Below are 72,089 nucleotides of genomic sequence, written 5' to 3'. Positions count from 1 at the left end.
ACCTGACCCTGCTTTTGCTACTTCACCTATCTTTGTTACTGATAAGGATTATGAATTCTCTGTTGATCCTGATATAATTACTTTGGTTGAATCTGATCCTTTTCATGGTTATGAATCTAAAACTGTTGTGGCACATCTTACTAAATTAAATGATATAGCTACACTGTTTACTAAAGATGAGAGAACTCGCTACTTTTATATCCTTAAAATATTTCCGTTTCATTAATGGGTGATGCTAAGATATGGTTTAATTCTCTTGATCCTGGTTCTGTGCGTAGTCCCAGGATATGATTTATTACTTCTCATAAGAAACAAGCTGCTTTAAGGGATATATATAATTTTGTGCAAATGAAGAAGAGAGTCTCCCACAAGCTTGGGGGAGGCTTCTCCTATTACTTAATGCTTTGCCTGATCATCCTCTTAAGAAAAATGAAATACATGATATCTTTTATAATGGACTAACCGATGCCTCCAGAGATTACCTGGATAGTTGTGCTGGTTCTGTTTTCAGGGAAAGAACACCGGATGAAGCTGAAATTTTATTGAATAATATGTTGACAAATGAAAATAATTGGACACCTCCGGATCCAATTCCTGAGCCTATTCCTAAACCAACTCCGAAGAAGAGGGGTATTCTATTTCTCAGTCCTGAAGATATGCAAGAGGCAAAGAAATCTATTAAATAAAAAGGTATTAAAGCTGAAGATGTCAAGACATTACCTCCTATTGAAGAAATACATGGTCTTAATTTACCGCCTGTTGAAGAAACATATAATCTTAATCCATTACCTATTGAAGAAACTCATGGTCTTGATAATCCGACACAGGTAGTAAAGGTAAATTCTCTCTATAGATATGATAAAGCTGAAATCCCATTTACTAAATTTGCTAGCCCATGCTTAGATGAGTTTGATAAATTTGTGGCTAAGTAAGAAGACTTTAATGCTTATTTTGGTAGACAATTGAAATACAATTCAAATATGCTTGAACACTTGGGTGATTATAGGGCTAATGTTAAAGGTGAACTTAAACTTATTAGTAAACATGCTTCTATGGTTACCACTCAAGTAGAACAAGTACGTACTTAAAGCTCAAAATGACTTGCTCAATGAATTGAATAGTAAAGATAATGATAATGTTGTTAGAGTGGTTACTAGCACTGGCAGAATGACTCAGGAACCTTTGTGTCCTGAAGGCCACCCAAAGAGAATTGAGCAAGATTCTCAGAGAAATAATATAGATGCACCTAGTCCTTCTAAAAGGAAGAAAAACAAAAAATGATAGGACTTTGCATGCTTCTTGTGAACCTGTTATTGAAACACCTGAGAACCCAAACGATATTTCTATCTCTGATGCTCAAACACAATCTGGTAATGAACCTGAAACCGGTGATAATGTTAATGATAATGTTCATGATGATGCTCAACCTAGTAATGATAATGACATAGAAATTGAACCTGCTGTTGATCTTGATAACCCACAATAAAAGAATGAACGTTATGATAAAAAAGACTTTGTTGCTAGGAAACATGGTAAAGAAAGAGAACCATGGGTTCAGAAACCCATGCCTTTTCCTCCCAAACCATGCAAGAAAAAGGATGATGAGGATTTTGAGCGCTTTGCTGAAATGATTAGACCTATCTTTTTGCGTATGCGATTAACTGATATACTCAAAACCAATCCTTATGCTAAGTATATGAAAGATATTGTTACAAATAAGAGAAAGATACCGGAAGCTGAAATTTCCACCATGCTTGCTAATTATACTTTTAAGGGTGGGATACCAAAGAAACTTGGAGATCCCGGTGTACCAACTATACCATGCTCCATTAAAAGAAACTATGTTAAAACTGCTTTATGTGATCTTGGAGCCGGTGTTAGTGTTATGCCTCTCTCTTTATATCGTCGACTTGATTTGAATAAGTTGACACATACTGAAATATCTTTGCAAATGGCTGATAAATCAACTGCTATACCTGTCGGTATTTGTGAGGATGTGCCTGTTGTAGTTGCTATTTTAACGGACTTTGTTATTCTTGATATTCCCGAGGATGATAGTATGTCTATTATTCTTGGAAGACTCTTTTTGAATACTGCAGGGGCTGTTATTGATTGCACTAAAGGCAATGTCACTTTTCATGTTAATGGTAATGAGCATACGGTACACTTTCCGAGGAAACAACCTCAAGTTCACAGTATCAATTCTATTGGAAAAATGCCATCGATCATATTTGGAGGTTTTGAATTTCCTCTTCCTACTATCAAGAAGAAATATGATATTCTTATTATTGGGGATGTGCATATCCCCGTTGAGGTAACATAGTGTTATTCGAAATTTCTCCGGTTCAATGTTATTCGGAATGAGTTCGTTAACAAGGCTTGATCAACCTTGTTAGTGGCTTCCTTTTGATGATCATGAGATGGATGAAACTAGAAGGCATAACCTTCTATACCCCACTTTTACTTTCTGTTATTTATATTAAATAAAATAAAAATAAATATTTTTCTGTCTGTTATTTCATTATCCATGCAATATAAAAATAACTCGAAAATAGAAGTTCTCCAAATGCCCTGAAATTTAAATATGATTTTTTCCAGAATATTTGAGAATATTTGGCACTCAAAACACAGCAGGGGGGTCAACCACCTGCCCACAAGGGTGGAGGGCACGCCCTACCCCCCTTGGCGCGCCCCCTGCCTCGTGGGCCTACGGTGGCCCTCCTCCACTTATTCCTGCACCCACACACTTCATCTTTCTCCCACAAATACGAATATCCAGCTCAAGCACGAGTTCTAGCTCATCTTGCTGCCATTTTCGATCTCCTTGATCAAAGCACCTCTCACAAAACTGCTTGGGGAGATTGTTCCTTGGTATGTGACTCCTCCATTGGTCCAATTAGTTTTTGTTCTAGTGCTTTATTCATTGCAATTTTTTGTTGCTTAGGTGACCCTGTTCTTGAGCTTGCATGTCAAATTTATATGGTCAAAAGTAGTTTTGATGCATGATATAGGCTCTAGGCACTCGGATGAGTAGTTGCTATCAATATTATTGAGTTAGGTTTACTTTTATTTTGAAGTCACTAAAAATTTCAGAATTTTTCAGAAAATGATGAGGAGACTTTTGAGGGGCTCATCGAGCCAAAGCTCGAAGGAAAAGGCACTAAATCCTAAGTATAACCTGCCTCGCACTGCGGAGGTTCGGGCATGTGAATGACCTTCCGAGTATTTCTTCAGAGCAGCTGGGATTTATGAAAATTTTCACGAATTGGCTAAAAATGCAGGCTTCACCGCTTTCCTCCATGACCAATGCGATCAGTATCTCTTACTCACAAATACCTTTGTGCAAAACTTCCATTTTCATTCTAGGAACTCACCACCTACGGTGGAGTTTCATTTATATGATGAGCATAAGGAGATGTCACTTTATGATTTTTGTTGGATTTGTTTAGTCCCTTTTGAGGGCAAGACAGAAGAACCACATCGTGATGATGTGGAGGGGTTTATTGATACTATCACTGTAGGGGAAACAAGGAAGGTTTCCAATGCACGAATCACTAGCATACATTTTCCTGTTTTACGTTAGTTTGCATTATTTTCTAGTCGTTGCTTAATTGGTCGCGGAAACTGTGGAAACCTTAGTATCCCTGATATTATTATTTTGCTCCAAGGTTTATACAGTGATATCACTTTTAGTACGGGCGGCATTATTGCTAAACAGTTAAGTCTGAACCGTAAAGGGCCCCATCTTTGGAGGCATCTATGCTTCACGCCTAGCTGCACATTTTAACATACCTATTAGGCATTCTGAGAAGGAAGAAAAAGTGTTGCCTCGTGTTTATCTAGATTATAAAAGTATGGTGGCACATGATTTTATTGTTAAGAATGGGGAAGGAGAACTTAAATATCAATTGTTCTTTAACAAACATCATCCTGAGACTATTACCCTGCCTGCTCCTTCTTTGTTTGATTTGTCTTTAGGCACGTACCTTGCTCCGTTGAAGGCTATACATGCCTACCGGAACCCTGCACCAGCTAAGGAGCCAGAACCGGAACCACGAGTTGATCCTTCATGACAGTCTAATTACCAGTGGGATCCAGAGATGATTGTCAGCTAGTGGCAAGCGGAGTCTTCCTCTTCCTCCTCTCAGTACGACCCCAACTAATATTATGGATATCCGCCAGGCCAGCCGTGGCCATAGACTAACTTAGGCCAAAAGCCTAAGCTTGGGGGAGTACGTATTTCCCACCGACATTACATTTATGTTCACACACTCATTGCTAGATGTCGGTGATCATACTTTTTCATTGTATCATCCATGCTAGTTTAATTTCCATTTTATGCTTTCTTCTTGTGTGTTTAATAAACCTTAAGAAAAACCAAAAAAATTAGTTGTAGCTTTTAATCAGTTTAATTTCCATGCTTGTAGTAGTGAGAACCCAAAACTATTTCCTGTTCTTCTTTTGCTTGTTGGGAGCTTTCCTGTGTAAATAGTTTATTTCTTTTTTGGGGGGGTCGATAGGAGAAGACCATAATTAAATTGTTGAAGTGGCTCTTGTATGCATACTTGTTGATCTGACAAAAGAGCCCATATTGCCTTGTCTTCTCCTGTTTATTGAATGCTTGCAGATTCCAGCTTAGTCCAATGCACGCGCACTATTATTATTATTCACATCGTTCGGTCGTGCAAGTGAAGGGCAATTATGATGATATATGATGGACTGACTGAGATGAGAAAAGCTAGTATGAACTCGACCTCTTTTGTTTTTGTAAATATGATTAGTTCATCGTTCCTGATTCAGCCTATTATGAATAAACATGTTTGCAATGACAACTAGAGATCATAGTTTCTTGTGACGTGCTTGATTAGCTAGGAGCTTATAATGGTTTACCTTGCGTGCCAACATGCAATTAAAATGGTTGTGATGTGGTATGATAGGGTGGTATCCTCCTCTGAATGATTTAAGTGACTTGACTTGGCACATGTTCATGCATGTAGTTGAAACAAAATCACGATATTTATGTTCATGGTGGATTATATCCTACTCATGCTTGCATTCAGTGTTGATTAATTTTAATGCATGTTCATGACTGTTGTCGCTCTATAGCTGGTCGCTTCCCAGTCTTTTGCTAGCCTTCACCTGTACTAAGCAGGAATACTGCTTGTGCATCCAATCCCTTAAACCCCAAAGTTATTCCACATGAGTCCACCATACCTACCTATATACGGTATCTACCTGCCATTCCAATTAAATTTGTATGTGCGAAACTCTAAACCTTCAAATAAATATCCTATTTTGTATGCTCGAATAGCTCATGTATCAACTAGGGATGTCTGTATCTTCCATGTTAGGCGGGTTATTCTCAAGAGGAGTGGACTCCGCTCCTCACTCACGAGACAAATGGCTGGTCACCGGGATGCCCAGTCCCATGCTTTATGCAAACTAATCCAAATAATTGCAAACAAAACTCCCTCTGGGACTCTTGTTAGTTGGAGGCACTCGTTGTTTCGAGCAAGCCATGGATTGATGCTTGTTGGTGGAAGGGGGAGTATAAACTTTACCATTCTGTTTGGGAACCGCCCATAATGTGTGTAGCATGGAAGATATTGCCATCTCTTGGTTGTTATGTTGACAATGAAAGTATACCGCTCAAAATATTATTCACCTCTGTTTCAAAACCGAGCTCTGGCACCTCTACAAATCCCTGCTTCCCTCTGCGAAGGGCATATCTATTTACTTTTATGCTGAGTCATCACCCTCTTATTAAAAAGCACCAGTTAGAGAGCACCGCTGTCATTTGCATTCATTACTGTTAGTTTACATTGAGTATGACTTGATTGGATCTCTTTTACCATGAATTACAATGTCTAGTCAGTCCTTGGTCTTTAAAGGTGCTCTGCATTTATGTTTTGCGGTCTCAGAAAGGGCTAGCGAGATACCTCCTTGTTATATCATATTATGAATGTTTTGACAAAATGTTGTCATCCGAGATTTATTATTATGGCTCGCTAGTTGATTATTCTATTGATATGAGTAAACTTGAGACCTATGCGTTATTGCAAATGTGGTTAGTTATAATCTTTGCTGAAAACTTGAATGTTGGCTTTACATATTTACAACAACAAGAGCGAACAAAGTTTGTAAAAGTTTTTCTTTATCACTTTCAGTTTGTCAACTGAATTGCTTGAGGACAAGCAAAGGTTTAAGCTTGGGGGAGTTGATACGTCTCCAACGTATCTACTTTTCCAAACACTTTTGCCCTTGTTTTGGACTCTAAGTTGCATGATTTGAATGGAACTAACCCGGATTGACGCTGTTTTCAGCAGAATTACCCTAGTGTTATTTATGTGCAGGAGCAAACGTTCTCGGAATGACCTGAAACTTCACGGAGCCACTTTTCAGAAAATAAGAAAAATACCTGCAAAAGATGAAGGCCAGGGGGCCCACCACCTCCCCACGAGGGTGGGGGCGCGCCTGCCCCCCTAGGGCGCGCCCCCTACCTCGTGGGCCCCCATGTTGCCTCTCCGACTCCAACTCCACCTCCATATATTGTGTTTCGGGGAGAAAAAAATTCAGAGAGAAGAAATCATCACGTTTTACGATACGAAGCCGCCGCCAAGCCTTAAAACCTCTCAGGAGGGCTGATCTGGAGTCCGTTCGGGGCTCCGGAGAGGGGAATCCGTCGCCATCGTCATCCTCAACCATCCTCCATCACCAATTTCATGATGCTCACCACCATGCGTGAGTAATTCCATCGTAGGCTTGCTAGACGGTGATGGGTTGGATGGGATCTAGCATGTAATCGAGTTAGTTTTGTTAGGGTTTGATCCCTAGTATCCACTATGTTCTGAGATTGATGTTGCTATGACTTTGCTATGCTTAATGCTTGTCACTAGGGCCCGAGCACTACAAAAAAAAGACACATCCGTGATATTTTGGTCTGAACAAAATTTTTTCTGTCATACATATGACACTTCTATGACGATAATTGTGACAAAACCCGGTATCATCATAGATGTGGTGGGCTCTACTTCTATGACAAAAAATCATGACAGAAAATGGGATTTTCGTCCTGGGAGGGCCGGAGACGCAGCTGCATGACATTCTTTGGGCCGTCCATGACGGAAAAAACCATGGTAGAAGCGAGGGGATGAAAATTTCGAGGAGTTCCCGGTTACGGTGGGAGGTCGGGGGCCGAGCGATGCACGTTTCTCTCATACACGTACATGCGTGTGTGCGAGGTGTTGGGCTTTAACTGAACCCGAGCGATTGCACTGCAACCTGCATGTTACTGAACCCGAGCGATCGATCGATGGCTGTTAACTGAACCCGATCGAGCAATTCCTTCGCTACTGCTGCTAATTGAAGCCGATCGATGGGATGAACAGTGAGCTTTGCGGGGGGGGGGGATTGGATGAACAGTGAGCGGTGGTGTCGCCTCTGGATGAACAGGACCCCATGGTGTGGTGGAGGGCTAGATAAACAGTAGACGGTGGAGGGGTGCCCGTGGAGGGGTGGATGAACAGGACCCCGTGGTGTGGAGTGCTGGATGAACAGTAGATGGTGGAGGGGTGGTTGAACATGACCTCGTGGTGTGGAGGGCCGGATGAACAGTAGACAATGGAGGGGTGCCCGTGGAGGGGTGGTTGAACAGGACCCCGTGGTGTGGAGGGCTGGATGAACAGTAGACGGTGGAGGGGTGGTTGAACAGTAGCCGGTGGAGTAGCGCGCGGTGGAGGCTGGATGAAGAGGAGCCCGTGGAGGCTTGATGAACAGGAGCCCATGGAGGCTGGATGAACAGGAGCCCGTGGAGGCTGGAGGAGGTCGACGGTGGACATGAACAGTATCCTGTGGAGTCCCGTTTTGCGGTACGCCACACCCCTCCTGATGAACAGGACCCCCATTTCGACTGTATCGCTCCAACACATGTCCGTTTTATCCGTTTTGCGGTACGCCACACCCCTCCGGATCAACAGGACCACCGTTTCTACCGTAGGAGGTCCGTTTCCTCCGTTTTGCGGTACGCCAGACCCCTCCCGATGAACAGGATCCCGTTTCGAAAGTGGCCGGTCGAACACAAGGCCGTTTCCTCCATTTTGTGGTACGGCAGACCTCGTTTCCATCGCCTGTTCCGTCCAAGCCCTCCCGATGAACACGACGCATTCCGTTGCCTCCCCGTGAAGACAATGCATTCCGTTGCCTCCCCATGAACATGACGCATTCCGTTGCCTCCCCATGAACACAACGACGACGATGTTTCTCCGTTCTGACCCAGCCATGTACACGAACCCTGGCCGTACGTATGCGCGAGTAGGCGTTCGAGACCCCGCCAGTATGTACACATATGTGGCCGTATTTTCTTTCTTGCACCCTGATCGCTGTACGTACGTGTACATGCTACGTGCGCTCCTCTACTACGACACGTGCGTGCCTCTACATCGACTAGTATATATGTACGTACACATTCGCGACCAGAATGACGACGCTACGTATGCTTCGACTAGGTGGGTCCCGACTGTCAGGCACTTCCTTGCGTGCAAAGATGTAGCTGGTGGGTCCCAGCAGTCAGGGGGGCGAAATACGGTGGCCCGTCCGGTGGGTCCCCGCTGTCAGGTGGAGGAATAATTATTTTGCATGTAATAAGGAGGCACTTCCTTGCTGCGGCCGTGGACCCAGCTATCAGCCTCTCCACGTATAGTCCGCGTCCGATGGAAGCCATTCCTTGACCATGTTGACCACGCCGTGTCAAGAGCACCAGGGCGATGGACGACGGCGAGGTCTAGGAAGGGGACGACGCGGAGCCGGGGAAGACGCGACAGTGGATGCTCACGCGTAGAGCAGTACGAGGGTTCACTAGTTCGCTACGGTGTGAGGCTGCCGTCGCTGCAGAATAATAGGGGTTGTGGGTAAGTAGAGGGATGGCCTGGCCAACGGTGCGAGTAGTAGGGGGCGGTGAGCCCTCCGCCGCGGCACAGCCGGCCACGGGAGGCAGGAGCACAAGGCATGACCGGCGCTGGTTTGGGCGGCTAGAGAAAGAAGACCAGAGGTTGAAGAAGCACTACGGCCGTTGGATGGACATCGTACGGTCAGTCGATCTAGAATCGTGCATATTGACAAAGTGGACAAAGCCCTCCGTCCCCGTCAACTTAGTAGGCCCAGAAGTCAGCCTCCCACCAAAGTGGGTCCCAGCTAGCAGGGGGTATTCATTTTTTGAGCGTAATAAGGAGGCACTTCCTTGCGTGCGAACATATAGCTGGTGGGTCCGAGCTGTCAGCGGTGGTAACTTTTTTTCGCGAAATACAGAGGCCCTTTCGGTGGGTCCCTGATGTCAGGTGGAGGAATCATTATTTTGCGCGTAATAAGGAGGCATTTCCTTGCGTGCGGCCGTGGACCCAGCTGTCGGCCTCTCCACATACAGTCCACTTCAGATGCATGTCGGTCGTTGACCACGTTGACCAGGCCACGCCGAGAGCACCAGGGCGGTGGACGACGGTGAGGCCTAGGAAGGGAACAACACGGAGGCCGGGAAGACTCTGAAGTTGTTTCTCACGCGGAGGGGAGTACGACTGTATGAGGGTTTACTGGTTCGTCTGCCGTCGCCGGAGAATAACAGCAGGTGTGGGTGAGTAGAGGGATGGCTAGGCCAGCGATGGGAGTATGGTGGGGCGGTGGGGCCTGCGCGGCAGCACAGCCGGCAGCGGGGAGGAGGGAGCAGGCAGTCCCGCCGGCGCTTGTTTGAGCGGCTGGAGCAGGAAGAGCAGAGATTGAAGAAGCACGACGGCCGTTCGATGGACATCCAATAGTCACTGCTTGTGCGTCATCCTTTTTTTAGGAAAGCCTCAAATCCATGGAAAACAGCATACATCCCATCTGCCATTATTTCTAACAATTTACAGCGCATTTGCTAATTCTTTTTGTTAGCATTACAGCCCATATTGTGTCCACGGTTAAAAAATTAACGAAAATTTGCATATTTCGGTGTGGTCTGAACTGTTTTTAATCCCAAAATTTCGACTCACATTCAAACTGATTTTAAAAATAAATGTAAATCAATATAAAATCCATCTAATTCTCCACGCATAAACATTAATGTAATTTAAAATCTCGAAATAAAAAAAAGATATTTTAAACTAATTGCCAGTTTGATGTGTTTTAAAAATATACAGCCCATTTCTCATTACTGATGGGCCATTTTCTCGGCCAGCCGAATGAAGCTCTCCTCGTCTTGAAAGATTTGCAGCCCAACTGGCCTGACAAAGCGACTTACTTGGCAAATCATCACAAAAAAACTGGGCTGTGGCCGTGGACCCAGCTGTCAGCCTCTCCACGTACAGTACTCTTCCGATGGAAGTCGATCGTTGACCATGTTGACCACGCCGCGCCGAGAGCACCAAGGCGATGGACGACGGCGAGGCCTAGGAAGGGGACAACGCGGAGCCGGGGAAGACGCGGCAGTGGATGCCCACGCGGAGAGGAGTACGAGGGTTCACTGGTTCGGCTGCAGCGTGAGGTTGCCGTCGCCGCAGAATAACAGGGGGTGTGGGTGAGTAGAGGGATAGCATGGGCCAGCGGTGGGAGTATTAGGGGGTGGTGAGGCCTCCACGGCATCACAGCCGGCTACGAGAGGCAGGAGCACGCAGCACGACCTGCGCAGCTTTGGACGGCTGGAGCAAGAAGACCAGAGGTTGAAGAAGCACTACGGCTGTTGGATGGACATCGTACGGTCACCGGAGCTAGAATCGTTCATATTGACTAAGTTGACAAAGCCCTCCATCCTCGTCAACTTAGTAGGCCCACAAGTCAGCCTCCCACCAGGTTGGGTCCCAGCTAGCAAGGGGAGTATTCATTTTTCTGCGCGTAATAAGGAGGCACTTCCGGTGGGTCCCAGCAGCCAGGGGGGAAACGTTTTTTCCGTGAAATACTGGTGGCCCGTCCGGTGGGTCCCTGCTATCAGGTGGAGGAATAATTATTTTGCGCGTAATAAGGAGGCACTTCCTTGCGGCTGCCGTGGACCCAGCTGTCAGCCTCTCCACGTATAGTACTCTTCCAATGGAAGTCGGTCGTTGACCACATTGACCACGCCACGCAGAGAGCACCACGGCGTGGACGACGGTGAGGACTAGGAAGGGGACGACGTGGAGCCAGGGAAGACGCGACAGTGGATGCCCATGCGGAGAGGAGTATGATGGTTTACTGGTTCAGCTGCGGTGTGAGGCTGCCGTCGCCGCAGAATAACACGGGGAGTGGGTGAGTGGAGGGATGGCCTGGACAGCGGTGGGAGTAGTATGGGGACGGTGAGGCCTCCGCGGTAGCACAGCCGGCCAGGGGAAGCAGGAGCATGCGGAACGACCGGCGCTGCTTTGGGCGGCTGGGGCAAGAAGACCAGATGTTGAAGAAGCACTACAGCTGTTGGATGGACATCGTTGACCACGCCGCGCCGAGAGCACCAGGGTGGTGGACGACGGCGAGGCCTACTAAGGGAACGACACGGAGCCGGGGAACACACGGCAGTGGCTTCCCACGCGGTGGAGAGTACGAGGGTTGACTGGTTCGGCTGCCGTCGCCGAAAAATAACAGGAGGTGTGGGTGAGTAGAGGGATAGACAGGTCAGGAATGCGAGTATGATGGGGCTGTGAGGCCTTCCCGGCAGCACTGCCGGCCACGGGTGGCAGGAGCAGGCGGTTCCGACGGCGCTGGTTTGGGCGGCTGGGGCAGGAAGATCAGAGACTGAAGAAGCACGATTGCCGTTAGATTGACACCTAACGGTCTGACACTGGTAGAGTCGATTGTTGACTAAGTTTCTTTTTGAGAAACCTTGTGTACGCATGAACTTAGTAGGCCCACAAGTCAGCCTCCATATCTGTGGCAGACAACATAAAGCCCATTTGCTATTTTATATTATTTGCAACCCATTTGCTAATTCTTAAGTAATTTATCACAGCCCATTTTCTGCCCAGGACCACGGTCAAAAATTCCAACCTTATTTTGCATATTTTGGTGGAGTCCGAACTGTTGTAATCCCGAAATGATAAACATTTTTTAAGAACTTCTTGATTTGCCAAAAAAATCGTTTTGTTTTTGTAAGCAAATAAGACGTGGGATAATTTTGTTGGTTTAAGGGAAAACCAGTGGTAAAAAAATCAGCGCTGGGTGGGAAAAAACAACAAAAATAAGGATGTAAATATGAAAAGGGAATTTTATGTGTTTTCAATATAATGATACGTGTATATGAACTAGTAAAACTATAGGTAGAGATTAGAAAACGGATGTAGGACATGCGTTTTAAGAGGAAAATAGGACTGGGTTGTGTGTTTGATTCGGTAAAAAAACTGCCTGCGGATGTTGTAAGACAAAATATAACTAACACTGGCGGACCAGAGGCCAGTAGATACCTGTTGGATCTTTGTGCCCCGTTGTCGTCATGGGCTGGGCCTATTGATAAAAACAAAACAACCCTGGGCAATCTACAGCCCAGTTGAAACTTGCTCGACCTGAAAAAACAATATACATGCTCAATAAACGAGAGAATTCTGCAAGTACAGACTGATAACTGGGATGCAGCACGGATATTGTTTTTTATCGTGATAATAAGTGCATGCACTTGTTTCAAAAAAATTGGAGAACTGGGAATTCGAACGGCGGGTGCTTATGCTACCCATCAAATAAAAATCAGGTGCCTGAAAATTCGTTTCGAAACAAATGATTCAGCTTTATATCCACGTCGACCCTCGGCATGACGGTTGGAAGCAAATGCAAGTTCATACCAAAAGATCGTTAACAACAATACCAACTTGCGGACGACAAGGTAGTACAACTACCAATACGAAACTAACTTATAATCTTTTTACTCCTGGCCCTAGTGTTCGTCTGGTAGAAAATCTTGCAGAGGACCAGCTCCCGCTCCTTCTCTTGCTCCAGGTCCCCGACATGGTACTGGTGCATCACCCAGTTGGTCCTCTGCTGGTCGAAGTTCTTGTTGGTGTGCAGCACCAGAACCTTTTTTGCTGCCCGTCTGCCGGCCGTTGACCATCACCGACAAGGTATTGCCGGTCTTGTGCCACATCGCGTGCATGCCGCACTCCGACTGTATCTTGCGACGCATCCACGCGCCCCTTTTGAACGCCCTGGAATTGCGCTGGAAGAAATACTTTCTTAGGGCACTCAGTGTGATACCAGCAGTATTGTGGAATATAGGTTTTAGTGTACCTAGTTGGCATTTTCATAACATCTTTGGCATGTTGCAGTCACTTGTTTCACTTTTTATTAACTGTCAAATTGTAATTGCTTCACCAGGTCCGCGTCTAAAAACAAAAATAGAGCTATAAACAAAGGAATATGTTTGTGCAAGTAGACGGCCGATCGATGTCTTACCTGCAAGTTTCTCGGGTTGGGGTAACATATGCCGTGCTCGCTATCGATGGTTGGTATGACAAATCGATAAAAGACTGAAATCTCGCGCTGTAAGCACTCACTTTGGCCTCAAGGTGCTCGATCAGCTCCTGATCCGTGGGATCAAACTTTATGCCAGTCGGCAGCATGGGCCAATCCTTCTTCGACTTGCATCGGTAATTCCAGTTATATGGTACTCAATGTATGATCAATCGACTGTTTTAAGTGAATGATGAAAGATTTCGACAGATAAGTGGTACTCCAAATCCGAAGTTCAGAATACCCGAACATGCCGCCAGGATTCTTGTGTCACCTCACGCGCAGCGTGTTGTCACGTCAATTCAATGTGTGGACATGATGAATAATTTGACCGACGTATACTAGTACTGCTACTGTACTACTTACTAATCGTATTTAGTGTCACAATTTATACATAGGTTTAACTAACAAGTACACACTTGAAGCCTAACTGATATATATATATATATATATATATATATATATATATATATATATAGGGTCGCGCTATTCGTCACCCTGGGTGAGGACTAGTTATTCTTCACCCCCCCCCCCTCTATTTTACCATCAATGCACCGTAACTTTACGTTCCGTAAGTTTTGTCTTATTTCCGACGCAAAAAGGGATCGTAAGAAAATATATAATCGCCGTAAAAAATATTTTATGTTATGTAAAATTACAAACATAAAAACATAGTCTAAAATACACATAAATTGTAGATTTTCTTGTCTTATGACCTATATTTTTATTTTCTTATGTCAAATTTTACGTAGTGAATCAATAGGAATGTAACTATTTGAATTTGAAATGTAATTTAATTATGAGTTGATTGTAAGATTACCTCGGATGGAGAATAACTTATTCTGCAGCCTGGGTGATGAATAGTAACACTATATATATGGCTTCTGCACAGCGTCTCCATCATCATTATCAGTACATCCTACGCAGGTGAGTTAGGATGCACTTGATCCCAGGAAGGTATCTATCCTTCAAACCAGAGGAGTGCTTCAAACTAACAACATTACATAATATCCAACAAAAGAGGGTGGTGCTACAGCAGCAGAATACATGGCTCAGTCTAGATATCAGCACGAATCAAGTTGTGCATATTTGCTATTGGCATGAACCACATCGCCGCATGTCGGGTTTGCAAAAGCCATCCATCGCATGGAAGCTTGATGCCTTTTACACACTGAAGATTATCTGGCAACAAGCTGTGTCGACGAATATCTGGATATGGTGATTCATGAAACCCATGGTATGATGTGTAAACACAGCCCCCCTCGCGAATGGAAGTTGCATAGCATAGTAATCATCGCTGGTGATATGATCGATGATTGGTTGGATGATCGGATAATTGAGCCCGAGGAACAAGGAGTGGTTGCCGAGACTGTAAACCCGCCTCCAGTTGAATACACCTGGCCCAACGGAGCTGGGATCTCTCTCGAACACGAAGCAGCCATAGCCATCAATGTCACGAACGCCCCACGCATTGTACTGCATGTGGTTTGATGTAATGGTTTGGTCAATTTGGTATGTGCGAATGAGCATGAAATGACCGCCATCAGCTGAACGAGCGATAAACCACAACCCATCGGCTGGTATGATTCCAGGTCCTGGAATCATGAAGGCCAGCGCATTTGCGTCTCTTGCAACAATTCAAATTGGAGACCAAAAGGACAAAAATAAACAATCATGTTCAGAGTATGTGTGGAATTAAGATTATTATAATAGTGACAAATATCATAGACAAAGAATTGCAATGTCGTGGTCATAATCATACCCCAAGTTAAAAAAATAATCCAATGGCTTTCATATTCTAGCAATATGTCATCGTTCAAACATCATGTAACACTGAGAGGAAAACATCTATGACATCGCCTACTCATATTCTACCATAGCACTTACTACTACTGTTCTCATATCAACTCTAAGCAATAACATGTGTTGTTATAAAAATCTTGTAAACGAGAGTAACATATAGAAATCATGATGTTATGCTCATAATATGTATTATAACAATCATTAGATGCCAATTGTTCTCATATCAACTCTAACAATAACATGTGTGGTCATAAAATGAGAGGAACATATAGCAATGATGTGGTTATAGACATGCTATGCATTCTAAATTTGTAACAAATGAACAGGCAGTCGTATTCATAAGGTAAAGATGAGATGAGATAGAACAATTACACGACGATAGATTCCACCAATATAGGTAGCCAATCTGTGTGTCGACCGCGTAGACGATGCCATCGTGCACTATAGCATCAGACAGAAATGTTTCCTCAACAGGATTGATGATGAGCCATAACCATGTATGGTGACTGGATTCCAGATAGACTAATCCCTTGTTGAACAAGGCAATGAGCTTGTAATCCATGTGGTCTTCTGATGGTGTGGGCACTTCGCAGATTACAACTTTGTGCAAACAGAGGTCGAGCCAAAAGCTTGATGCGTCTCGTGCGTAGTAGGCAGGAGTGTCCGCCGGGCCGCGAGGCTCGATGGTGGCGGTATCCAATGATGGAAGGGTGATCTCTCGCTGGGTGTAGATATCCACGAGATGCCATGGACTACCGGTGTGGTGGATGAGGATGATCCAGTTGGCCTTCATGCCCACCCAGGAGTGGTCGCGCATGAAGGACAAGTGGACGGGTAGTGGTAGCATGTCAAGGGGCACCACGGCAACCTCCGTAGGAACGTCAAGTCGGTGTCTGGGCCACCTGCGAGGATCGGGCATCAGCAAGCAAGGTGTCTTGAAAAGAGCCTGCCGGTTGCAGACGAGTAGACGGTACAAAGACACCGAGCATGCGGTCAGACAGACGGTGCTGAGTAGGTCCATACGACTACAGATCTGCTCCAAGAGAACATCGGGGAGGGAATTCCAATCGCGGCTCTGCGTGTCAGTCGGTTCTTCCATCGGGGTTTTCGGTGCCTGCGAGCCAGCGGGGAAGTGGATTCGGGCGGGCGAGCGAAGAAGCTTCTCCTCGTGTGGCCGAGCAGTGAGTGGGGGGATATGGTATGCACGAGCTACCAAGGAAGATGGCACGGGCGGGCGAGCAGTGAGCGGGGGTAAATGGTGTGCGGCCGACGGTGGGGAAGAGAGAAGGAAGAAGAAGAGAGGAGGAAGAAGAAGAGACTAGTTGAATAGTTCTCTCTGACCGAGATGGGGAAGAAATGGACCGCGAGGACTTCCTTTCTACAGTATCCCTATGCCTCTACGCCCACTTCACTCATTTTCCTCCGTACCTAGTCACTTGTTGAAATCTATAGAAATACAAATACTCCGTATTTGGGAACAGAGGGAGGCTTTTGCTCCGTACTATTTGGGAACAGAGGGAGTATCACCATATGGAGGGAACAGAGGAAGCTTGAAATATGAACATGTCAATGGGAGGGAGTAAGCCCCATGCATGCATGCATGCAACATGCAGCACTCATACGTACACATGGATGCATGCAACACTCACGCACCCTGCGGCACACAACACACGACGCAACACATAGGCTCACGCTCAAGTGCTCAACCTACTCCCTACGTCCGTGAAAGACTGTACATTTAGAGATTTACTCATTGACCAGGGCATAATTAACGCCCAAAAGTAGCAGACTTATGTGTGCATGCGACCATTGAGATAAGAAGATTAAATGAAGGCCGTTGCATGCTGTAATTAAGGATAGACATGTAGCCTATACCTACAGCACAAGTTGGTGCATTAGTCAATCAATATCAATTTAGATTAAAGGCTAAACACATTGGAAGTGTAGATGTACATCATGTAGTACACTCTTTGTTGGAAGATCGAGGGAGGACACGTGCATGCACTCACATACATAGCCAGGGCGGTTCGCGCGCAAGGGTTGGACTCGTGTCGCGCCTGCGTAAAGTTTTGTTTAACTGATTTCTTTGCTCTGCCAACTGACAGGTGGGACCCAGAAACTAGGTGAAAATTTAACCAGTCAATAAAGTGCCACGTCGATTATGTGGCCGGTCAGTAGGGTGCAATACAGTGCTCTACGATGAGCTAGTGATTGCATAATCGCCGCAAAACTATATATACTGACCGTAAAGAGCGTACTGTTACATACGTTGACCGCCAGCTTATTTTCTCGTTTCAAATTAAGCCATATTAATCGGAAAAGACGCAGTATGGACTACTACTACTAGTACTAGTACTGCTTTGATGTGTCCCATCAACTCGCCAAACGAGGAGAAGCTTTCATACTACGCCTCTCCCTCGCCCACGCGTGCGGTTGTTCACAGGACGAGGACAGGGTTTTGACTACAGCACCCTCTCCCTCTCCCTCGCCCTCACCCTCGCGGTGGACGTGCAGCAGTTCAATCGGTGTCAGATTGCTAGAAGCATATTGTACTGTAGTATCATCATTGTTGGACCTTCCGAAGAGGCGAAGAGCCAAGTGCAAGGTTCACATGAGTACGAACTGTGGAACCTCCCGAAGAGGCAAAGAGCCAAGCGCAAGGTTTTATAGGAGTTGTCGTCCTAGTAGGAGTGTACTAGTACAACTATAGCGAAGGATGCTACTGTATGATGCTGCCACGTCACGTATATCCAAAGTTGTGCCACCTTTTTTTCTCAAAGAGCGTGTTGGAGCCCGTGCAACAACCACACAAGTTGCACATACACATAACACATTTACTAGTAATAAATTCTAAAGGACAAATGCTAGTATGCCACACAAGTTCATCTCCAACTCATGTGATAAATTTGTGCACGACTAGTCTACATATATTCACAGTGCTACCGTTCACAATTACCGTACTCCACTTACACGTTATAGATGGGCTACATGTCCTCTTCCAGGTTCTAGTCCCAGGTGTTCTTCATGGATGGCACGATCCATAGCGATGGGCAACGGGAATCATTGTCGCAGCTTTCTAGTCCGGTTCCACACGATGGAGACTCATCCAAGCTGAAGCGGCATAAATCAGGGATAGCGTGTCCAAGCATGTCGTTCATTCGACGGTGCGCACTGAAGACACAGCCATGCTTCATGAATGGCAGGCCTTCCATGTTGTGCATGGAAGGTGGCATCCGCTTCACAATGGGATACTTGTCCCCGATGAAAAGCGAGTACTCTCCAAGAGTGTTGCTCGGCACCCATGTAGCATCACGGGGTTCGAACTCGGCGCCGTTCATCTGGTACACGCGGCATCCCAAATCTGGACACATGGTGACGTACATAGTCAAGGTCCATGCATAATAATGTTGTGCTCAAATGTAGCGGCCAGTAATGATATCCCACAAGTATAGGGGATCGCAACAGCGTTCGATGGTAGAGTATTCAACCCAAATTTATTGATTCAACACAAGGGGAGCCAAAGAATATACTCAAGTATTAGCAGCTGAGTTGTCAATTCAACCACACCTGGAAACTTAGTATCTGCAGCAAAGTGTTTAGTAGCAAAGTAATATGATAGTGGTGGTAGCGGCAACAAAAGTAAAAACAACAAAAGTAATATTTTTGGTATTTTGTAGTGATTGTAACAGTAGCAACGGAAAAGTAAATAAGCGTAAACCAGTTTATGGAAAACTCGTAGGCACCGGATCAGTGATGGATAATTATGCCGGATGCGATTCATCATGTAACAGTCATAACATAGGGTGACACAGAACTAGCTCCAATTCATCAATGTAATGTAGGCATGTATTCCGTATATAGTCATACATGCTTATGGAAAATAACTTGCATGACATCTTTTGTCCTACCCTCCCGTGGCAGCGGGGTCCTATTGGAAACTAAGGGATATTAAGGCCTCATTTTAATAGAGAACGGGAATAAAGCATTAGCACATAGTGAATACATGAACTCCTCAAACTACGGTCATCACCGGTAAGTATCCCGATTGTTGTCACTTCGGGGTTAACGGATCATAACACATAATAGGTGACTATAGACTTGCAAGATAGGATCTAGAACTCTCATATATTCATGAAAACATAATAGGTTCAGATATGAAATGATGGTACTCGGGCCCTAGTGACAAGCATTAAGCATAGCAAAGTCATAGCAACATCAATCTCAGAACATAGTGGATACTAGGGATCAAACCCTAACAAAACTAACTCGATTACATGATAAATCTCATCCAACCCATCACCGTCCAGCAAGCCTACGATGGAATTACTCACGCACGGCGGTGAGCATCATGAAATTGGTGATGGAGGATGGTTGATGATGACGACGGCGCTGAGTCCCCCTCTCCGGAGCCCCGGAGGGACTCCAGATCAGCCTTCCCGAGAGGTTTTAGGGATTGGCGGCGGCTCCGTATCGTAAACGCAATGATTTCTTCTCTCTGATTTTTTTCTCTCCGAAAGCAAATATATAGAGTTGGAGTTGGCGTCGGAGGGTCTCCAGGGGGCCCATGAGGTAGGGGGCGTGCCCTAGGGGGGGCGCCCCCCACCCTCGTGAGAAGGGTGTGGGCCCCCTGGTCTTCATATTTGGCGAGGATTTTTTATTATTTTTTCTAAGACCTCTCGTGGAGTTTCATGTCATTCCGAGAATATTTGTTTTCTGCACATAAAACAACATCATGGTAATTCTGCTGAAAACAGCGTCAGTCCGGGTTAGTTCCATTCAAATCATACAAGTTAGAGTCCAAAACAAGGGAAAAAATGTTTTGAAAAGTAGATACGATGGAGACATATCAACTCCCCCAAGCTTAAACCCTTGCTTGTCCTCAAGCAATTCAGTTGACAAACTGAAAGAAAGAAAAACTTTTACAAACTTTGTTTGCTCTTGTTGTTGTAACTATGTCAAGCCAGCATTCAAGTTTTCAGCATAGATCATAACTAACCACATTTTCAATAATTCTCAGGTCTCACAATTACTCATATCAATAGCATAATCAACTAGAAAGTCATAATAATAAATCTCGGATGACAACACTTTCTCAAAACAATCATAATATGATATAACAAGATGGTATCTCGCTAGCCCTTTTTGAGACCGCAAAACATAAATGCAAAGCACCTTTAAAGATCAAGGACTGACTAGACATTGTAATTCATGGTAAAAGAGATCCAATCATAGTCACACCCAATATAAATTAACAGTGATGAATGCAAATGACCGCTATGCTCTCCAGCTACTGCTTTTTAATAAGAGGGTGATGACTGAGCATAAAAGTAAATGGGTAGGCCCTTCGTAGAGGGAAGCAGGGATTTGTAGAGGTGCCAGAGCTCGGTTTTGAAATAGAGATAAATTGTATTTTTAGCAATATACTTTCATTGTCAACATAACAACTAAGAGATGGCGATATCTTCCATGCTAAACACATTATAGGCGGTTCCAAACAGAATGGTAAAGTTTATACTCCCCCTCCACCAACAAGCATCAATCCATTGCTTGCTCGAAACAACGAGTGCCTCCAACATACATCAGGTCCTAGGGGGAGTTTTGTTTGCAATTAATTTTGATTTAGTTTGCATAAAGCATGGGACTGGGCATCCCGGTGACCAGCCATTTTCTCGTGAGTGAGGAGCGGAGTCCACTCCTCTTGAGAATAACCCGCCTAACACAGAAGATAAGGACAGCCTTTGTTGATACATGAGCTATTCGAGCATACAAAATAGAATGTTTATTTGAAGGTTTAGAGTTTGGCACATACAAATTTACTTGGAACGGCAGGTAGATACCGCATATAGGAAGGTATGGTGGACTCATCTGGAATAACTTTGGGGTTTAAGGGATTGGATGCACAAGCAGTATTCCCGCTTTGTACAGGTGAAGGCTAGCAAAAGACTAGGAAGCGACAATCTAGAGAGCGACAACAGCCATGTACATGCATTAAAATTAATAAACATTGGATGCAAGCATGAGTAGGATATAATCCGCCATGAACATACATATCGTGAAGGCTATGTTGATTTTGTTTCAACTACATGCGTGAACATGTGCCAAGTCAAGTCACTTAAATCATTCAAAAGAGGATACCACCCCATCATACCACATCATAATCATCTCAATAGCATGTTGGCATACAAGGTAAATCATTATAACTCATAGCTAATCAAGCATGGCACAAGCAACTATGATCTCTAATTGTCATTGCAAACATGTTTATTCATAATAAGCTGAATCAAGAACGACGGGCTCATCATATTTACAAAAACAAAAGCGGTCGAGTTCATACCAGCTTTTCTCATCTCAGTCAATCCATCATATATCATCATAATTGCCTTTCACTTGCATGACCGAACGGTGTGAATAATAATAATAGTGCACGTGCATTGGACTAAAGTGGAATCTGCGAGCATTCAATAAACAGGAGAAGACAAGGCAATGTGGGCTCTGGGTTAATTCAACAATAATGCAGAAGAAGAACGGAAATAATTATGGTCTTCTCCTACTGACCCTCAAAGAAAAGGAAAGAAATACAACTATTTACACGGGAAACCTCCCAACAAGCAGAAGAAGAACGGGAAATATTTTTGGGTTTTCTTTTTAGTTATTACTACTACAGCAGAAAAATAAACTACTACTAATTTTTTTGGTTTTTCTTAAGGTTTAACAAACACACAAGAAGAAAGCAGGAAAAATAAAATAAACTAGCATGGATATTATAGTGAAAAAGTATGAGCACCGATATCTAGCAATGAGTGTGTGTGAACATAAATGTAATGTCGGTGAGAAATACGTACTCCCCCAACCTTGGGCTTTTGGCCTAAGATGGTCTATGGCCACGGTTGGCCTGGCGGATATCCATAATAATAGTTGTTGGGGTCATACTGTGATGAAGAGGAGTAGTTGGGATCATACTGTGATGAAGAAGAAGACTCTGACTGCCACTGGCTGACAGTCATCTCTGGATCCCAAGAATAAACAGATTGTCGCGGAGGCTCATCTTGTGGTTCATGTTCTGGCTTCTCTACTGGTACAGGGTTCCGGTAGGCATGAATAGCCGTCAACGGAACAAGGTACGTGCCTACAGTCAAATCAAACAAAGGAGCAGGCAAGGTAATAGTCTCAGGATGATGTTTATTAAAGAACAATTGATATATAAGCTCCCCTGCCCTATTTTTAACAATAAAATCATGTGCCACCATACTTTTATGATCTAGATAAACACGGGCTAGCACCTTTTCTTCCTTCTCAGCATGCCTAATAGGTATGTTAAAATGTGCTGCTAGGCGTGTGGCATAAATGCCTCCAAAGATGGGGCCCTTAGTACGGTTCATATTTAACCGTCTAGCAATAATACCGCCCAAACTAAAAGTGTTATCACTATATAAACCTTGGAGAAGAATAATTAAATCAGGGATACTAAGGTTTCCAGAATTTCCGCGTCCAATTAAACAATGACTAGAAAATAATGCAAAGTAATGCAAAACAGGAAAATGTATGCTAGTGATGCGTGCATCGGAAACCTTCCTGGTTTCTCCTACAGTGATATTATCAATAAACCCAGCCACATCATCATGATGTGGTTCTTCTATCTTGCCCTCAAAAGGGACTAAACAGATCCAACAGAAATCATAAAGTGACATCTCCTTAGGCTCATCATATAAATGAAATTCCACCGTAGGTGGTGAGTTCCTAGGATGAAAATAAAAGTTTTGCACAAAGGTATTTGTGAGTAAGAGATACTGATCGCATTGGTCGTGGAGGAAAGCGGTGAGGCTTGCATTGTGAGCCAGTTCATGAAAATCTTCATAGATACCGGCCGCTCTCAAGAAATCTTCAGAAGGCCATTCACACGCCCGAATCTCCGTGGTGCGTGGAAAATTATACTTGGGCTTAGGTGCCTTTTCCTTTGAGCTTTGGCTTGATGAGCCCCTCAATAATCTCCTCATCATTTTTCTAAAACAATCTGAAATTTTTAGTAACTTCAAAATAAAAGTAAACCAAACTCAATAAAACTGATAGTAACTACTCCTACAAGTACCTAGAGCCTATATCAAGCATTAGAACTACTTTGAACCATATAAATTTGGCATGCAAGCTCAAGAACATGGTCACCTATGCAGCACAAATTTGCAATGAATAAAGCACTAGAACAAAAACTAATTGGACCAATGGAGGAGTCACATACCAAGGAACAATCTCCCTACGCAGTTTTGCGAGTGCTTTGAGCAAGGAGATCGAAAATCACAGCAAAAGTGGCTGGAACTCATGCTTGAGTTGGTTTTTCGGGTTTGTGTGAGATAGAGGAAGAAGATGGGTGCTGGGATAAGTGGAGGAGGGCCACCGTGGGCCCACGAGGCAGGGGGCGCGCCCTATAGGGGTGGGCGCCCACCACCCTCGTGGCCACGTGGCAGCTCCTCCCGCGGTAATTTTTGCACAGTAAATTCTCAAATATTCCCGAAAAAATCATATTAAATTGGCATGGCATTCTCAGAACTATTATTTTTGGGATATTTTTATATTGCAAGGATAAGTCAGGAAACAGACAGAAAATACTATTTTTACTTTATTTAATATAAATAACAGAAAGTAAAAGTGGGGTATAGAAGTTTGTGCTTCTAGTTTCATCCATCTCATGCTCATCAAAAAGAACCCACTAACAAGGTTGATCAAGTCTTGTTAACAAACTCATTCCGATAATCATGAAACCGGAGAAATTTTGAATAACACTAAGTTACCTCAACGGGGATATGCACATCCCCAATAATAAGAATATCATATTTCTTCTTGACAGTAGGAATAGGAAATTCGAAACCTCCAAATATAATTGATGGAATTTTTCCAATAGAGTTGATACTATGAACTTGAGGTTGTTTCCTCGGAAAGTGTATCATATGCTCATTACCATTAACATGAAAGGTGACATTTCCTTTGTTGCAATCAATAACAGCGCATGCGGTATTAAGAAAAGGTCTTCCAAGAATAATAGACATACTATCATCCTCGGGAATATCAAGAATAACAAAGTCTGTTAAAATAGTAACATTTGCAACCACAACAGGCACATCCTCACAAATATCCACAGGTATAGCAGTTGATTTATCAGCCATTTGCAAAGATATTTCGGTAGGTGTCAACTTATTCACGTCAAGTCTACGATATAAAGAGAGAGGCATAACACTAACACCGGCTCCAAGATCACATAAAGCAGTTTTAATATAATTTCTTTTAATGGAGCAAGGTACATTAGGTACTTCGGGGTCTCCAAGTTTCTTTGGTATTCCACCCTTAAAAGTATAATTAGCAAGCATGGTGGAAATCTCAGCTTCTGGTATCTTTCTTTTATTAGTAATGATATCTTTCATATATTTAGCATAAGGATTTGTTTTGAGCACATCAGTTAATCTCATACGCAAAAAGATAGGCCTAATCATTTTAGTAAAGCGCTCAAAATCCTCATCATCCTTTTTCTTGGATGGTTCGGAGGAAAAGGCATGGGTTTCTGAACCCAAGGTTCTCTTTCTTTACCATGTTTCCTAGCAACAAAGTCTCTTTTATCATAACGTTGATTCTTTGATTGTGGGTTATCAAGATCAACATCAGGTTCAATTTCTACATCATTGTGATTACTAGGTTGAGCATCATCATGAACATTATCATTAATCTTTTTACTAGGTTCATGTTCATTACCAGATTATGTTTTAGCATCAGACATAGATATATCATTTGGATTATCAGGTGGTTCAGCAATAGGCTCACTAGAAGTTTGCACAGTTCTATCATTTTTCTTTTTCTTCTTTTTAGAAGAACTAGGAACATCAATATTATTTCTCTGAGAATCTTGCTCGATTCTCTTAGGGTGGCCTTTAGGATACAAATGTTCCTGAGTCATTCTACCAGTTCTAGTAGCCACTCTAATAGCATAATCATTTTTCTTACTATTCATTTCATCAAGCACTTCTTTTTGAGCTTTATGTACTTGTTCTACTTGAGTGGTAACCATAGAAGCATGTTTGCTAATAAGTTTAAGTTCACCTTTAATATCAGCCATATAATCACCCAAGCGTCTAATCATATATGCATTTTCTTTTAATTGTCTACCAAAATAAGCATTGAAGTCTTCTTGCTTAAACATAAAGTTATCAAACCCACCCAAGCACTGACTAGCAATTTTAGTAAGAGGGACTTCATCTTAATCATATCTATAGAGAGAAATTACCTTTACTACCTGTGTCGGGATATCGGGATCAGGATGTTCTTCAGTAAATAAATAATTGAGATCATATGTTTCTTCAACAGGTGGTGAATTAAGACCATGTATTTCTTCAATAGGAGGTAAATTCTTAACGTCTTCAGCTTTAATACCTTTTTCTTTCATAGATTTCTTTGCCTCTTGCATATCTTCGGGACTGAGAAATAAAACACCTCTCTTCTTCGGAGTTGGTTTAGGGATAGGCTCAGTAATTGGAGCAAGAGCTGGCTCAGGAGGTGCCCAATTATTTTCATTTGTCAACATATTATTCAATAGAATTTCACCTTCATCCGGTGTTCTTTCCCTGAAAAGAGAACCAGCACAACTATCCAGGTAGTCTCTGGAAGCATCGGTTAGTCCATTATAAAAGATATCAAGTATTTCAGGTTTCTTAAGAGGATGATCAGGCAAAGCATTAAGTAACTTGAGAAGCCTCCCCCAAGATTGTGGGAGACTCTCTTCTTTAATTTGCACAAAGTTGTATATTTCCCTCAGAGCAGCTTGTTTCTTATGAGTAGGGAAATATTTAGCAGAGAAGTAATAAATCATATCTTGGGGACTACACACACAACCAGGATCAAGATAATTAAACCATATCTTAGCATCGCCCTTTAATGAGAACTGAAATATTTTGAGTAAATAGAGGTAACGTGATCTCTCATTATTAGTGAACAGGGCAGCTATATCATTTAACTTAGTAAGATGTGCCACAACAGTTCCAGATTCATAGCCATAAAATGGATCAGATTCAACCAAAGTAATTATATCAGGATCAACAGAGAATTCATAATCTTTATCATGAACACATATAGGTGAAGTAGCAAAAGCAGGGTTGGGTCTCATTCTATCTCTTAGTGATTCTTTGTTCCATTTAATTAATAACCTCTTAAGCTCATATCTATCCTTGCAAGCGAAAATAGCAGCAGAAGATTCCTTATCAAAAAGATAACCTTTCGGAATAACAGGCATGTTTTCATCATCACTATCATCATCGTATTCAGTTTCAATAATTTCTTTTTCTCTAGCCCTAGCAATTTGTTCATCAAGAAATTCACCAAGGGGCACAGTAGTATCAGACATAGAAGCACTTTCATCATAAGTATCATGCATAGCAGAAGTGGCATCATCAATAACATGCGACATATCAGAACGAATAGCAGAAGCAGGTGTAGGTGTCGCAAACTTACTCATAACAGAAGGTGAATCAAGTGCAGAGCTAGATGGCAGTTCCTTACCTCCCCTCGTAGTTGAGGGATAGATCTTGGTTTTTGGATCTCTCAAGTTCTTCATAGTGTCCAACAGATATAAATCCCAAGTGGCTCAAAGAATAGAGCTATGCTCCCCGGCAACAACGCCAGAAAAAGGTCTTGATAACCCACAAGTATAGGGGATCGCAACAGCTTTCGAGGGTAGAGTATTCAACCAATTTATTGATTCGACACAAGGGGAGCCAAAGAATATTCTCAAGTATTACCAGCTGAGTTGTCAATTCAACCACACCTGGAAACTTAGTATCTGCAGCAAAGTGTTTAGTAGCAAAGTAATATTATAGTGGTGGTAGCGGCAACAAAAGTAAAAATAGAAAAAGTAATATTTTTGGTATTTTGTAGTGATTGTAACAGTAGCAACGGAAAAGTAAATAAGCGTAAACCAGTATATGGAAAACTCGTAGGCACCGGATCAGTGATGGATAATTATGTCGGATGCGGTTCATCATGTAACAGTCATAACATAGGGTTACACAGAACTAGCTCCAATTCGTCAATGTAATGTAGGCATGTATTCCGTATATAGTCATACGTGCTTATGGAAAAGAACATGCATGACATATTTTGTCCTACCCTCCCGTGGCAGCGGGGTCCTATTGGAAACTAAGGGATATTAAGGCCTCATTTTAATAGAGAACTGGAATAAAGCATTAGCACATAGTGAATACATGAACTCCTCAAACTACGGTCATCACCGGTAAGTATCCCGATTGTTGTCACTTCGGGGTTAACGGATCATAACACATAATAGGTGACTATAGACTTGCAAGATAGGATCTAGAACTCTCATATATTCATGAAAACATAATAGGTTCAGATATGAAATGATGGTACTCGGGCCCTAGTGACAAGCATTAAGCATAGCAAAGTCATAGCAACATCAATCTCAGAACATAGTGGATACTAGGGATCAAACCCTAACAAAACTAACTCGATTACATGATAAATCTCATACAACCCATCACCGTCCAGCAAGCCTACGATGGAATTACTCACGCACGGCGGTGAGCATCATGAAATTGGTGATGGAGGATGGTTGATGATGACGACGGCGCTGAGTCCCCCTCTCCGGAGCCCCGGAGGGACTCCAGATCAACCCTCCCGATTCTAAAACCCGATGATTTCTTCTCTCTGATTTTTTCTCTCCGAAAGCAAATATATAGAGTTGGAGTTGGTGTCGGAGGGTCTCCAGGGGGCCCACGAGGTAGGGGGCGCGCCCTAGGGGGTGCGCCCCCCTACCCTCGTGAGAAGGGTGTGGGCCCCTTGGTCTTCATATTTGGCGAGGATTTTTTATTATTTTTTCTAAGACCTCCCGTGCAGTTTTAGGTCATTCCGAGAATATTTGTTTTCTGCACATAAAACAACATCATGGTAATTCTGCTGAAAACATCGTCAGTCTGGGTTAGTTCCATTCAAATCATACAAGTTAGAGTCCAAAAAAGGGCAAAAGTGTTTGGAAAAGTAGATACGACGGAGACGTATCAAGTAATACTGTGCAGCAAATAGTACTACTCCGGTATAGAGGAAGTAAAATAACCGGCTTATTATATATAGCCACTCTTGGCTACATGGATGAGATAGTAAGAGATGGAAAAACAAAAATGGTAGCAGCTAGTGGGTTCATGTCTTCAAGGGCCTAGCTAGCTATATGTGTCCTCCAAGGTAAAAAGTACTCCTACTAGTACTACAAAGTATACTACTAGTACAACAATGAAAGAGAAGGCGAGAGGGTTAAAAATGGAATACCTGGGTAGATGGTGACGGTCCGATCGTGGTAGATTATGTGACCATGTTGCACATCAGTGGTACCATGGGTAATGACTGCTAAGATAGTTGATCCCAATATGCCAAAGTCAGCTACAAGGTTCCAGGTTAGACCGAATCGCAGATGCAAATGCACATCCAGGATCGGCGATCTTATTTTGATCGTGGGATGACTGGTCCCTGCAAAATAATGGAGTACCGTTAGGGATGCAAATGATGGTTTGTGCATCCCGTTTGTAATCTCCCATACCATAGGATGTTAACCAGATGAAACAAGTCCCCTGGCTTGTCACCGCGAAGATGCGGCCTACATGGCGCACGGCGTCTTCGAACATGTAGGGGTACAAATCTGCCGCCGCCAACATGCGCCAGCCTCTGCCGTTACTGCCTCCTGCATTGCTGGCAATCCTTATGTCAACACCGTGATGAGATAGTAATCGTCCTAGCCGCGTCGCTTTGTCGGCGGGTCCGCAATTGCTATCTTCTTCAATCTCATGTAGGCATCGTCATATGTATTCTTGCCTAGCCAGTCCGGAAGGCCGATCCCAATGGTGGATAAGGGGTCTACCGGAACGGCCGCACTGATGTGGATGTTGTGCAAAATGATCGTGGTATCCGGTAGGAGGTATGCAAGCCAATCTTCGTTGGCACCGACCCAGACCTATATATAAGACGGTAGGCAGCGGAGAAATTACGGGATGGAAATGGAATAACTATGTACTACATGATCAAACTCCATTACTGACCTTCTCATCGGACAAAATCTGACTACCTCTCAACGTCGGCAACTCTAGCGGATTCAACGTGCAACCATGGCCAGGGAGCGGTGGACTGTTTGAAGGATTGTCCCATAGAAGAACCTTCTCCTCGAGGATGCATGGAAGACCAACAAGCATGGCCTGTTTAAGCAGTGTCTTGAAAAAGTTGGTGCAGGAAGCACCGAGTCTTGCGGCGGTGAGGACGTCGGAGCGGCGTGCGATTTCTCCCACAGGATCGTCGTCCAAGGTCTCCCAGCCCCGACGAGGAGGAGAACCGCCTGGCGAATCCATGGGAGCAGCGATGAACTGCCTTCTCTTCGGGGGGAGGGAAACTGGCGAGGAGGAGATAAGAGCGTAGTAACCGCAGGGCCTCATCCCTTCAAATTGTAGATCGTTCCTCAGCGAAGGGGTGAGGCTATTATTTACTACTAGTACTCCCTCCGATTCTTTTTACTCTGTGCATAAGAGCAGACCCGGATACCAAGGCAGGGGCTCGTTGCATGCTTTCTAGACGGAATACCCCTGGTGCATGGATGGGAGGAGTTAGCAGCTATAAATGCCCCACGCAGCCCATTGGCTGTCCGCCCGCGTTCTCCTCTCTCTGCATGCTGCATGGATGTCTCCCTCTCTCTCACATGACTGCATGCGGTGGCGCTGGCCTATGAGAAGCTCGCGTGGAGATAGCAATCTTCTCTCCAGAAGTGATTTTTTGAAAGAAAGGGATTATGGAACGTTATGGGATTGCACTATACTGTAAATAATAGCACTAGTAAGAAACTTTTGGCACTAGGTAGTAGTTTTTGGCGTGGATTAAGAAATTTGGGTATGTTTTTGCCATTTTTTGTACACGCCAACTAGTGTCAAAAAACGTCTTACATTATGTGACGGAGGAGTACGTACTCGTACTGTAGCAGTACTAGTACTACTTTTCTCAACTAGTAGTGCGATGTACTATACTTCTAGTCTAGCATGGTATAGTACACCAGTTTTGAACTCTTGAATCTCAGGGCCAAGGAGCTACAGTTGGAAGTGGAAGGTACTATTGTTCTCTAGAACCATCGCTGCACTATCAATGCAGGGGAAGTACACCTGCGTACTGGCCTAGTGGGTACTCTCAGTGCTCTATTCAGCCGCTCCTCTCACGTAGCTGGCCTACTCAGCCGCTCCTCTCATGCACACACTAGCAGCCTGTTTATCGGCGACTGTTACTGCGGGGGCAGAACATTTGAGTTATTTGATATAGCGAGACTAGGCTTTTCGCTTCCATTTGTGGAGGTGTAATGGATCTCGTCGAACTTTGTTAGTAGTTCCTTCTTTATGAATGAGATGAAGCAAAGCTTTTGCCTCTGTTTCAAAAAAAACACAGTAAGAGGAATTTCTTTTATAGTAGACCCGATAATGGAGTGAAGTCCATGCATGCAACGCCACAAGCTACAGTGTAGTAGTAGAGCACTTTACGTACAGAGCCATATTGCACAGTTCCCAATGCCCGCCAGGCTATTCCAGCTCCTCGGGCTTAATTGGGAGGCGCTAGTTTAAATATGCTACTAGCTGGAAGCTGCAAGCAAGGTGCGGCTAGGGCAAGCACGCGAGACACGGGATGCTGGGAAGGAAAACCCGTTCACGTGGCTAGGCTGTCCAGTGCACCCAGATTGTGGGGCCGCACGTCCGTTTGACTTCAAAACTCAAACTACACATGTAAAATATTGGCTCGCAGCGAAGTGTAGTAGTACTATTTAAAAAAAAGGCCGCCGTGCGCTCGGCCGGGATCGAACCCACAAAATGAGGTATACACTCCCGCGACCACAAGTAGCCAAATTCTTATTAAAGCCTTCTCTACCATTGAATTCGGCCTTCGGGGTCAACCCAGCGGCTTCTATGAGGAAGGCGGCGCAAAGGAGGCTCGAGGGCTTGTTAAGGAAGGCGGCTAGGGCCGCTGAAGGGGGGAAAACGAAAGGCGTTTTCTGGTCTCCCCTTCGCTTGTTGGAGTACAACACAACCTAGAATCGCCTTTTGTCGCTAGTAGTACGTACATTGTTCCTTACAAGAAACCCCTAAGAGCATGGTTAATAGTATAGACAGCTGCTGGCTATAAGCCAGTGCCATATCATCTACAGCCCATCTTATAGCCAACATGTAGTAGTAGTTTATTTCTTATAGCCCGCTGACTCAGCTCTATTGTACTTGCTCTAATAATGCAAGAATCCACTAAAATGCCAAGAATCTACTACCACTTGCATACGTGGCAGACTTAAGATAAGACTACCTTATCAACCATTGTACATGCTCTTACCAACAAAAATCCTCGAGTGACCTCCTACCTCCGGCCCGTCCACCTAGTCATCCTCGGCCATGGGACGCAGCTACCGCCGCTGGTAGAAGGCAAGGTCAAAACCGCCAGCAGTGCAGAGCCCATGTTGCGGCAGCCCGGATGCCAGCTCCGTCCGACGCTCGCGGCCACTAGCTAGCCAAGATAGCTCCGTCCAGCTGCTTGTCTGCAAGGTTTGCTAGCTAGATTGGCAAGGCAGCACGGCGGCTTGCTCGCTTGTGAGTCACGCTCGGGCCAGCCTGCCAACCCGTGCAGAGGCCAGCGAGGCGCCCGGCCCGTCCGGCGGAGCGGCGGCCAACTCGCTCATCATCGGCTCCACCGACGAACACGCATCAGTACTGTTTGAAGTAATGTTTAGGACAAATAATGATTTGAGGGGGAATAACAGGATAGAAGGTCAGATGTGGGTCCCTCGTGTCAACGGTCAAACAAAATGTGTTGGTTTGAGCTGCCTCGTCAGCACAAACATGTGGGCCAACCCTGTCATAAGTGGGTTTAAACGAACCTAATCGGTAGGAGTACTAGGTAGTTTTTGGCGTGGATTAAGAAATTTTGGGTATGTTTTTGCTATTTTTTATACAATAGATTCCTCCTAGGGCTGGTTGAAAGTGGTAGTTTTTTTGTTAAATACTCTACATATTGTAAGTAGGAGTGAAAGTTAAGCTTTGGAAACCAATAAGCAAGGCTAGTTACATAGTGCATATGTGTACATTATTGGAAGTAAATATCAACCATGAGTGACTAATATCTTGATGGAAAACTCGAAACTATGGAATACTAGGAAAAGAAATGCATGGTTGCAAATACTAGCAATGTTCATGCCCGTTGCAACGAATCATAATTAGAATAATACTTATTCACAAACTTGGTACAAAACACTCTAATTTTGATGTACATATGTCCCTAGAGATATATTATGTTTCAATTAGAATATATTCCTTGGGCTGTTTTGGTGAGGTCAGGGAGGGATGTGGTTGGTTTTAAGATACTAATTATGGGTTTTTCTGCAAATTGGTAGACAAGTGGGATGTTGGTGAGAAAAGGCAAAAACTTACCTCACAATCGTTAGATGTAGATCTAATGGTCAGAAACGACGGATGGCAGACACACCAGCATCACCAACTTAGTCTTGTGTAGGAGTACTAGCAAGATCCGTGCATTGCACGGAACATCAAGATGCATTTTTTATAAAACACTTATTGTTATTGACCCTTGCGGGAGTAATCCCATGTGTAAAAACTAATGATATCTCGAGAAATATGAGATAAGGTGAAGAGGAGTGGGGTGTGGTGGTGGTTGGTGGTCGAACTGAGCGAAGGCATGGGGATTGACGACGCCGGCAGCGGCCACCAGGCCAGTTTGTTCCAGAGGCTTCCTTTCTTAATTTCTCAACAATGAGGTTTGTTGGAGATAAGGATGAACGAGGGAAGGCCTTGTCTGCAAATGTGGAGAGGGGTGCGGGTATCTTTTAGTTTAATTTCCATCTATCAGATATAGATTGGATAGTCTATATTGCAAGATGGCACACGTACCATCATCACCAACTCGGTTTTTTATAAGAGAAGAAGTATAAGTATGGAGATACAAACGTATTATCGATACTTGCTTCCATAAACTAGCATCTACATTCTATTCAATGCCTCGGCATGTGGGGCCTTAGCACAATGACTTCTCGACTGTGTAAAACGAAGATTTTCCCATCGCCGACAAGGAGGGGGTGACGGCGGCGCGCTTTTTGGCTTGCTCTAGTCCTAGTAGTCATACTAGGTGGTCTAAGAACGTGTAGATTTATTCTTTTTCACGTCTCGTGTTCGCCGTACTGCCACGACTGTTCATGAATAGACAGTAAGTTATTCACGGGGAAACCCTTGTTGAGCGTGTTTGCGAGAGAGAGAGAGAGAGAGAGGAGAGAGAGAGAGAGAGTGCGTGTGTGATATGTTAGAGACTGAGGCAATGATAACATATTCTTTGTGTCTATGTGTGTGGAGGATAGAGAGAGACATGTACATGGGGCTTTGTGTTGTGTAATGTGGAGATACATATACATAATTAGAGAGTGAGTGTGTGAGATACACATGCAGACATGAGGAGAGATGAGGATCCAGGTAAATGAGTGTGTGTGCATGTCTGTGTGTGTTTGTGCACGCGTTTGTGTGTGAGAGGGAGAGAGTGTATGTGGAGTAGAGAGACCACTGATGATGTAAACCTAGTATAAGGGAAGGGGGGATGGTGTGACATGTGTAGTAGCAAGATAGCACGGGTGCGGGCGGCGGGAGCAGACTATTTGGAAGAGACATCGAGTGTGTGTGGGGGAGAGGGGTGTGAGAGCGAGAGAACGAGAGAGCTAGCGCCAGAGAGAGAGAGAGAGGAGGAGGAGAGGGGCGAGAGGGGTCGTTTGTGTCCATAAATGGCGTATAGATAGGGAGACAATATTGATGTTGTCCGAAATTGGCCTATGAACGGAGACGCAAGGGAAGCGAGTCATCGTGTGTGTGATAGGGACTTCATGAGAGAGCTAGAATAGATGGTGTAGAGAACAATGTGCGAAATTGAGAACGATTATACATTAGGGAGGTATGCAAAGAGTCACGACATATATGTATACAGGGAAGGAGCTGGGGCGGGTCCGCATGTGGGAGAGATAGAAAGAGGAGAGTGGTGCACAAGGAGATAAAGTGTGCTTGTTTGCAGTGGGGGTGGTGTGTGAGGTGAGTGCGCTAGAACCACATAACTAGGGAGATAGACATTTGGGGGCGACGTTTTGTGTGTATGGGAAATATACACTCTACATAGTGTGTGTGCTTGGGTAAGAGAGATAGCGGGAGACCTAGAGAGTGAGGGAAGAGATGTGTGCATGCCCGAGAGACAAAGTGATAGAAACCTATGTTGGGGTCCGGACTTTACAAGAGAGAGGGGTGTTAATGTGCTCGTGTGTTGGTGTTTGGGGGAGAGAACGACTTCTCTATGTGTGTGTGTGTGTGTGTGTGTGGTGGGGGGCGTTGACTTCAGATAAAGAGTGAGGTGTCTATATTTGAGGGATTTTAGCGTAATTGAGATATTGTGCACTCATGGTTGATCAATTTGTTTCACAATTTGTACTATGAGATAACGATACTTTTGAACATGCGTGATATACCTTGATGTACCATAATTACAAACCTAAGATTGGAATTTTGGAATTCAACTCCATCATTAGCTTTTGTAATTCATTTAAACGGAGGTACATTTTTTAAGTCGGGATTTCGTGATTTCAAATTCATATATCAAACCTAGAGATATACACATACGGGCATGTTCAAACTTTATAATCATCCACTTTATTCATACACATACACATTTTTGCTTTTGTCATTATATTTAGGATAAACACATTTTGAATTTCATTTGAATTGGACCGTATGATGGTATTTGCTTGTAGTATCTCAATGATCCATATTTGAATTGAATGGACAATCTAAGTTTCGAGTTGGAGACATTGATTTTCAAAACTTGCACATTTTTTTGCGTGCAAAACAAACCAATTGTCGACCATGATATCATAGTCAGTCGTACGAGAGAAGAATACTTATAATTTTAGGCGCCAAAAGCTTTCAAACTTCCCGCTCACATCGAAATACCACGCGCCCGAAAGTATAGCCCTGCGATATTCCTGTTTTACCCCTGCCACATGAACGGAATAGGGATGCTCTGGTAACTCCATTGTTTTCCCCTCTTTGCCCCCAACATTCTTCCCCGGAGCCCCTGCCCTTCCCCTCCCCGACCCCCCGAACCACGGCAAGCCGCCGAATCTAGTCCTCCGTCGCAGCGGTGGACCTCACACCCCGCCGGATCTACCTTCCGCACCTTGGAACCCCCAACTGCCAACTCACCACTTCACCGGAGCCGCTTCAACGACTGGCTTGTCCACCGCTCCAGATCTCCTTGACCGCCATCATGGTCCACCGCACCGGATCTGCTTAACCGGCACCCTCGCCCACCACAGCGTAGGCCCTTCACTGACTCCCTCGTCCGCCCCTTCGCTGGCCCTTCATACAAGCCCTCGTCCGCCACAATAGATCCGCCTCACCGAAAGCACTATACAACGCGCCCACCGAAGCCTTCGTCCACTACACCATACCCGCTCCACGGACGCCATATTCAACTCCACCGGCCCTGCTTTACCAACGCCGCAGCCTCATCAGGTTATTTCGATTTGTACTGCTTCAGTTTTTCTCTTTATCGTGCAACTGTTCACTTACCACAGATGAGCTTTCTTGTATGTCGACAGGCACCGCAACTGTAGCACCGGAGCCGCTTCAGCGACGGCGACAACCGGCCAAAACTCAACCGCAAGACGAGCACCATCAACGATCCTTAGCTATCAAGTATGACAACGATACCCATACGCCGCCGAGAATCAGTTACTATTATCCAATGGTCGACGCCTACGTTCACTTTCCTAGCATAAGCACCGCACCTTTGAATTTCTTCAGGGCATCATTCAGTTTTTCATGAGACACGTTATTCTGCTTGCACCTATAGGGCCATACTTCTGACAGTGAACATGTTACATGTGCTAAATTACATACCAGTGCACATATAGTTAATATGCTTTAGTTTTGTTCTGATGCCACCTGTTGGTTCCATCAGACTGCTTAATGTTCTCTATGCTTAATTACACATCAGCAAACTAGCATGTGGTTCCACTGCTTTTGTTCATTTTACCCTACATTTTCTGATGCTAGCTATTACATCACTGCTCCGAGCCTCTGTTCATTACTTGTTTGTGTGTTCTTGATCTTCCCAAGTTGCATGACTAATTTGATGCTTCTATTAATTATGGATCTGCCAACCCCATCAAGCAAAATATTTGTTCTTTTGGGGCTGGCACCTCGAAGAAGCATAAAAATAGAGGGAAGCAGATATACTCCCTTCGATTCTATTTACTCTGCGCATAACTCTTGATCCGCATACCAAGGAGGGCACTGGTTTAATTTTTCTGGACTAATTTGCCAATTAATTAAGGTAGAGGCGGATGGGGCAGGGCACAAAAGGAAACCAGCGCTAGGAATTGGCAACGCACAGACTAATACAAGAAAACTAAGAAAAAGTTGTACGCAAAGTAAAAAGAATCGGAGGGAGTATTGTCGTGTATGCACACACCCTTCTTTCATTAGTTTAGATGAACCATTGATGATCAATTTGGACCAGTGCATGTGTTTGAAATTAATTTTACCTAAATAGATGGTGCAGAATAAACTACAACAACTAGATTTGCAACCACGGGATGCTGACGATATCTTCAAAGAACATTGCAACAGCAGCTAGGCTTCACAACAACATATGGTAAGCCAGTGTGTTTTAGTACATGTGAAATGTAATGCGAGTGGGCTGCTTTCTTGGCTTGTTCCTTCAATGTGTAATCCTACCGAATTACAAATAGTTCAGTTGTCTGCTTTGTTGTATTGCTTGATTCGAATGCTTATTTGTTGTTACGCTATACCTGAGTTGGCCAATATGTCAGCAGTGCCTACTGTACTATCGTAAAGAAATGCATGCCTATTTCATTTGAGTCCTTAACTTTTCCTCTCAACTTCATCACAAAACAGTCTTCGTAGTTATATGAGGCCACACTATTAAGTGCTTTCTCATATTATTTCAACTGCTTAGATGCCTTGGCAACTTAAATATAGCGGTTGTGCACTCCCTTTCAACTAGGGATGTCAACTGGGTCTGGTTTAATCCCGATTAAAGTCCACTAGGGTATGATAGTTCAAAAGAGTTTTTGTTTTTTTGAGGAAAATGAACTAGGGAGGTAGCAAAAACCAACTAGATGGGACTGGTGGATTTCTTTTATTTGCCACTCACATCCCTAGTTTCATCTTACCATTTTAATTTCTTTTCGGTTGATGCTGCTTTGAACCATTTAAATATAGTTTGCCATGCTCGGCAATAATTCGTCCGTCGTTTACCATGTAAGCTTACTGCCTGGATCATACGATAACTATCTCTTACTGATGTCCAGCGGAAACCTTTCAGGATGCCGTTCACAGTAGGACACAATGTACAACACCAGAATCTATTTGTGGAAGCAATGTGCCATCCATGTTACCAGATGGTAGCAGTTCAGAGGCAACACCGCCGAGAGCAGTCTGAGCACATATATTATAGTGCTTGAGGCTCTACTAGAGGCAGAAAGAGATGGTGTGGCTGCCATGAATGAGGTAATATTTATCTTGAGGCTGGAAATTACGGAATTAGTGGCACGCATTATGCAAGCAACCCAAGAATTGGAGGAAGTAAGAATGTTGCATTTGAAGACGGAGGAGGTCCTGTTATTTCTGCTATCTGAAGCCCAAGATAATCCCGGTTCTTCTTTAGATACCAGTTGAAATTTTCATTAGATTATTGTACTTGCATGTTGTCTCATGTCTCTGAATGGATTATGTTGCAAGACCCCCTATGTTGTCCATGTGTTGTAATGATCTGAATTTATTAGGCGAGGTAATCCTCAGAACTTGTATGATTATAAGGTGAACTGTTTGTCGTGTGAGCATATTGTATTGGATGAAATAACTGTTTGACTCAGAGTGTATCCAACCTACTGAATTCGAAGATCACAGCATTTCTAAATCATAATCATATATAAAGGTGGAATAAATCTTTGTTGTGGTTTTGAAGAAATAAATAACAAAACATGTAATTATCTGTGGATATTCCTAATCGAATACAAATTGGATTTGAATTTAGTTTGCCAGGTCCCAGGGCAAACGTGAATGCTAATTCTCCCAAGTTTTGAACGAAGCGGCTAAACACCCACTATAATTTGTGGGCTGCTCGAAGCAAGTGTTTGCGAGATGGAAATTACTGTCTACCCCTGACACTTGACATCCTTATCGACAGGATTTACACTGCTGTCGATAGGGGTAGACTAGTAACTTCAATCAGACATGACACGACGGCCTCTGAGCCCATTCAAACATGGTGGGTGCCAAACATGGGCGGCAAAACACATTTGATTCAAGCTCGTCCGAAATACATGTGTGTCTTCCTCCATTTCCCCATTCATACACGGTGGGCGGCAAAACAAACTCTCCTTGTCTGAAATCGATGTAGGCTTATATTTTAAATAGGGGCAGATGTGTAAGTTCCATCAGACGTGACACAACAGCCCTACCTGTCAGCCCCGTTCATACACTGTGGGCGCCAATCGTGGGCGGCAAAACACCCTCTCCTCGCCCGAAATCGATGTAGGATAATATTTTAAATAGGGGCAGATGTGTAATTTCCATCAGACGTGACACAACCGCCGTACCTGTCAGCCCCGTTCATACACCGTGGGCGCCAACCGTGGGCGGAAAAACACCCTCTCCTCGCCCAAAATAGTTACCGGCAAATATTTGGGAGATGCGAGATTACCGTCCTATCCCCAACGAACGCGATGTCCGAAATTTTAAACGGGGGATAAGTTCATAACTTTCCCCCATTTCAGAGAAGCGCGTCCCAAAGTTTGAGATCCCCCCTCTCCTCCATTTCCCCATTCATACACCATCGGCGGCACGACAACCTCCGCACTACGGCCAGCCTCCTCCGTCCGCCACCCCATCCTCCACCTTGTCGGAGCCGCTACCCCTACCCCGCCGTCCACTGCAAGAGATGGACGTCTCTCATCCACGGCGCTGGACCGGCATCCTTTCATCGCCTCCTCTCGCTTCATCGGCGCCATTGTCCACCTTGTCGTTGCCGCTCCTACGACCGCCTCGTCCACGGCAACAGGATATATCCCCCGACCCGGCCGTCTGCCGTCTAAAGTCTTCTTCCCTGCCGCCGACAGCCATCGCACCCGCAGCACCCTCAATGTATCAGCATAGGCCTACACGGCGTCGCAAGAGAGGTGGTACTCTTCCATATGTGCTTAATTTATTGATCTCACCCGGAAAATAGATCGTAATTTGTTTACTGTACTTTTCTTGTCCATACCAAATCGTAGTGGCTATTTGAAAGCAAACATTGGTTGCGAAGTAGCTGTGTCCGGTTTGCACCTTCAGATCCGCCATGGCACGGGCACTATACTCGTAAAGCTTATGGTTTCCCCCCTTTATATTCACTACCATCATCGTAGGTGCTTCGTGTCGTGCTAGCACTGCTCCTCAAGACCTCAACCCAAAGCTTACGTGTTGAAATACGAATCTGATATGATGCTCATATCACTAAAACAGAGAACGTTTAATTGGTCACCTAATGTTCCTATATTCGTTTTGAAAAGCATGTGCGCCACCCACTGGTCTAGCTAGTTCCACTTTTCTGATTTTTCTCTTCATGCTTAGGGTTTTCCCCTTTTATCTACTCTACTATGATCTGCGTAGGTGCTTTCTGTCGTACTAGCATTACTCCACCCTTCAAGCTAAACAACACAACACTCAGAATTCGAAAGCTTAGTTGTTCAAATATGATTGTGATATGATACTGATATTAGTTAACCAACACATGTAATTGGTTAGCTAAAGGTCCCACTTGAGTTTCCAAATGCATGTCGCGACATATAGAGAGACAGCATAATTGCATTTCATTGTCACTTGTTGACCGTACTTTCTTGTCCATACCAAATCTTAGTTGTTATTTCAAAGCAAACATCGGTTGCTAACTACCCTTTGCACGGATTGCAGCTTCAGATCTGCCATCCCACTGCCACGGTCAACATTGTACTCATCATGCTTATGTTTTCCCCATTTTATGATGACCACAATCAGCCTACGTGGTTCGTGTTGTAATAGCATTGCTCCACCCATCGATCTAAACAAGCTTAGTTGTACAAATTCATATCTGATATTATTGCTGATATTAGTAAAACTGAGAGATGTTTAATTGGTTAGCTAAATGTTCCTACTTTAGTTTCGAAATACATGTGAGCCACATATGGAGAGGCCGGAAAGAATAGTATTTATCTATGCGCTCTGGTTCATCATGGGTGGCCAACCGACATTGTATTAAAAGACTTGTAATATCTTCAATCTGCTTGCTCTTCTGCTCTTCTTTAATATGATACTCTTCTCTTGCGGTCGACTAGTCAGGTCGAGTTGTTCTCCCTTAGTATATTTTGAATCTGTCAGGTCAGGTCAACTTGTTCTTCTTTACTATATGTTGAAGTTATCATCTGCGAAGTGTCATCACTTCTGGAGCTCTCATATTTTGAGTAGTAGGCCACATTATATTAATGCACACAACAAATTACAGGATGCATGGGATCTTTTAAAAGAATTGCAGAGATAGCAAAAGGGGGTTTATAGGGAGGCAGTATTGGATTAGAATCACTTCTGCATTACAAAGAAAATCTCACTTGTTTTTATGTTTTCATGCATGTCAGATATTGAACATTATCAAAATGAATATGAGAATGGGCGCATGAGAGGAATATTGCGAAATGATCCACTGCCTAACAAACTTGGCATGGTGGAGGATGGCCTATCTTATTCACCCATCAAGGTGCTTGCTCTAACTTTGCAAAGTTGTATTGGTCGCACATAATTTGCTTCTGACCTCTTGCATTACTTCTACTTTGTTACACCATCTGCTTAGTTTAAGCATCATATCTGAGTATATGTCATACCTATCCATTTTCCGTACCTATTCCATGTGTCGTCACACTATGTTTTTCCAGTCAAATGTTGTTCTTTCGTAATAGGTGTCCAAAAGGAAGAGGGTGAGTGCAGGTCGCCAAGGTGTACAAACTAGGTATTTGGAAAAGGTAGTGATACCTATTAAATCAAATAGACCAGCAGCCACAGAAAACACAGGCCCAACTGTACCACACTTTACCCCTAGTCCAGTGGCCAAACCCCTATTAGAACTTCTGGGAGCCCAGCGTCAGGTACTGTCTATGATATCAATTCAAAATTTGAACTCCTAAATTTCTGCTTGTGCCTTACCTTCTCTCTTGTATGAAAACTAATTTCAAATGAATCTCCTTGCTCAAAGGATCATACAATCTCAAAACAATAATGGGCACTACATTGCTCTTGTCAGTACCTCTCTCCCTTTTGCCTTGTAACGCTATACTTAATTAATTGCTATTCGATTATGTATCATCAGTCTGCACCTGAGCTTCATTATCCTCTGTTTCTTCCAATATTATTTGATCTATATTTACTCTTTGCAAAATGTAGAATAATGGCAACGCTTATAAAGAATTTTCTTTGGGGAATTTATTGAATTATCCTTCCATCAACATGGAGAAGGGCTTTGTCCAGCCCGTGTTAACATGTAATGTAAGTTCATCCTTCTCAAGCCTTCAAACTTTGTTCTAGTATAGATTTGGATAGGCATCATTTCCTCCAGTGTTGTTTGCTTTGCTGTTTACATCTGATTGGATGTTTGCAACAACTACCAGTTTCAAATTGTAGTTGTAAAAACATGTTCCTTATGCAGAACAGATCCATTTATTTGCTTATATAATTGTGAAACCTATTACGTGTCTCCTTGTTTCTCTTTCAGACTCGTATCTCTTACGCCAGGCAGAACTTTAGGGAAGATAGTGAGCCAAACCATCTTGAGGACAGCGAGATGACCCCAAGGTCCTGTCTTGATGAAGACAGTGAGTTGAAGCTACTCACCAGCAGGTGTGAGACAACCTTTGTGTAGTCGCTGCCTCAATCAGTTCGACTTCTTCAGTCTCGACTTAAAGCAGAAAGGCTTGCTTCAGCTCAGCTCCAACTTGAAGTCAAAGATGCAATGAAGATGTCAGAGGACTGCCGTGCGCACCATCATGCCTTAAATCTAGTGTTGATGCATCTATCGTTGACACAACTGAGGTCTACTCAGCTTCTTCAGTTGTTTGGGGGGGGACCTGGCCAGGCCTAGTGCCTTCTGAAGTGCTCTCAGTTTAGTATATTCTTTTGTCGGCGCGTTTATTTGCACTGGTGGCGAACTTTGATGCCCAGTGGATGTAATATGTGTGATAGCCGTGATAGCCTAGCGTAAGTTGCTTGCTTATTTATTTCCTTGTTGTCTTGTTTATTTGTTTGCTTCTAGTCATTGTAGTTCTTTTTCCGCGGTTTGCTAGTGGCTGCAATAACCTATTTTTTAAAACTATAACACAATAACCATGGGCTAATATTTACTGTAGTGACACTGGGCCTCCTATGGGCCGTACAAATAGTGGGCCTTCTACGGGCCGTAGAAACAATGGGCCTTCTACGGGACGTATCATCAATGGGCCTTATACGGGCAGTATGATCGATGGCCAAACATGGGCCAAACAGCCCGCATTCTGGTTGTAAATGGGCTAGAGTTGGAATCGTCCATTCATGGGCCGACCATAATGGACCATCGTTAATAGGCCGTATTTGATGACGCTATGAAAACGGCCCAACATATTAACGGACCACAAACGGGCCGACTGTAACCACGGGCCGAATTTGGACCACAAGCAGGAAATGACAGTAACGGGCCATAAGTAAAAGAATGCTGGAAAATAGCCCAAGAATAAATGGGCTCTGAGAAGGCCGAAAGATAACGTGGGCTGGAAACGGCCCAACGGAATAACGGGCCGTTAATGGGTATAAAGTGATACACTGTTCTTTACGGGCTAGTTTCACCATGGGCCGTTAATGGGTGTAAAGTGATACACTGTTCATTACGGGCCAGTTTCACCACGGGCCGTTAATAGGCCAAGAGTTACATAGGGCCTTATTTGGGCCGAAAGACGTCATGGGCCATACATGGGACAGAAGTGAAAACGGGCCGGAATCATATTGGATGGCCCAGATGACGCTACTGGGCCTAATTTGAATAGGGCGTAATGGGCCTTGCGTTAGCGGGTTGTAAATGGGCTATATGCGAACATGCCGTTAACATGCTTTCCATGGGCCGGCCCGCCACCTTTTGACCAAGTCAAACAGGCTAGCCTTTTCACAAGAATGGGCCTCTGTTGGGCCGTGCCACGTGTCGACGTATCATAGGCGGCTTCTGTCCAAAGATGACTAAAACTCCATTCTCCGGAACAATGGAGCGAGCAACAGAGTTATTGGAAATCATACATACTGATGTATGTGGTCCAATGAAAATTGAAGCTCGCAGCGGATATCGTTATTTTCTCACCTTCACAGATGATTTGAGTAGATATGGGTATATCTACTTGATGAAGCATAAGTCTGAAACATTTGAAATGTTTAAAGAATTTCAGAGTGAAGTGGAAAATCATCATAACAAGAAAATCAAGTTTGTACGATCTGATCGTGTAGGCGAATATTTGAGTTATGAGTTTGGACTTCATTTGAAACAATGTGGAATAGTCTCGCAACTCACGCCACCTGGAACACCACAGCGTAATGGTGTGTACGAACGTCGTAATCGTACTTTACTAGATATGGTACGATCTATGATGTATCTCACTGATTTACAGCTATCATTTTGGGGTTACGCTTTAGAGACAGCCACATTCACACTAAATAGGGCAAAATCTAAATCCGTCGAGACGACACCTTATGAACTGTGGTTTGGCAAGAAACCCAAGTTGTCGTTTCTTAAAGTTTGGGGCTGCGATGCTTATGTGAAAAAGCTTCAACCTGATAAGCTCGAACCCAAATCAGAGAAATGTGTCGTCATAGGATACCCAAAGGAGACTGTTGGGTACACGTTCTATCACAGATCCGAAGGCAAGATATTCGTTGCTAAGAATGGATCCTTTCTAGAGAAGGAGTTTCTCTCGAAAGATGTGAGTGGGAGGAAAGTAGAACTTGACGAGATAATTGTACCTTCTCCCTTATTGGAAAATAGTTCATCACTGAAATCAGTTCCAGTGATTCCTACACTAGTAAGTGAGGAAGCTAATGATGATGATCATGAAACTTCTGATCAAGTTACTACCGAACCTCGTAGGTCAAGTTACTACCATAGAAAAGGCCAGCCCGTTGATGATACGGCCCGTTGAAGGCCCATTGTTTCTACGGCCCGTAGAAGGCCCATTGTTTCTATAGCCCGTAGAAGGCCCACTATTTCTACGGCCCATAGAAGGCGCATTGTTTCTACAGCCCGTAGAAGGCCCACTATTTCTACGGCCTATAGGAGGCCCAGTGTCACTACAGTAAATATTAGCCCATGGTTATTGTGTCATAGTTTTAAAAAATAGGTTATTGCAGCCACTAGCAAACCGCTGAAAAAGAACTGCACTGACTACAAGCAAACAAATAAGCAAGACAACAAGGAAATAAATAAGCAAGCAACTTACACTAGGCTATCATGGCTATTACACATATTACATCCACTGGGCATCAAAGTTCGCCACCAGTGCAAATATAGGGAACACAACAGCATATCAATGCCGCAGCAAAACAAGTCCAGAACTGAAACCACTTCAGAAGAGCTCAAGAAACAATATCCTGGGTACCCATAATGCTGGCAAGATGCTTAGCAAGCTTATTAACTTTCTCTTGTTTGGCGCTTAAGTCCTCAGTCCTTCGGCTTCCTGTCACATAACATCTGATCGATGTTTTTCAACTTGAAGTTGAGACTCAAGAAGGCGAACTGATTCAGGCAACGAGTTCGAAGAGCTGGTGCCAGCAGTGGTAGCCAGTAACTCGAACACTACATCAATACAGGACTTTGGGGTTGTCTCAGTGTCTTAAATATAGTTTTTATCAGTTTTCTTGGAGACCAACAGGGATGTCTCACTATCTTGAACCTTATCTGCATTACTTCCTTTACCATTGCGTAACAGGGTACTCTTCTCCAATATTTTATCCGCGTTCTAAACGAGAAACAAACAAACACATCTCAGGTTTACAATCTAGTATATGAAACTCATTTTGGTAAACCAGTTCAGTAGTAAGGTGGACAGGATAACAGCATGAAACAAACATATATCTATGTAGTATGGTCACTGTATGGTCTATATCATTCTAGTTTATGTTGCCAAAATCAAGATAGATACAGTTCGAATCATATCTATTTAAGACAAAGCAGCATAGACAGAATATAAGTGTGGGAAAATACACATCAATAACAACAATTGTAATGTGCATGGCATGAGAACATAACTGTTTATTCAATTGAAACTGAAATCAACATAGAGCAGGTTACAACAGCAAACAGCCAAACACGTTGAAGAAACAGGTTTAAAACATACCTTTTGCGCCATTGGAGTTTCAATTGCATCCTTCAAATTTGAAATTAGTTGGTATCAGTAAATACAGTGATGCAAGAGCAAAGTAATATGAACCATAGCTACGGAACCTGACCTGAGAACAAGTCTTCTTCTGCTTTAAGCGTTGACTTCGGGTTTGGAGTGGTGGTCCTCGTGATTTGGGCACTGCAGTTGCCTTACTAACTGCTCATGTTTGGGTGCTCTGTGGTGGATACGGTGTTGTGTCAACGGGAACTGGGTGTCTATCTGCTGGGGTTGGGGTTAGAAGGGGTGTAGCTGGTTCTCTATCCAACTGGGTAGGGGTATAATCTGCATGAGTGCGGGTTATGTGTGGTGGGGCTGGTTCTTGGGCAAGTACACCCGTGGTTCTATCTGCATCGACAAGTACCACGATCTTTTCTGAAGACCGTGTTTTTACTCCCACAGATACTGCCATCACTCCCTCCAATTGAAATGGCTGATAAACAAGAAAAGTAATTGAATGTACAGACATTGTAAGATAGACAGGTGCAATGGATAGTAGGGAAGAAAACAGGGCATGAAATAATGCACATTTATTTGTCTAAGCAAACAGAATAGCAGGACATAATTTCACATATATGATGGCTAATTAAACAGGATAGCATGACACAATTTCACATGTATGATGGCTAACTAAACAGGATAGAATGACATACTTCAAAATATGATGACTATGTAAATAGGATGACGTGATATAACTATATGATGTGTTTATTAAAGTGGTTGGCATGCCATAAATCACAAACATGCCGTCGATGGAAACATGATGGCATGATATAATTCACGGATAGAATGACATAATTTCAAATATGGTGACTATGTAAACAGGATGAGATGATATAACTATATTGTGTCTTTAGAAAATGGGTTGGCATGCCATAATTCAGATACATGTTGTCTATGTAAACATGATGGCATGACATAATCCAAATATATGATTTATATACTAAGGAAGTGAGCAGAGGGCAATCACATATATGATGTGTCAACTAAGGAGATGACATTCAATATTGTGTATATGATGTAAAAACTAAGTATTGCAATACAACATATGCATTATATGAGTAATATAACCTTGCCAAGTTTGAGCATACACCTAAGGGGGATAATAGGACTGATCATCTGCCTCTGAATCCTCCTCTGAAGAGCTATTTGTAACCAGCAAGATATCTGCTTCAGCATGTAGCATTGTCTGCTCTGAAGACCTTGTTTTCACTCCAGATTTCTCCATCACCAATTTAAATGGCTGATGCACAGGAAGAGCAGTTGAATATACAAACAGTTTCGACAAAAGCAATGAGAAATACAAAAAAAGTATGGCATGATATAATTCACATATATGACGCTTGCCTAAACAGCATGGCATTGCATAATTCACATACATAGTGCCTTGCAACAAGATAACATTGCATAATTCACATATATAATGTCTTGCAACAAGATGGCATTGCATAATTCACATATATGGTAATTAGACACTAAACAGGTGGCATTCATACAAAGCATGTCTAAACTAAGCAAATGACATAGCAATGCAAGATACCATATGCACGATATGAGCAACATAACCCTGCCAAGTTAGGGCATGCACCTTGGGGGGGGGGGGGGGGAATATGACTGGTCATCTGTCTCTGAATCCTCCTCTGAGGAGCTATCGGTAACCAGCAAGACATGCGCTTCATCAGATAGCATTGTCTGCTCTGAAGACCTTGTTTCCACTCTAGATTTTTCCATGACCGTGTCGAATGGCTGATGCACAGGAAGAGTAATTGAATGTACTAAAATTGTTGACAAATTTAACATGTAATAAAAAATGATGGCATGATATAATTCACATATAAGATGACTGGCTAACCAGGGTGGCATTGCAAAATTCACATACATGATGCCTGGCTAGACAAGATGGCATTGCATGATTCACATATACGATAAAGAAAATAAACAGATGACATTAACACAAAGCATGTCTAAACTAAGAAGATGACATCTTTAATGTATACAGTAAGCAATGCAAGGCACCATATGCATGATATTACCAACATCAGCATGCCAAGTTAGAGCGAAGACCTCATGGGGTAAATAGGAGTGGTCTTCTCCTTCTGAATCCCCCTCAGAACAGTTATCTTCCTCTTGATTACGATCCAAAATGGGTGGAGGGGGGCTGCCTTTGCGCCCACCATGGAACGATGTCTGCATGAGATTTTATTGACACGCAAGGCTCGTCTCTTTTGCTCTACATGCTCAGTTCCATTGTGTACAATAACTGGCATGCATAGGAATAAAATATAGTGAGATTATGTAAGGAGTGCATGCACAAATCCAGAGTGATGGTAACAAACTGTGGATAGACCCAAAACCAATGATAGCAGGCAGATAATAGCTTTATTTAAAAAATATACATAATGGATCCTTTAATGTTTGTTTGCACCCAACATGAAACTCATAGTAGACACCGAAGATTAACCAGATAGTAGACAGATAGTACTAATTGTTGCCCCAATATGTACCCCACAACCATTTAAAAACTCAAGTTTCAGCATTAGTTTGGACCTGACTCGGAGTCTAATAGGTGAACACGACGATAATGTAGCATGTCATCATATTAAGCGACGCATAACGTAAGCAGACACGGAAGAGTGCGACCTCTCTTGCGGACCCGTGTAGTCCTCAAGGTCACGTGCTCAGTTGATGATGGTAATGCAGTTGTCATGGCTGCCGGTGGCGGGGAAGAAGATCTGAGGTGGCGAAAGACAGTCTGAAGAGCGGATCCCTGCTGTGGTGAACCCTTCCATCGTTGGAGCAGCTGAGCTGGGGTGGAACACAGCGCCGCAGGACACTACTAGGAAAATGCTTATACGTAGAACTTTACTAGTAGCGCTTGGTACAAAACGCACTGCTGGTATTAATTAGCAGTAGCATGTGTTGTTTTGGGCAGCGCTAGTAGTAAATGTGCCACACCATATCCCCAGATTAAGACATAGTAGCAGCGTGGGTGCTAAACCCAAGGCTACTGGTAAAAACATATCTGTAGCGCCTGGTGGGCAAAACATGCTATTGCTATTTTTTCTGTGTGTAAACTTATGGGCCCCTATCCATTCCCCCGATCCACTCCCACCTGACCAAACTATCGTGAATCCCTAGAAAAAACTCTCTGGCGAACCTCACCCCCACCCCTTCTCCGCCGCCACCACCCACACCACCCGGTTCCGGCGAGCTTCGGCCGGAAGCGGAGCATTCACCGGAACCAGAATCATGTGCGTTCGCCGCACCGGTAGGGGTGGGAGGCGGCCCTCTCTCCCTCGCCCTCTCCGCTTCCAGCTCGGCCTCCTTCCTCCTCCACGCCGGCGGCGACTCCCTGCAGCGTGGGAGGCTCAGGTTTAGTCTTTCGCCCCGCCCCGATGCTGCGCTGCTGCTCCCCTCCCGCCCAACCAACGCCGACGCCGATGGACCGGGAAGAAGGTAAGGCGACGGCGAGCCTACCGGATTTGGGAGCGACTGTGGCTAATTCTGGGGACGATTCCCGTTGATGTGTAGTGACGGAGTTCCTGGGCTCCTCCTGCAGTGCCTCCCCGGCTCTTCCATCCGTAGGATTGCCGAGACCGTCCAGGTCAAGCACTAGGTGAGTCGCGCCGTCCCCCGTCCGAGCGCTGTAGTCGGCCCGCCGTGTTTGCCTACTTCAGGCGAGCGCAGCCTAAATCTGGCTTGCGTCAGCTCAGAGTACTCTCTATTGTTAGCTTACTGAATTACTGAGGATGCTCTCTGTGTCAGTCATGATTTATAGTTCACTGTACTTCATATCGCGCACATGATTCTGTGTGCAGCTCACTGACCACGACCGATTTACTAGTCTGTAGTCTGTACTGGCACTGCACTTAAGTGCGTACTCATTAACTATATGATGTTTAGCCCTTGACTCTTCGGTGTGTGCCCTTATCTGGAATGGTGGTGATTTTGTATTCACTGATTGTGTGGTCTGGGATCAAAGTTGATTTTTGCATTTTTTTTTTTCATGCTGGCATTTTGCAGAACCTGGGGATTATATGGCTCGTGAAGGTGAACCTGTAGATGGCCTTTGCATCATATTGGATGGGCAGGTATTAGTCATGCTAGTTCTTGCTTCACTTATTCACAGAGACACCTTTCTTTGACAGATTTGCAGAGTTCATTATAATGTTGTTGTTCACTATGAAAGGGCACTACAAGGAAAAAGCCTATAGATAGAGCAATAGTAGTTTTATTGGACTATTCAAGTGTCAACTCTTCTTATAGATATCTTCATATTTAATATGTTGAGTTTGTAAAAACTTTATTAACAAATAGCTGCAGTTGTTGTGCAGATGGAAATAGTTAGGCTCTTTTACATTGTAGGAAATTCTGACATGAGCTTGTCCTCATGGAAAAATCATCCGTACTGTAGACATCTCTATTCAAACTCCTGCAAAATTCGCAAGTACTACTTTGAAAGGTCATTCTGACACATTCATGTGTTTTTGTTTGGTCAACAACCTATGACATCCCAACTCCACATTTTTCTTATGTCTATTTCTGTAGAATTTGCATCCCAGTTAGGCTCTTAAGGTTTATAAGCACATACCTACAATTCTGTACTATGCAATTCATTACTATCAAACATGGAAATATAAGGAATTGGTGGAAGTTCAAAGTTCCAGCAGTGTCTTAAAACAATTTGACTGGAAATTATCTGTTAGAAGATAGTCCTGGAGTCATAAGCATTCCTACAAGAAGAGAAAAAAGAACTTAACATGCCTTCATGGCCCTGGTGGATTTGTTGAGAACCATGAGAGGGTCCCAAAATGGCTGGCACGAGCCCACGGACCTATGTGCCTTTGGGATCGAGGCTGTGTACAAAGATGTACACGGGGTCATGTTTGGACACGAGAAAAGCTCTTACGACAGAAGGTGTGGAAAGGTGGAAAATCTATTTGCATGCATGTGTCTGCCTCTTGTGGCAACAAGGTTCAACCTTAATCTATTTTTTCCACATAACTATTGCTTGAGTTGTGCGTGTTTACTTACACTGATTCAATTCATTTATCTTGATCTTGATTGAAAACACATCACATATTTCTTTTCTAAGACACAAACTTGTCTTTTTCATTGCTAAGCCTCTAGGCTCTTATGCAGCAGCAACCATTGATTTCGGTTTCAGCTCATCAACCGGTTGACCTTCTTGTGCAGGACAAGGGTTCCATGGTACAACAGCAGAACGAAGACCATGATTCAATCAAGTGCATGCTCCATCAACACAAGGTACTAAAATCCAACCCAGCTCTTTCTTGTATTGTAGCACATACATCAACAGTCCATTACTAATACCATTGCTGCCCCCAAATCACGAGCGTTGTGATAATGTCATGTATAGTGCAGATTTTTGTTCTTAGCTTAGCACTCTTGTTAAAGCAATGTCATGGAAAGCTCCTCTTGTTTCATATGTTTGATTTGGTAGCCCTCTCTTGATGCATAAGTGATAGGCTTTGTTTACTCCCTGATTTTTAGTATTATGATGGATGGATGGATGGTTTGTGATGCCACATTTGTAGCTGAGCTCATTCATATAGGACAGCAGCCTACTACTACTACTTCTCTCAGTAGGAGCTCATTCATATATCTTTTAACGGTATCGCTTATCTAAGTTTGTAAGAAGATATATGTAAGTACTAATCTAGCACTACACCACAACACTGATATAAGGACAGAAAAACTGCCGGGAAAAAAAGCTTATAAGGGCAGACAATCTGCCGGGATAGCGTTTCTCCCGGCAAATAGAACCGCCATGAGAACGGCTGCCGGGGATTAGTTGTCCCGGCAGATAAACTTCTCCCGGCAGTTTCTCTGCCCTGGCCCTTATATTTGCCGGCAGTTTGTTTTCTCCCGGCAGATTGGTCAAGGCCATGAAACTACAATTGCCGGCAGTTTAGCTGCCTGCACATGCATGTTCTCCCGGCAGTTATGATGCCAAAACTTCAATTTCACTAGCAAACTATTGTAGGCATCCCTGATGTAATATCCATTCATTACGTTAAGCAATCAGGACACCTCACACAATTTATACATACACTTCAAAGTAACATATAGGCCTCATCGGAAACCTTAAACTTCATTCCATGAATATAAGAACATATATAAGCAGATTGTGCCACAAAAGGAGTACATACATGTTTCTAGATAGATGTGCCACACAACCAAAATGAAGTAGTTCCACAAAGGGAGACGTGTATATGTTTCTAAATGTGTCACGCAACCAAAATGGCCATATAGTGGCCTATGTGCCAAAACGACCACCAAAATGAGCTGAACTTCCCAATGTCTCCAGGTTCAACAAACAAGGCGCATTACATTATCACTCCACCAACTTAATAGTAGATCTTGCAAACCATCAGCAGCTTGTAGATCATCCAAATCTCCATCAAGTAGTGCATCTTTGGGAAACCTGCAACAGACCGGAAACTCAAAATGGAGCTCTCATAGCACAATAAACCTGGTGTAAGTTGTAACATACATGAACATGCAACTAGTACTGGACAATAAAAATGCAATTTTTACATCACATAAGGACAAGTGTTCTAATGCCTTCTTTGTTTGCCTTGCTATTGGGCGTTGGCTGTAGCAGCACACGCTGTGAAATTATTCAGTACATGGAGTTTGAATGAAGGCTAATGTTGTACACAGATCGTTCATTGGAGATGAAAAGGATTTGAATCAGGCTAACGTACACAGCTCATTCCATTCCAGTTATAGTAACAAAACAGTAAAAAGTTATAATTTGATATTCTTGTAGTTCCAAACTTGTTTATAGTAACCTAAAGGTTGAGGTTATGACATACCCTGAAGACAAGAACCCAACTTGTTAGGCATACAAATAAGCCACCAACAATAAATGCCATTTCATCCAAATAATGTGCTTGTAACAGGATAAAATGTTTGCCACGGTCACCTTTCGCAAAACTGCTACTCGACTAAAATGGTTGCAGAGACCTCTAGCTTGATTTGATGCGCCTTAGATGGTTCCTTCTCCCTCTGGATGATATGGCTGCAGAAGAAAGCAAAGTGAAAAGGATTGGTTCATTCTGTAAAATTGTGACAAGGACACCTTCAAGTTTACACTCACATTTTCTTCACTAATCTCCGGTAGAACTGGAGTTCAAGTTTGTCCAACACAAGGTAGAGACCGCATTTTAGTAACCCTGCAAGAGAAATAAGCAATCAGTGTCCATGCAAAACAATCAGTGTCCCTGTACAAAAATGTAGGACGCTATCAGTGACAGCAGAGGGCCGAATCTTTTTCAGCACACAAATATGTGAACTTAGTTGTCTTCATGTCTATCAAGGGCTTGCTTAAGAAGCCTGAGATCTGCTATCCTAAGTGAAGTCACAATATCTGGATACTGGAAGGTTAAATTACCATTTGTACAAAACAAAATGGTTACGGGGATCAGGTCAAAAAAAATGGTTACAGGGAAATCATTAGGTGGGCTATTTCATTTTTCCTCTGTATTCCCATTTCGCCTAACTTTGTTGTTTACTAAAATGGATACAGATTAAAATGGACTAAAATGGTGCAGGTTCCTGTATATAGGTTGTGAATCAGATCACAATTGTAATTATCTAGAGCATATAGTTGCGAACGAGGTATAAAAATATGTTTAGTTGTGGAATCAGACCCATTTTGTTGCAACATTTTTGTATTTTATTTGTATTTAGTAAAAGATGGACAAATTGATACATAATACATTCAGAAACAATTCAAGTCAGTAGCATTAACAAAAAAAAAAGGGCACCCGGTGCATGTAGCTCCCACTTGCGCAGGGTCCGACCACTTTGAGTTCAAGTGAGTTGATAATAAAATAAGGAGGAATCCATGTGACAAAACTGTAGTTAGGCATATCCTAAGAATATATTGGAAGAATAAGTGCACAAACACAGCTAGGAGCTTTGCATTGAGAAATCATGTAGCTGCTTGATCTCATAAATGCTCCTCTTAAAATTATACTTGCTTTCTCCCATGTCCTTAAGCACACTGAATGTCTTATATTCATCAGAAACAATTATGTATTACTATGGCATCGGGAATGGAAATAGGAAGAGCAACAAACACAGGAAGAGAAATCAATTCAAAACATTCAGAAATGGATGCTAAGCTAAAGTCGACCGGCAAGAGCAACATACTGAAAACTGCAGTAACTAAGATCATATAATAACTTGAGATAAAGTTTCTCACTCATATTAACAATCTGCATGAGATTACTTTATTACATAAGTTGACTTAGAGATATATTGTACTGTTACTAGTGCAGAATATTGTTTTGACAAAGTCCATGTAGTTAAAGGCATATAGAAATCTAAATATTATGATGTGCACAGTGGAACACAGAATTCTACCATTTTGGTGAAAACAGATTTAACCGGCAATGTGTTGACTTTTATCAATGTACAGAATCCATTGCTATTGGACATTTTGGTGTAACTCAAATGCTCCATTAAGCTTGCATAGATTTGGTTAACAACGCTTTTAAAGTGTGAGTAAAAATCTATGAAAGAAGGACTATAAACACTATTGGACATGATATTGAGAAATCTGGGAAGTTGCTACAACTCTACCATCAAATATATAGGAAATATTCAAAGTCTAGGCCTCATACACTTTGCTTAATGTTGGAAGGCATAATGATTTGATATGACATGCAGATACTCATAGTCTTAGCCTTTATTTCTGAGAAATAAAATAAGAAATGCATACCACCCCTACAGAACACATAAAACTGCTTCGCCAGTCTTAGAGCAATGTGAAGCAGAAAAATCAATTAACTGATACTTGAAATGAACAAAGTGTATTATCTACAATACTTGTAATCTTCAGTACACCATCAAAACAAACCTATTTATTGTTTGCTAACCAGGAGCGGAGCTTTGTTGGGGCCAAACAAATCTGCACCCAGGTTCTTGGCACTTTTAATTTTACCTATGCACCAAAGCACAGCCCACTAAGAATACGATCGATCCATGTAGCTGGCACGAGCATGTAGCAGCACGCTATTTCTCATGGCCGCAGCAGGCAGCGGCACACTAGGCCTAGCACCAGCCGCTCACCGGCATCCCACGCAGATCTGGCATCGAACAACCAGGGGCCGGCCGAAACGCACGCCCCACAAACTCCACTCCCCTGTCACCTCCGACTCACCATAAAGGAAACCACTCCATCTAATTTCCCTGCAACTATGATTCAGCAAGAGATAACAGGTAATCTAATTTCTTTTCCCAAATTCTGAGTTCAACGAAGGAGTTACATACAGATTATCCATATGCTTATTCTGTCCATCATACTGTCCTGGATAGATAGCCTGGTTGTTCCACTCAATTGAGGACATGAATTAGATGCAAATAGTACTGCACTGTACATCTAATTTTCCTGTAATCGCTTCATTAGATAGATAGCCTGAGTGTTCACCCAATTGTTATGAACATCTTAAATATCAGAACATATATTTTGCAGCCATAAGCATTTATAAGCAAGCTCACTCACAATTTATGAATTGATATATACATATATGCTCACTCCACCTTGTAATCCTGTATTATGTACTAATGCCTATGACTCAGAATCTCAAACAAAAAACCTGTGCACCGTTTGCCTGGCCCGCCCAATATATTCTTTGAAGCCCCGCCACTTTTGCTAACCTTCAAGTTTTACCAATTTCAGGCTTGGATGATCCTTGATGACCAGCGTTGTTTTGAGGAACCCTTCCCAGATTAACTAATAGACTATATACATAGATTTTAGAGATACACACCAATTTCTGCAGTGATCTAGGAAATATCACCTGTCAAATTCTCGCAGTTGGAGCAAGAAGTAGAGGAGTCAGCGCTATCCAGGGAAAGGCAGAGCTGCTCGCGAGGAGTTGACGCTCCCCTGCCTGGGGTAAAGGACGTAGAGGAGGGGTCCCCGCTTGGTTCTTCGATGAAGCTTGTGGGGAGGAGGCCTGGTCGGGGATGAAGCTCCCGAGATGGGTGGTGGTGGTCACCGCGTGCGGTCTGGAGTGGCGGCTCGGTGGCGCCGCTCTGGAGTGGTTCGGGAGGGGGGACGACGGCAGCGGTCTGGGTGGAGGGCGGCCGCCGGCTTGGATCTGGAGTGGTTAGTGGCTGCAGTCAATTCGGTGCTTGGAGCCGCCGCTCTGGAGTGGTTGGGGGCGACGGCAACAGTGCTCCGGGTGGAGGGCGTTCGGCGGCGGCGGGATGGTTAGGGCGGGTGGCACGGTGGGGGGCGACGGCGGCGGTGGTCTGGTTGGGGACGGCGGCGGCTGTGTCTGGTGGACGACACGAAGGATTTGGGGGCAGCGGCGCTATCTGATGGCGGGCCGGCGCGTCGGCGTCTTTTTTGGGCCAAAGTTTTGGCCACTCGCGCGCTTTCCCCTCATCGCGTGCACTTAGTAGGCCCGATATTTCGGCCTGGCGTCAAAGTCGATTCCCGGCAGATTATGGGTCGTGGTGTAGTTGTCTCGGCAACAGATGGGCCCTGAAGTGTACCGGCAGTGCATGTGTCGTCATTGTTCAAGTTCTCCCAGCAGTTTCTCTGCCCCAAGATGTTTGTAACGGCAGAAACAAATATCCCGGCAGTTGTTTTGCCCTTGATCGAGTATTTCTCCCGGCAGTTAATTACCCCCAATCAAGTGTTGTGGTGTAGTGTAGACTGGTATCCATGGTAACCATGTGCGTTCCTGGACTATTTAGTTTGAATAGCCAGTGAGGAATTAAGCATATATTTTCAGCATGAGCCCCTTTTAATTGCTACTCCCTCCGTCACATAATATAAGAATATTTTTGACACTATGGGACGGAGGAAGTAGATGAGAAGGAATCTTAACTTAATGGGTCTTGTGAATTGGAATAGACTACTCCCTCCGTCCCAAAATAAGTGTCTCAACTTTGTACTAACTTTAGTACAAAGTTGTCCTTAGGTTAAGACACTTATTTTGGGACGGAGGGAGTATTTGGTTGAACTGATGCAATTTGTGTACTAACAAGTTTTCACTTTCTCGACGTGGGCGCAGGGGTGATCGTCGCTGACTAGCACGGCCAGTGGGTGCTATGCTCTTCCACCACTCGAAGGCGGACTTCTTCGTGAAGCCCGGTGGCCAGGTCGCACGAATTATCGTCTAGGTGATTTCGATGCCGGAAGTCGCTAAGGTGGAGGACCTCGATGCCACCGTTCGAGGGAGGGAGGATTCGTGTCCACCGGCGTCTGAACTCCGAGCCTTGGTAGATACATCTAGAGAAGTGGTCTATTTAGGGTTGGTGGTAGACCACTAGAGAAGGTACCCACCTAACGATGATGGTTGTGTGTGTCTGATGTTAAATGGAATCTTGAGCTAGTTCTGTGACGTTGGTTTGGTTTGCACCGGGCGTATTACCATTTATGAATAATACATCAAATTTTTATTTTTTTAATTCCTAAATTGTTAGTAGTAGCGTGGGTCAAAAGTGAGGGCTACAAGTAGTTAGGTTAGTAGTAGTGTGGGTTTTAGGTTAGTAGTATAGCGGGTGTACACGCGCTACTACTAACTTTTTAGCTGTAGCGTGGGGTAAAAAACGCGCTACTGCTAAAAATTAGTTGTAGCGCCGTAGCAGTAGCGTGGGAACCCACGCTACTGGTATGCAAAAAACCCACGCTAGTGGTAGTGTTTTTCCTAGTAGTGGGAGCAGGACAAACCACATAAGGTTTTCTTTGACACATATCTGTAACAGAAGTAATTGAGTAAGAGCTTGTTTGAATTTGAGAATTCTAACAATGTAGGGATAGGAAATAGACAAGAATAGGATAGTAATGCACGTACTTGATAATGATAGTGTGAATACCAAAAGATGTAAGGTTGATAATGATAGTCCCACATACTTGTGGCACTGCCGCCTTGGTCACATTGGTGTCAAACGCATGAAGAAACTCCATGCAGATGGACTTTTGGAGTCTCTTGATTATGAATCATTTGACACATGCGAACCATGCCTCATGGGAAAAATGACCAAGACTCCGTTCTCCGGAACAATGGAGCGAGCGACCAACTTATTGGAAATCATACATACTGATGTGTGCGATCCAATGAGTGTTGAGGCTCGCGGTGGCTATCGTTATGTTCCCACCCTCACTGATGACTTGAGTAGATATGGGTATGTCTACTTAATGAAACACAAGTCTGAGACCTTTGAAAAGTTCAAGGAATTTCAGAGTGAGGTTGAGAATCGACGTGACAGGAAAATCAAGTTCTTGCGATCAGATCGTGGGGGAGAATATTTGAGTCATGAATTTGGCACACACTTAAGGAAATGTGGAATAGTTTCACAACTCACGCCGCCTGGAACACCTCAGCGTAATGGTGTGTCCGAATGTCGAAATCGCACTCTATTAGATATGGTGTGATCTATGATGTCTCTTACCGATCTACCGCTGTCATTTTGGGGCTATGCTTTAGAGACTGCCGCATTCACTTTAATAGGGCTCCGTCGAAATCCGTTGAGACGACACTGTATGAATTATGGTTTGGGAAGAAACCTAAGCTGTCATTTCTAAAAGTTTGGGGATGCGATGCTTACGTGAAGAAACTTCAACCTAAAAAGCTCGAACCCAAATCGAAAAATGCGTCTTCATAGGATACCCTAAAGAAACTATTGGGTATACCTTCTACCTCAGATCCGAAGGAAAGATCTTTGTTGCCAAGTATGGATCCTTCCTAGAGAAAGACTTTCTCTCAAAAGAAGTAAGTGGGAGGAAAGTAGAACTTGATGAAGTATTGCCTCTTGAACCGGAGAGTGGCGCAGCTCAGGAAAATGTTCCTGAGGTGCCTGCACCGACTAGAGAGGAAGTTAATGATGATGATCATGAAACTTCAGATCAAGTTGCTACTGAACTTCGTAGGTCCACAAGGACACGTTCCGCACCAGAGTGCTACGACAACCTTGTCCTGGAAATCATGTTGTTCGATAATGGTGAACCTTCAAACTATGAAGAAGCGATGGCGGGCCCAGACCGACAAATGGCTGGAAGCCATGAACTCCGAGATAGGATCCATGTATGAAAATGAAGTATGGACTTTGACTGACTTGCCCATTTATCGGCGAGCCATAGAAAATAAATGGATCTTTAAGAAGAAGACAGACACGGATGGTAATGTGACCATCTGTAAGGCTCGGCTTGTCGCTAAGGGTTATCGACAAGTTCAAGGGGTTGACTATGATGAGACTTTCTCACCCGTAGCGAAGCTGAAGTCCGTCTGAATCATGTTAGCAATTGTCGGATTCTATGATTATGAGATATGGCAAATGGACATCAAAACGGCATTCCTTAATGGTTTCCTTAAGGAAGAATTGTATATGATGCAGCCGGAAGGTTTTGTCGATCCTAAGAATGCTGACAAGGTGTGCAAGCTCCAACGCTCAATCTATGGGCTGGTGCAAGCATCTCGGAGTTGGAACATTCGATCTGATGAGATGATCAAAGCGTTTGGGTTTACGCAGACTTATGGAGAAGTCTGTGTTTACAAGAAAGTGAGTGGGAGCTCAGTAGCATTTCTCATATTATATGTGGATGACATACTATTGATGGGAAATGATATAGAATTCTTGGAAAGCATAAAGGCCTACTTGAACAAGTGTTTTTCAATGAAGGATCTTGGAGAAGCTACTTATATATTAGGCATCAAGATCTATAGAGATAGATCGAGACGCCTCATTGGTCTTTCACAGAGTACGTACCTTGACAAGATATTGAAGAAGTTCAATATGGATCAGTCCAAGAAGGGGTTCTTGCCTGTGTTGCAAGGTACGAGATTGAGCACGGCTCAATGCCCGACCACGGCAGAAGATAGAGAAAAGATGAGTGTCGTCCCCTATGCCTCAGCCATAGGGTCTATTATGTATGACATGCTGTGTACCAGACATGATGTAAACCTTGCCGTAAGTTTGGTAGGAAGGTACCAAAGTAATCCCGGCATGGAACACTGGACAGCGGTCAAGAATATCCTGAAGTACCTGAAAAGGACTAAGGATATGTTTCTCGTTTATGGAGGTGACGAAGAGCTCTTCGTAAAGGGTTACGTCGATGCTTGCTTTGACACAGATCTGGATGACTCTAAGTCACAAACCGGATACGTGTATATTTTGAATGGTGTGGTAGTCAGCTGGTGCAGTTGCAAGCAAAGCATCGTGGCAGGATCTACATGTGAAGCGGAGTACATTGCAGCCTCAGAGGCAGCACAAGAAGCAATCTGGGTGAAGGAGTTCATTACCGACCTAGGAGTTATTCCCAATGCGTCGGACCCGATGACTCTCTTCTGTGACAACACTAGAGCTATTGCCCTTGTCAAGGAGCCCAGGTTTCACAGGAAGACCAGTCATATCAAGCGTCGCTTCAACTCCATATGTGAAAATGTTCAAAATGGAGACATAGATATTTGTAAAGTGCATACGGACCTAAATGTCGCAGATCCGTTGACTAAACCTCTCCCTCGAGCAAAACATGATCAACACCAGAACTCTATGGGTGTTAGATTTATCACAATGTAACTAGATTATTGACTCTAGTGCAAGTGGGAGACTGTTGGAAATATGCCCTGCAGGCAATAATAAAATGGTTATTATTATATTTCCTTGTTCATGATAATTGTCTACTGTTCATGCTATAATTGTGTTATTCGGAAATCGTAATACATGTGTGAATACATAGACCACAACATGTCCCTAGTGAGCCTCTAGTTGACTAGCTCGTTGATCAATAGATGGTTACGGTTTCCTGACCATGGACATTGGATGTCATTGCTAACGGGATCACATCATTAGGAGAATGATGTGATGGACAAGACCCAATCCTAAGCATAGCAAAAGATCGTGTAGTTCGTCTGCTAGAGCTTTTCTGAATGTCAAGTATCATTTCCTTAGACCATGAGATTGTGCAACTCCCGGATACCGTAGGAGTTCTTTGGGTGTACCAAACGTCACAACGTAACTGGGTGGCTATAAAGGTGCACTACAGGTATCTCCGAAAGTGTCTGTTGGGTTGGCATGAATTGAGACTGGGCTTTGTCACTCCGTATGATGGAGAGGTATCTCTGGGCCCACTCGGTAATGCATCATCATAATGAGCTAAGTGTGACTAAGTAGTTGGTCACGGGATCATGCATTACGGAACGAGTAAAGTGACTTGCCAGTATCAAGATTGAACGAGGTATTGGGATATCAAAGATCGAATCTCAGGCAAGTAACGTATCGATTGACAAAGGGAATTGTATACGGGATTGCTTGAATCCTCAACATCGTGGTTCATCCGATGAGGTCGTCATGGAACATGTGGGAGCCAACATGGGTATCCAGATCCCACTGTTCGTTATTGGCCAGAGAGTTGTCTCGGTCATGTCTGCATGGTTCCCGAACCCGTAGGGTCTACACACTTAAGGTTCGATGACGCTAGGGTTATTAGGAAGACTTGTATGTGATTACCGAATTTTGTTCGGAGTCCCAGATGAGATCCCGGACGTCACGAGGAGTTCCGAAATGGTCCGGAGGTGAAGATTTATATATAGGAAGTTGTCATACGGTCACCAGAAAAGGTTCGGGGGCATATCGGTATTGTACCGGGGCCACCGGAGGAGTTCCGGGGGTCCACCGGGAGGGGCCACCTCTCTCGGAGGGCCTAATGGGCCATAGAGGAAAGGGAACCAGCCCTACATGGGCTGGGCACATCCCCCCCTTGGCCCATGCGCCTAGGGTTGGGGGGGAACCCTAAGGGGGCGCCCCCTTGCTTGGGGGGCAAGCCCCCTCCCCTTGCCCCCCCCCTCTAGATCTCATCTAGAGGGGGCCGGCCCCCTTCCTCCTTCCCCTATAAATAGAGAGGCAAGGGGAGGGCTGCACACGACATCCAAGGCGCAGCCCCTCCCCTCCTCAACACCTCTTCTCCTCCGCAAGAGCTTGGCGAAGCCCTGCCGGAGTACTGCTGCTCCACCACCACCACGCCGTCGTGCTGCTGTTGGAGCCCTCTTCCTCAACCTCTCCCTCCTCCTTGCTGGATCAAGGCGCGGGAGACGTCCTCGCTCCGTATTTGTGTTGAACGCGGAGGTGCCGTCCGTTCGGCGCTAGGATCATCGGTGATTTGGATCACAACGAGTACGACTCCATCATCCCAGTTCTCTTGAACGCTTCCGCTCGCGATCTACAAGGGTATGTAGATGCACTCCTCTTCCCCTCGTTGCTAGATGACTCCATAGATTGATCTTGGTGATGCGTAGAAAATTTTAAATTTCTACTACGTTCCCCAACATAATCTTTACCTTGTTCCCATCACATTCGAAAGCCTGCTCACCCCTACTAGTACGTACCAAACCTGAACGTGTTCCCACTATGCAGGTATTAGTACTAGTGCTAGTACTTAGGTTATAAAAAGGGGAACTACCTAACCGAAAATTACTCTACCTTTCCTCCTCATAAGTACTTCTTCTTCGTCCGTCGTTGCCATGGCCGGTGAGCAGAGCTCTAGGTCGAGAACTACTCGTAACAAGGGAGCGGCAACCAAGGCTGCGAAAAAAAAGAGAGGGCTCGCCTCCACGCAAAGACCTCGAAAGATCTCTCACGGGCAGGCGATGGCTCCCAGGAGCTCCCTAGCCGCGGAGGCGAACATGCCGAGCCGGCGGAGCTGGAGTCGTTATCCCTCGACGGCATGCCCGATCAGCTCAATAAGCACCTCAATAAGCATAAGGAGTTCCTCCAAGGCTTGATGGAGTTGCTGAAGGAGAGCCTCGACGACATGCCCGCTGAGCTCAATCAGCAGGGGGAGTTGACCGTCGGCTTGGTGATGCTGCTGAAGAAGAGCATTACCTCGGAGAAGAAGGCGACCGGCGAAATCCTGCGACTTCAGGAGGACAAGGCGAAGCTCTGCCACGAGATCGACCTGTTGAAGGAGAAGAACGCCGGCTGGAAGAAGCTGCATGAGAATAGTAGTTCCTCCATGAAGATGTTGCAGGCCCTCGTCATGGAACAGAAGGAGGAGTTGGCGAAGCTCCGCATCGAGCACACGGCTCCTGTCAAGGTACATAATGCGGCCGTGGAACAGATGATGAAGGCTCGCGTCGAGAAATCCCGCGTCATGGACAGAATGAAGAAGATGGCAGAGGAGACGCGCAAGGAGATGGAGGTCGTGGAGGAGATGAAGAAGCAATTACGACTCCGCGGCGAATTAGATCATTTGGGATGATAATCTTCCTTCTTCTTTTGCTCCTGTGTTTCATCTTTTGCTTCGGGTGTTTCGCCACACGTGTCACGTTATGTGCGAGGCATGAATAGAATAATGGTTTTTTTGTTGAGGGAATGAATAGAACAATGCTAACAATGAGATGACTAGCAAATTAGATCATTTTTTATCGCCATATGGCACTGGGCTGCCATGTTTCGTGCTCCTCCATCGCAGTACTACTCCAGTGGAAAACTTGAGTATACCGCACGGTTCTTTGCTCCTCCTTGATCAGGTCGTCGGTGCATTTATACGAGCAGTCAAATCACAAGGCCCCGCCTTCCAGCAGTAATGAGCCGTCAAATCACAAAGGCCCTCGCCTCTCGTGAAACCAACCAAGCTAGACTGCCCCGCCCTCTAGCCTTTTAAAAAATGTATACTTTTGTACAACAGTAGTATCGATGGATTGCGCCATGGAGCAAAACTTGAAATTAAAAAAAGGTGGTACATATAGAGAGGGCTCGTCGCCAAATTATGCATATAGTACTATTAAAAAGGCTAGTCACAATAATGGTCTCCAGCACAACCCACCCCTCAAATAAAAATAAGAGGGTGCTTGGATACGTTTTAGTCCCATGACTAAAAGTAGTGGGACTAAAACATGCTAGCCTCACCCATGCTTGGATCCAAATACTAAAAAGGCTAAAATCAAGTTAATGAGCATTTATTATCCTCCAAACCCTCCAATCCAGAACTCGCCTGTGTTAAAAGAAAGGAGTTAAATGAGTAGAGAGAGGACTAATCCACATTTTAGTAGGGGTACCCTTGACTAAAAAAAATTAGTCCCAAGACTAGTTTTAGCCCCTCTTTAGTCAGGGGTGCTTGGAACTTTAGCCTCTTAAAGAGACTATTTTTAGTCAGACTAAAATAAGTCCCTTGGATCCAAGCACCCTCTAAGCATCCTGGAATTCTTTGACAAAACTAAGCACCCTGAAATTCTTTGACAACTAAACTGCTGGCTATATGATGTTGGCCATATATATTGTATGTATATAATGTGAAGAAACGAGTGGTAGTACTATACCAACTAAAAGATGAAATGTAAGAAATACTAGTATGTCCGTACTGAAGAGTTAAAGTAACAAGAAGAAACATAACATAGTTCTGCTGGGGGCTCAGCACAACACACCCCTCAAATTAAATTAAGCACACCTGAAATTAAACTTTGCAACTATTCTGGTAGACACTGCATTAGAACCAACATGAGCAACGACACTGCCACCTTACTCGGAGTCCTCGTCCACGTCCTCGACTTTGTCCTTGTCCCTCTTCCTCTTGGCCAATACTTCTTTGCTTGAACCGCACACTTGGCTGTTGCTCTTCATACAACCCTTGTACATATTGAAGCAAAGGTAGCCATCCATTGCAGCGTAGTGGATTTGTCGTGGAATTGTCACGGCAGATGTCCTAGCGGAAGGACTTAGTCGTGAGGCCAACGCATCTATGTGGTAGCTTGAGAGGGGTTGAGCGGAATCGAGAAACGCGACACAAGACGAGGATTTAGACAGGTTCCGGCCCCGGGAAACATCATCCAGTAACAACCTTACATGTTGTTTGAGGCTAGATCTCATTATCATCACCAGGGAGTCACTGTAAACCGGCTCTCCTCTAATTGTGTCTAGCCCTAGAGATTGTTTCTTGCTTGTCCCCCTTTGAGGAGCCCTGCCCCTCCTTATATATGTTGAAGGGGCGGGTTACATGTGGAGTCCAACTCGGACTTTAACTTAAACTATTTTGACTTCCCTTCCTAGGCTTCTTAACGTCTGCCGGTTTAACATTGTCTGTCGGTTTAACATTGTCTGCCGGTTTAACATTGTCTGCCGGTTTAACACCAGCCGGTTTACCGTCTGTCTTAGCCATCTGTCTTGACTCTCTGTCTTAACTATCCGCCGGTTTACACTAGTAGAAAACGGAGCTTTAAAACCGGTTTGTAAGGGCCTTTAGTGCCGGTTATGGAACCGGCACTAAAGTGTGGGCACTAAAGCCCCTCCCCCTTTAGTACCGGTTCGGCACGAACCGGCGCTAAAGTGCCACCACGTGGCGTGAGCTCACGCCGTGGTATGGGGGACCTTTAGTACCGGTTGGTGTTACCAACCGGTACTAAAGGTTTTTTTTGAAAAAAAATGAAAATTTTGGAAAAAAAATTGATTTTTTTTCGATTTTTAATTTTTCTGAATTATTTGATGATTTAGTCTCTAATCACCTCTCTTAACTGCTCAAGTGTGGATCACTCATTCCAAATCATCTAACTTCCCGACTGGTCACCCATCCCTCTCACTACTCCAGCCCGAGCACGCTTAACTTTCGGGGTTCTATTCTCCTTCGTTTCCAAGTCTGCACTTGTTGTTTTCCTAACAATAGTAAGATGTTAATCCTATTAACCCTCAGGAGTTTAGCTTGAGCATGAAGTCACACATTTCACCGTTTGAGTTTGAAACTACTATTCTAAAAAACAGTAATTATTTAGTAACGCTAATATTTCTTGAATAAGTTTGACCATAGTTTGACCATAGTTTGACCAGATTTGACCAAAATTCAAAAAATTGAAATAATTATTTAGTAACACTAATATTCTTGAATAATTATGTAGTAACATTAACACTTCTTGAATAAGTAGTTTGACCGGATTTAACCAAATTTTTTTAAAAAAACTGAAATTTGACCATATCATTTTTTTCCTTTTGGAATTTGAGGATTCTAAAAAATTCCAAACAGGCTGTAGGCCATCTCCATCGGATGCGGATTTTCGTGCTGAATTTTTTGATATATTATACGTTTTTTCCGACATCGTATGCAAAAGTTATAGCCGTTTTACATTTTCCCTACACTTTTTGCAAAACATGTCCAAATTTAAGTTTTCAAATTTTCCTAACTAGTAGATGTAGTAATATAACTACCTCCCGAAGGATTTTATTTTTTGAAGTTTTTATCATTTTCTTTTGATTTTTTCAAAACTGAAATGGCGATACACGGGGGGGTAGAGTTTGAAAATTGCCCTATAGTGCCGGTTTGTGTCTTCAACCGGGACTATAGGTTAAGACTCTGTAGTGCCGGTTGGTGACGCAAACCTAGGTTAGACCTTTAGTACCGGTTTGTGTCACAAATCGTCACTAAAGGGGATCGTGGGGCCCTGGCCTGACGCCAGCCTGCCACCACCCCTTTAGTACCGGTTCGTGGCACGAACCGGTACTAAAGGTTCATTACGAACCGGCACTAATGCATAGCCATTCGAACCGGCACTATTGATCACATTAGTGACGGTTTTTTTACAAACCGGCACTAATGTGCTTCATGTTTGACCCTTTTTCTACTAGTGTTACCAAGTCCCAGCCGGTTTACAACTCCAGCCGGGTCATACCACGGGGTATATCCCCGACATTAGCCCACAGTTTATTTTGTATTTATCCATGTTAAACTGATCTTGATTATCCTTAAGTCCTTGTCAGTTCCTTCTTCTATAAAATCTGAGTCAATAGACCAGCTTCATAATCAATTTGCTGACATCGGTTTGTCATAGTGAAATATTGTGAAGAATAACTCCTTTGGCTTTAGCTCCCAATGCTTAACAAAAATATTGGCCTTTGAAATACTCATTTGATCTTCAGCCGGTTTAAGAATGTAGAACTTGCCGGTTTGAGAATGTAGAACTGTGCCGGTTTAAGACTTGAACTTGCCGGTTTATCATTGCCGGTTTACAAATATTGATGGCACCAGGTCATAATTGTAATTAACATGAAGCTTGAAAATATACCTCTTATATGCCTATCACTTGTAGCCCCCAAGTCTGAAGAAGGTAGCATAGCAACAGCTTAAGACTTGCTTCAATATGAATATCACAATCTTGAAGAAATCCAGGTTGTTCATCAATCACTAGTCAGAATTGAGTATTCTACATATGTAGCCCCCAAGTGCCGGGTTGTAATGCTTGCAGCAACCTGGGACTTGGAATTGCCTTATTCTCATAAAAACTTCAACCAGTGTAGCCCCCAAGGGTCGGGTCATTATGCAATAATGAGCAGGGACTTTGTAAATATAATATTGTAAACTTTGATCATCAACGTGTAGCCCCCAAGGGTCGGCTCAGTAAGATAATATGGAGCTGGGACTTTGATATATTCTTCAATGAAAATGACATCATATGATGTAACCCCCATCATGGGGCTTGAATTCACGTCCACAAGGTTAAGAGCCTTGTGCTTTACCAACTGAGCAGTGGACCCTTCAATGTAATGGATAAACAGCTTTGTACCTTAAATTGTTGACAGAGGCAATTGGTAGCCCCCAAGGGCCGGCTCATTACCATGTGATGAGTCGGGTCTTCAATAAGGTGAGCAAAAAAATGACTTTGCATTAGCCCCCAAGTGTCATGGTGCATGCTTGCAGCGACATGAGACTTGTGTATTTAATGTAATTTCAACTGAAATAATGTAGCCCCCAAGTGTCGGGTCGTAAGCCTGTAGCAACTCGGGACTATTCCTTCAATTGTAGAATAAATCATATCTATTGATAATATGATAGCCATTTGCACTAAAGCGACTTTGAAAACCTTAATCATAATAGTGGTTATTAATAACCATAATAAAAATCCAGCCATGTTGGCTATTTGAATAATATACCCAATGATTTATAAGCGCATAATTCCAATGGCGCAATCCAAATATATACTGGTGACTTATAGTCCAAAGCCAGGCCGGGTCAATAAACACCGGATTATAAGTGATTATGTACTGACAACTTGTAGTTGAAAGTCGAGCCGGGTTAACGAACACCGGGTTAATTTGATGACTGATAGTCATGCCGGGTCAATAGACACCGGTTCAACATAAAATTTATCAAAAGATAAATATCTTGACAAAGGCAAATAAAACCGTGTAGTCGAGGCTTTTCAAGGGCTGCCAGGCCCAAATTCGAGGCTTTTCATGGGCTGCCAGGCCGCTGAGTTAAACCATTTGACAAAGCCTTTTAAGACGGGCCTCCAACAAACCAATCGTCGTTTTAACTTTGACAAGTTCAAGGTCTCAATGAGAGTAACTGTCAAACGTTCGACGGGTCATGCCAGGATTACGTGGATAGGAGTGGCTTACTTGATGAAGGCAGGTTAACTCGGGGTTTTAGGTGAATACACCAGGCTTCCAAGCCTGGGTCGATACCCAATTACAAGGGTCCTTTCAAGCTCTTTGTTACTTTACACAAAGAGCCCCCAAGTAACTTTGTGAGTTGTGCTCAATGGGTGCCTATGTTTGAGCTGTGCATAGCAACAATACTCTCTCTGGCCCCTTGGGTGTGAAGCTCCTGAGCTTTGTTGTGGCGTGATAGCCGGATTAATGGACAGAACTTCCGCTTTGTCAGCTGAAGCCCCCATGTAATCAATAATATGATAAGCCAATAAGGCGGGATACCCATGTTTGAACCGTACATCATGGCAACAGGTCCTCTTCGGCAACTTTTAGCTTTTTGCAAGAAATAAATTCTTCTTGAACCGGGATTTTAAACCGGATATTGAGAGCTTCAAAGCTTTATGGGAGACATCTTTCCCTTGAACCGGATTTTAAACCTAAATCCTCATTTTCAGCCGGAAATTTTCTGACGGCCTTTAAACTCGAACTTGCGAGAAGTTAATTCCTTTTTGAACCGGAAATTCTTAAACCGGATTTGAGAGCTTCAAAGCTTTATGGGAGACATCTTTCCCATGAACCGAATTTCAAACCGGAATCCTTCTTTTTAAGCCGGAAATTTTCTAATGGCCTTTTAATTTTCACCAATATGGCGGTGTAGGGTCCTGCATTAGATAATCTTGCAAGTTGAAGTAATTGCTCGTTTAAAGAAAGCAATATATAATATAAAAATATACTGGATGGATTTCACCTGATATGCCAGGCCAGTAGTCATCCACCGCGGAGTTGATCATCACCACGGTGATGCTAAAATCCATCACGACCGAGTCGGCCGTAGGAGCAAACAGATGATCCGTTCATGGTGTTGTAAGCCAGTGTGAACGAGCAAGTTGCCCTCCGTGTTGTAAGCTGGCGTGAATGCATGAACCGGTCAAGGGTGGACGAGCGAGTCGTCCGTGGCCTGGAGGCCGCGGCGTATCGATGTTGTCCATACCACAGGGATGGCAGCCTATGTGCCTGTTCGTCGGGCAGCATGACATGCGCATACACCGATGCAAAGAAGCTGGCGCGCACTCCACCCGTGGCATGGCATCACTGTCATAGTGAACACTTATCCTGCATATGTAAAATATACATGCCAAAGTAATTTGTTCTTGGGCGAATTACCATATGCTAAGGAAATAGACAAAGTGAATAGCACCTGATGATTTTGGTTGGCTGTGCAACCGGCGGGTAGTATCGTGTTCCTTCGTCTTCAGTTACCAATTGGTGGATTGATGCCATGTACTAAGAGCAGCAGCATAGCTTTGTAATAGCTCCTAAATATCTGAAGTGAGTAACCAGAGGTACTCTGTAGAACTTTTTTTTAATCCAACTTGGGCATCCTGCCTTCTCTGCTTCTATCTTTCCTGCCTTAGCAAACCACTGTAGTATGAGCGCTCAAAAACCGGTTTGTGCGGACGGGCTTCAGAAACAGAGCAGGGGCGTGTGCGCTGCGGCGCGAAGAACTAGCAGGCGGCCAGCGTGAGCGTAGTAGCGGCAGGACGAACCACGGTGGCGGTTCAGCCTAACAGCGGTGGAAGTAACCCGGCGGGGGCGATTCGTAAACTGGCAACTTGCTGTGGAATTCGCGAAGAATCTCTGACCTGGCAACTTGCTATGCCGTATGAAGGTGAAAACTTTAAATCGTCTCAATATAATTGGGCACATGCTTTCTCAACCAGGCAGCTTCGGTAAACCGGCAACTCGTAGCAGTTTTGCCGGCGCGGGGCCGAGCGACGCAGACGGACGCGATGAGACAGTGCAGGAAGGAGGCAAGGCAGGACGACGGTTCACGGGCTCCCCTAGAGTAGCCCGCCGGCGGGCTGCTTCCTGAACGGACGGAGGCGAGTCTTGCAAAAGAGCCCTAGCAGAGGCGGCTCGAGGCGCGACCATTGTAGGAAGAAAATCAAGGCTTCGACCCCACAATGGCCGCCGGAGACAGGAGTTTTTCGATCCGCTTGAGATGAGGCGGAGTCAGCACAAGGGCAGGTTGAGGCGCTCAGTGACTCAACGACCAACGGGTCAGTGGCCATGCGGATGCAGGACGGAGGCAATGGTTGCAAGTAGCTCAGTGACGGTGCACGAGCCGGCAAGAAGGCAGTAGCCCGAGGTGCCCCAGGGGAGGCAGCGGCTCAGAGCAGTAGTAGCTTGAGGCAGGTACGAGATTAGTGGCAACTTTGACGGCAGCGATTGGTCATGTAGCATGGGCGCGAGCCACGTGGCTGTGGCAGCGGAGGCGGGCGGCTCGCCAGCGGAGACAGCCGTTCACGGCTGCAGAAACGACCACGGTAGGAGTGGCTCAAGGGCGGTCGATGAGTGAGGCCGTCGTAGCAGCTTGATACATCAGTCCAAGGCGGCCACTTCCACTTGAAACGGAGGCAAAGCAAACCGGGGCTTGAGGCCCATGGGAACGGGTGCTGTGAATGGCCACTGATGGAATTTTTCTCGTTAGTTTTTGTATTCATAATCCTTCGAGGTTTCGCTTAACTTTTCTGTTGGTGTATCTCTTTCATGCAACGACGTATTTTGTCCAATTTGGCATCTGATAAATTACTTAGGATTCAAAACGCTGTAGTTCAGCAATCTCCTGGGAGCTTTGCCTGCACTCCATGCAGGAGGTCAAAGCCCAAGACGAAACCCTGGCAGCTCGGCGCGTGGACCATAACGGCGAAAACGAGACTGGGAAGGAGGAGACCAGTGACCAGTGAGCTACAACGGCAGCTTGACACAATCCTCAGGTAGCTCGAAACCACGACTCATGCCCCCGGTGACTCAAACAGAGGAAAACCGTGGCGGCGTCTCAAACAGTTGCCGGCGATTCAGCACATGTTGACAAATTTCTGTAAACCGACTCAATCGCAGCAGAGGCGGGTCAGCGCGGTGGCGAGGCATGCTTCGACGGCAGCTGAAGTGGCCAGGAAAAACAGAGTCAGCGCCTCAAGGATGGAGGCGAAAGGCGGCTGAACCAGGCCGGGGGTCGACGAGGGCGGCGCAACCGCGGGTCACGGTGAGACACGCAGGCGGAGTAGACCAATCGCTGGGCGCCGGTGAAACACGTAGGGGCGTGTAGGCCGGCATGGGTGACCAACATCAGCAGCAGCATTAAACCGGCGGCGGCCTAAACAGGCCGGTTTAGCGGTCGCGACAATTTAGAGTCGATACAGGTGGTTTGGGGGCGGCGGTTCTGCGGAGACCATCGACTTGAGGTTGTTTTGGTGATTCGGCGGCTGAAGCGAGCTTAATCCGGCGCAGGACGGCAGCTTGTAGTGGTGATCATAACCCGGAGCAGGAAAACGGATCCAAGACTGAAGTGGAGCGAGGCTGGCTCGTGGTGACTCGCGGGCGATTTAACGGAAGCGCAGACCGAACCGGAAGCAGTGAGAGGCCATGGCGACTGGCGAGGCACGGCTGAACCGGCGGCGGGCTGAACCGGCATGGCCCAACGGCAACTGTCTTTTAACCATAGCCCAGCGATTTGGAAACGGCCACAGGCGAGATAGCTTGGTACGGTCGCCAGGGTGGTGATCATGCAGCGGCAGTAAAACCGGCCCGAGGAAAGGTGATACGGTCGGAGACGGCGGAGCCCTGCGGCTCGAGCACAAGACAAGGCGGTTTAGCGTGGACGACTACTAAAGCCCGATTGACACTCGGAGCAAGGCCAAGGTGACTTAACACACAACGGAGTCCAGCTTGTATCCGTATTCTACCCGGGTTATGGCCGTATTCTTTCCCCGGTCATGAATCTTGAGATATAGCATAGCGTTTTACTGATCTGTACTGATTTGATCTGGCGGCGGATTAACCTTGATGTGCCCGCTGTAATCAACGAAACTTGATGGCTTTGACAAATCCCATAAAGTAT

At 44.3% G+C, this 72,089-nt stretch overlaps 1 long non-coding RNA gene across 1 annotated transcript; it reads right to left on the bottom strand.

Annotated features, from left to right (window-relative positions):
- Positions 1–51,880: 51,880 nt before the first annotated feature.
- LOC123187166 (uncharacterized) lies at positions 51,881–56,153 on the bottom strand. The gene is made up of 4 exons (XR_006493845.1): positions 55,627–56,153; positions 52,917–52,992; positions 52,743–52,838; positions 51,881–52,238 (listed from the first exon to the last, which is right to left on the bottom strand). It is a non-coding gene; the product is annotated as an uncharacterized lncRNA (long non-coding RNA).
- Positions 56,154–72,089: the final 15,936 nt, after the last annotated feature.

The sequence above is a fragment of the Triticum aestivum genome, chromosome 2A, assembly GCF_018294505.1.
Source record: "Triticum aestivum cultivar Chinese Spring chromosome 2A, IWGSC CS RefSeq v2.1, whole genome shotgun sequence".
NCBI lineage: Eukaryota > Viridiplantae > Streptophyta > Magnoliopsida > Poales > Poaceae > Triticum > Triticum aestivum.
This window is presented reverse-complemented; position numbering and strand designations above follow the sequence as displayed.